Genomic DNA, 72,089 nt, shown 5'->3' on the forward strand with positions numbered 1-72,089 from the left:
TGTGTACAGCGATCGCGGTGCCGCATATATATGGAAGATGTTTCTGAGGGGATTGCTGGCTAACATTCTGTCTGTCAGTCTCTACCACTAGAGGGAGCTGAGGATGCTATCGTATACTGTATATAGGTGGCACTCAATAACACACTATACAACTCCTAGTATGCAGCTCCCCCTAGTGGGTGCCATGTAAGGCTACAGTAAAGTTACCACCTGTAAAAAAAAAAAAAGGGAATTTAATATCGCAATCCATTATTCTACAGCAAAGGCACCTTAGTCATATGGAAAAGTAAGAATTTTATTATTTTCTGTAATATCACAAGACAAAAACCTTCCTTGACAGATACAAAATACAGAAAACAGATAAGCGTGATCCATAATACTGGCTGTTTAATAAAATAAGATGTTTTTTTTTTTTTTTGCAAACAACAAACCTAGATTTTACGAATAAAAAGCTACTTCATGATAATGGCAATGTGCATTGTGGGGTGCAGTACCTGTCATGGCCTGTGACGGCGCTATTTTATTATGGCTTAGGGTCCAATGGGAATCATTATGTTAAAAAAAGTTGCCTCTTGCTACACAGATATGAATCTTGCATGGATGCAGGAAACACGGCAATTTCTCTTCACGTTCATCAGTTCACAGGAAGGAAAGGGTAAAAGTAGAGCATGCATTGAAGGAAATGTAAATATTCATGGAAATTACATCCTAATCATATTTATAATGAAATATCTTGTCGGATTCTGGGTTTATTTCAGAAACGGCGCCTCTATGGGCAGTGTCTGGTATAGCAGATCACATGACTAGAGACAGTCCAATAATCCAGAATAGTCTGCCAGCTATTCCTGCAGAGAACACAATGTGGAACCAAAAATAAATATATATTATGCATCACAATTCTTCATCGATTCCAAAATCTCTGCTTGTTGTCAGTGAATGAGAGCATTCTTGTTTAACCCTTTCACACTCCATGACTTATATACACAGGGTAGGTGTTGACTGTGTAATACAGTCTGCACCAGCCTCTAACAATTAGAGTTCGCATGGGTCGCGGCTCTAAACACTGCTGTCAATCAATGATAGCGGCATTTAAGTTGCGCCATCCCATCGGCACATCCGTTCTGACTCCCATCGCTCGCTTCGCCCACCTGTGAATGTAGGGTGCTGGTTGCTGCCATCTTGGTACTCCTATGAAATAACCACAGGCTGAACGTAATAGGAGATCGTGATTAATTCTATATACAGCAATACTAAAGTATACAGTACAAGCGAGCAAACAATCGCAGCTTCAAGTCTCCTATGGGGGCTCAAAAATAAAGTGTAATGCGGAATTTATTCTTTTTTAAAAGAAGCATAAAAAAGTTGAATAACCCAAGTTTCTCCCATTTTAAAATAAAGAAATAAAAAAAATAAACCTACGGTATTCAGATTCTCTATATTTTTTGAAAATATAAAATTATGATAATTGCTGTAAAGAAAAAAAATTAAAATGCCAAAATCGCAGTTTCTTGGTCAATAAAGTATGTATGTACCCCAAAACGGTACAATAAAAAAAAAAAACATTAGACAGCAAGCTCCGTTGATGTCATTGAAAATTAAGCAAATTATGGGTCTCGGAAAATAGTGACACAAACCCTTATTTTTACTACATTCAGATTTTTTTTTTTTTAATACATTTTTTTATTTCCCTAATCGTACTGATCTGAAAAATCTTATCACCTGGTACAATTAACATCTCAAAAAAAGAAACCCAAAAAACAATGGCAGAGTTAAAAAAAAATTCACCCCACTTGAATTTTTTTTTTCTGTTTTTACAGTACATTACATGGGAAAATGAACGGTATCATTCAAAACCCTCATATAGCTATGTCGACAGAAAAATAACAAAAAAAGTTATGACTCTTGGAAGAAGAAGAGGAAAAAATGAAAAGGAAAAAATGAAAATTTGAATGGAAAAATAAACCAAGTCCACTGCTCACACTGCTGCAGGTCGTAGCAATGTATCGGTGTATACTCTCTGCTGTAAGCAGCATACAGGTCTCTTTTACCAAAAATTCCTGGTTTATTCCTCCCATATACAGCAACACACAGTAACAAACCATATAGGTCTGGATACATTTTCAGATTCTGGATAAAAACAAGAATATTTCCATTCAATGACCAAAAACAGAGATCTTAAAACTCAAATGAACTTGATAGTTCTCACAGCTGAGCGTTTGCTACAATTGCATTCAGTCTCAGTCATCGTCTGTTAAATATATCAGCAGTACACATAACTTTTGTCTTAACGATTTTTGCTACAGTGTATCAGTGCAGGTAAAATGTAGCTGACAGACGATTACCTACACTGTACACCACAGTAGCAAACCCTCAGCTGCGAGAAGTGTTCAGTGTTGGGCTGTAATTTATCACAGTTATTTTTTATAACTTTTCTGTAATCCAGAATACTTGGGTCAGTGTAGACTAAAAGAATTTTACTTCATATATTTCGTTTATTGATAAATATGAAAATGCGTAAATTGAAGAAGCTAAATAATTGTTTGACACAATGCAGGAATTCTGGTGTTGTTCATTTGGATATTGATGGCTCCTTGTCAAGTGCAAACCCTAAGAAGAAGTCATCGACCCTTATGGCAGTTTTTACTTCATAAAAGCAGTGATCTACAAGCTATAGTTCCTTGTTACCCATAGCAACCAATCAGGGTTCACCTTTTATTTTTCCAGTGCAGTTTTGAAAATGAAATATGAACTCTGATTGGCTGTTTAAGATTTGCCTCATGAGGTCTTCTTCAAAAGCAGCCATTTTATAAGTATTAATCATTGAACATATTTAGTAACGTCGCTGAGCTGTGAAGTAGTGAAACCTAATATTCACAGGGTGCCTCATGCAAAGTTAATGTAACAGGTTTTATGCAAATTTGTCATGAATTATCATAATCTCCAAGATATTAGTGAAATTCACAAAATGGCTGCCTCTCCTGTACATCCTATATATTCATAATAAAAATGGTTTTGTATTAGTTTTTTTTCTAAAATGGCTGCATAGCTGCTTCCCAGATGAAGTTATGTAAAGTTTTACACTAAAAATAGGAATATTTTAGTAAAAAGAACCCTAATAATACTAACATGGGGGGAGGGGATCGGTGAAATGGCCCTTCAGTGCTCTCATAGTGAGCAAGGCGTTTGCTTGGGATGCAAATCAGCATATCCCTGATTGTTCATGAAGTGCGTCATGTGATTTCTGACTAGTAGCTAAGTGGGACACTTGATTTGGTGTACATCATGCTTTATCTACAATTTTGGTTTTAGGGGCCCTTTCAACTTATAACATGGCTCCCACTAAGTTGTGGTATTATTAGGACGTGATATATAAAGAGATCTATTTTTAAAAGAAGAGTCGGGGAGAAAATTCATATTAGGGAGTGTACATAAAGGGCACTCTAGGTTACACCCAAAAATATGGTCTCACTCATAGTACTGAGTTACACCCTATCCTGGGGAATAAATCATGGTGCTTTATTGTACTTCCTCTTCTAATCCTTGAAGGACAGGAGAGTATTGTTGTCCCAATCCTTCACCAAACCCCATTACAACCTCTTTGGAGGAGGCATCCTGTGCGCATTGCCTGTTATTTGCTATTTCTATAGAGGGGGCACCCTGTGTATAATGCACGTCATTTGCTACCTCTGTAGAGGGGGCGTCCTGTGCACAATGCCTGTCATTTCTTACCTCTATAGAGGGTGTACCCTGTGCACATTGCCTATTATTTGCTATCCCTATAGAGGAGGAATCCTGTGCACATTGACCGTTATTTGTTACCTCTCTAGAGGGGGCACCGTGTGCACAATGCACGTCATTTGCTACCTCTGTAGAGGGGGCGTCCTGTGCACAATGCCTGTCATTTCTTACCTCTATAGAGGGTGTACCCTGTGCACATTGCCTATTATTTGCTATCCCTATAGAGGAGGAATCCTGTGCACATTGACCGTTATTTGTTACCTCTCTAGAGGGGGCACCGTGTGCACAATGCACGTCATTTGCTACCTCTGTAGAGGGGGCGTCCTGTGCACAATGCCTGTCATTTGTTACCTCTATAGAGGGTGTACCCTGTGTACATTGCCTATTATTTGCTATCCCTATAGCGGAGGAATCCTGTGCACATTGACCGTTATTTGTTACCTCTATAGAGGGGGCACCGTGTGCACAATGCACGTCATTTGCTACCTCTGTAGAGGGGGTGTCCTGTGCACAATGCCTGTCATTTGTTACCTCTATAGAGGGTGTACCCTGTGCACATTGCCTATTATTTGCTATCCCTATAGAGGAGGAATCCTGTGCACATTGACCGTTATTTGTTACCTCTATAGAGGGGGCACCCTGTGCACATTGCCTATTATTTGCTACCCCTATAGAGGAGACATCCTGTGCACATTGCCCGTTATTTGCTACCTCTATTAAGGGGGCATCCTGAGCAGGTGGAAAAAGGTATAAGGCAAAATTGAGGTTGGTGTACCTTTACCTTGGGCTTGACAAAAGTCATGGGGGCAACCACTGTGCCTTGTACACCCTGATGAACTCTACATTTTCAGTAAAATTTCAATTAAGAATGATACAAGGTGGTTATATTTGAGATACCAGATATCATTAGATGTTAAAAATAGGGGTAAAATGTAAGATTCAGCCATCTTTCCTACCTAAAGTGTGTACATTATCTGCCCCATGGTCACAGAATATTGTATAAAATGACATATTTACAAAGCACGGTATGTATCTACATATATACAGTGCGTACCAATGACACTGAGACACAGGGAAAGCACAGATAACAGAGAATTAATGAGGAAGGTAGAACAAGATGGGTAAAAATTCTGATTACTGATAAGAAGGTCTAAAGTATAAAATATCTACAGTCACAAAAAAAAGTGTCAAGAGTCCCATCCAAGTGGTCAATGTCTGGACCTTAGACGTTCCTGTCAAGGATGCATGACACAAGAGCAGGCAAGCTACCATTCTCTGGACTTCGGTCACATTGTCACATAGAGCTCAGCATTTTGTGGTAACAGGAGCTGGAAAATGGAGCATGAGCTCTTATGTGGCGTGTCCAGCACACCCTGTGCCTCATGGCTGGCTTAGTTATAGTTTTCAGTCTATCTAACCAGGGTTCAGTTGACAGTGGACACCTGGCTGTGGTGCAGACTGAACTCCTTGGCTTTAAGACGTAGGCTGGCGATGCTGTCGGCCATATTGACTCCTTGGGTGGGCAGTGTTGTAGGAGCAGAGGTGGTGTTTGGGTTATAAGGCGGCAAACTGGCACTGATGGAATTTAAAGAAAAGAGAAAAAAGAGATTTTAATCATGAATGCATATATTTTGAAAATCCATATTAGTTGATAATTTAGGATTTTGATAACTTTGTAACAATATTTCACCTACAACTCTCTCGTTGTTGCCCAAATATATGGCTGAAGGGTTTCTAGAGGTAGCAATCTCATCCCATCACTTGTGGAGGCCCAAAGGGTTCTCTTCCACATGAAAAGACATGGCCAATTTAATATATTTTGATTTTGATCCCAAAAGCGTTAAGTTTTATGCCCATGTTGCTCATATTGAGTCAGAAGACTAAAGTTACCATTGTTTCCTATGTTATTCTTCCTATTGACTCTCAGTTCAGAAACTATTTGACCTCTTAAATTAGGAAACTGGTGGTATCTCCAAGATGTCTTGTGCCCACATGTTGAAAAAAGGTAAAAACCCATTTTAAAATAAAGGATCTTGTAAAATGAAGTCCTCATAACCGAAAGTGCCTCCCATCACCACCACCCAACTTTAAGACAATTTGTTCTTTAGCTACCAAGCCTCAAGTGCTATGCTCATATCAACAATATGACTCAGAAACCACTCTTTGAGACATATTAGAAGATATTTTGGGTGGGAGACTGCCACCACTCACTAGAATGAACGTTACCGTAGTATTATTCCTATTGACTTTCAGTTCAACCTTTTGATTTAAGAAACTGGTGGGGTATTTCCAAGATAACCTCTACCAACATGCTGGAGGATGTATAGAAAACCCAATTTAAAATAATGGGCCTTGTAAAATGAAGTTCTCTTTAGCAAAAGTGCCTCCCATCACTCAATTTTAGCTTCCCATTTATCCTAATTTTCATAATTCAGGATTATGTTACCTGTAGCTGTTTGAGTTCCAAGACAGGAATTCTGGTGCCAGGCTGGTTGGTCGGGGGCTGATCTGCTGCTCTACAATTGGGTCTTGACTATATGATTTCAAGAGAGAAGAAGACCGGCTGGCCAGCATAGCCCTCTCATTTCTACGGAATTTGGCTCGCCTATTCTGAAACCAAACCTGTGAAAAGAAATGGAAAACATTATAGCAACATCTAGGACTAGCACAGCAATCCACTACCACATTGGACTGACCAGAACTGGAATTAAGTAGTAATACTCAATATAATGATGTACAGTTACTATTATGGATCATAGGTAGTACCACCATGTTAAGTAAGCAACCTTGCCTACTGGAGGATCCTTTGCTGGGCTACAATCACTCAATAGATGTAAAATATGTGAACCCCTTCCCTATTTATAAATGTTTTCTATTAAGGATTTTTATCAATTTTGAGCACTGACCTGTACTCTGGCTTCGCTCAGGTTAACCCGTCTCGCCAAATCCTCTCGTACAAAGGCGTCGGGGTAGTGAGTTCTCTCAAACACTCTCTCTAGGGCTTGCAATTGGCTGCTATTGAAAGTTGTCCTGTTCCTTCTCTGCTTCTTTTTAATCCGAGCACTCTTCGCACATCCCGACATGGAGCTTTCACCTAAAACACAAGGCAGACTGATAAAGCAATGCAATGGAGAGGAAAGAAGCAATTTGATACAACTCAAATTCATCCTGAATTTTTATCAATTCACTGTGTAATGCTGCGGTAGCACCGTACACAGTGAAGAGGCAGTGACCCACAAAGTTCAAACACAAAAGTCTCTTTAATGTGTTACTTCACATATAAAGGTGCATAGCATTTTATAATATACAACATCGAAGTTCAATACACGCAGTTGCATCTCGTCTTAGTGCCCGTTTGATAGGACAACACATCATATGGGTTTAGATTACAGTCCCTAAACAGGCCGGACCTCTCATTGTCCAGTATCCGTGGGGCGAGCGCACGTCATATTACAGTCTCCAAACACAGCTTCATATGTTGCAGACACTACACTCGCCATTCCTCCTCTGACTAGTTCCCGTGGGTGTCCTGCACCGCTGTATGACAGGCTCTTTACTCACATAGCTGTACACAGCCCAGGATATCCTCCGGATAGCAGCCGGGCACCATATCCACCTGTTTGCAATTGTTACACATGCCAGTCCTCTTTCGGGCACAGGACATCCACCTCCGGTTCACCTCCGGGCACAGCACTGTCCACATCTGAGACCAGTTACCATGGGCAACTTGCATCGCTGTGTATGCTGCGGGTGCCAGGCTATTCAGCTGCCATAGCTGCTGGCTCCGCTGGCTTGTGCTTCTTCACACACACAGACAGCGCTCTGCAGGCCTCTGCTCTGCACAACAGCACACACCAGAATGACACTGACAATGCACCTGACACCTGACACACCCATAACCGTTACGGAAGGGTTTTTAACAAATTAACCTGGGGCTTCCAGCCACATGGCAAACCCAGATCAGAAATCCGTGACTGCCATGTACACCTATGGACTTCATCAGTCTCCATGCACAACCTGGGGAGAACACACAGCGACCCCTACCTGTGACACGAGTCACTGCCTCACATCTGAATTTACAGAATACACTTCACCCAAATTCCCTAAATCACTGCTATTTTACACATTTTAGAAGATTGTATCTATCAGATATGGGCTTTTCCATAATGCCCTGCAGCTATCACATTACATGGTATAACACAGCCAATCAGGAGGTAGGGACAACTATCATAGCCTTTATAAAGGCAGAGGTAGGAAATTCAGCAGCCATTTTATGGTGTAGCTGGATAGTGAGATGACGTCACAGATCACATAGGGAGAGAAAGCCATAAAAATACTGATGAAATCTGTACAATCAGTGTGTGACAGAAAACAGTAAAAAAAGATTAGGGTGTGAGAGAAAGAGAATGATCCAAATATAATTGATAGCCAGATAGGAGAGTAACTGTTTGTGATACAGGAAAGTCTTTGGGAGGCAGGCGAGCCACTGTGAGACAGGACAGACATTCTCTGTGAGCTATGAGGCAGGAGAGTCACTGTATGGCAGGAGAGTAACTGTCTGTGATGCAGGAGAGTCACTGTGAGGGAGGAGAGTCACCGTGAGGCAGGAGAGAAACTCTGTGATGCAAGAGAGTCACTGTGAGGGAAAATAATTACTCTCTGTGAGGCAAGAGAGTAACTGTCTGTAAGGCAGGAGAGTCATTGTGAGGCAGGAGAGACACTGTGAGGCAGGAGAGCCACTGTGAGGCAGGACAGCAATTGTGAGACAGAACAGCCACTGTGAGCTTTGATGCAGGAGAGTCACTGTGAGGCAGGAGAATAACTGTCTGTGGTGCAGGAGAGACACTGTGAGGCAAGAGAATAAATGTGAGGCAGGAGAGTAACTGTCTGTGGTGCAGGAGAGTCACTGTGAGGCAGGAGAATCACTGTGAGGCAGGAGAGTAACTGTCTGTGGTGCAGGAGAGTCACTGTGAAGCAGGAGCATCACTGTGAGGCAGGAGAGTTACTGCCTGTGAGGCAGGAGACCCACTGTGAGGCAGGACAGCCACTGTCAGTGAGCTGTGAGGCAGGAGAGTCACTGTGAGGCAGGAGAGTCACTGCCTGTGAGGCAGGAGACCCACTGTGAGGCAGGACAGCCACTGTCTGTGAGCTGTGAGGCAGGAGAGTCACTGTGAGACAGGAGAGTTACTGCCTGTGAGGCAGGAGACCCACTGTGAGACAGGACAGCCACTGCCTGTGAGCTGTGAGGCAGGAGAGTCACTGTGAGGCAGGAGAGTCACTGCCTGTGAGGCAGGAGACCCACTGTGAGGCAGGACAGCCACTGTCTGTGAGCTGTGAAGCAGGAGAGTCACTATAAGACAGGACAGCCACTATCTGTGAGCTGTGAGGCAGGAGAGTCACTGTGAGGCAGGACAGCCACTGTCTGTGAGCTGTGAAGCAGGAGAGTCACTATAAGACAGGACAGCCACTGTCTGTGAGATGTGAGGAAGAAGACTCACTGTGAGGCAGGAGAGTAACTGTGAGGCAAGAGAGTCACTGTGAGGCAGGAGAGTAACTGTCTGTGATGCAGGGTTAAGAAGCAGCTGCACATCGCTCACAGCTGCTACTGCTGCTTGCTTGAGCAGTGTAGTTATAGTGCTGCTGCACTTCAATGTATTTTTAGGGCAATTGAAAGCTTTGGAGTACTTTCAATTGACGGAATATGAAATAGTTGTGAATCTAATTTCATGGAAAAATGTTGGCAAATTTAAACATCAATAATGTGCTCATTACTGCAACTCAACCTATGAAATATGGTTGTGAACTGTGGTAAATTATAATAAATTTTGAGGCAAAAAAAACCTATGACCGATTAATTTTTTTAATGAATGAAGAAATAATTTTGAGGTGTAACTATTTAAGCTGTCATTATTTTTATTTATAATTTTTAATTATTGTTTACATTTTTAAATGTTTTTATTTTTTTTTTAAATCTTTTCATTCTTTTTTTCGAATTACACGTGAAGTCAGAAAATGTTTATTACCAGTGTAAACCTATCCTTGCCCTATATATATGTAGGTCATATTGCGCCCAATTTTTTCTCCAAAATGTAATCAGGCTCATTTATTTTCTTTCCACCAGCAGGGAGCAGCCGTTTTGGCTTTGTACATGTCACATTCTTATGTAACAGACATTAATTTTCTTTGTTTCAAATACACGAAAAAGAATTACTATGAAACTTGAGCTGTAGCCCGAGTACATTAATTTCCTGTAATATGGCTCAGCACGATATACAAAGCAAACCAAGCTTGCCCTGCCCTCAGATGACATTCCTATTACAGAACCGTTACAATGGCTTTGTTACTTCCATAAATTGTTTTTCTGCGATTATGTTTTGCTGATCATGTATACAAGTCATCAGATGTTCAGTACACCATGTACCCCATCCTGCTGCCCAACAGGCAAATGGCACGCTTGTACAGCAGTAATAGAGCCGCAGTTGTGACATAGAAGAGGAATTAGGACTAGTGATGAGCAAATTTACTCGTTACTCGAGATTTCTCGAGCATGCTCGAGGGTCCTCCGAGTATTTTTTTAGTGCTCGGAGATTTCGTTTTTCTTGCTGCAGCTGAATGATTTACATCTGTTAGCCAGCATAAGTACATGTGGGGGTTGCCTAGTTGCTAGGGAATCCCCACATGTTCTTATGCTGGCTAACAGATGTAAATCATTCAGCTGCTGCGCTAAAAACTAAATCTCCGAGCACTAAAAAATACTCGAAGGACCCCCGAGCATGCTCGAGAAATCTCGAGTAACGGGTAGATTTGCTCATCACTAATTAGGAGGAATATAATAAGTATATACATTATGCTGAATATATGCTATATGGTAGGTTTACTTTACATTTCACAAACATTATCAAATTACATTAATTACATTTTGATTAAATGGATAAACCCCTTTAAAACATAGATTTTCTCTTCCCTCCTCCGACAGTTTTTGCCTTTTCATCCCCTTCTAACTTTTTATTTATTATTCCTTTGACATGACTTTTTTTTCAGAACTAGTTGTGTTTTTTTTTATAATATCAGTATTTAATTAATTGAAAACCATAGTAAAAATTGTGGGGTGGAATTTGAGGATTTCATTTTGACATCATGAATTTGTAGCATGTTAATTTTATTCTGCATGTATTGTTACAGAGATGCTGCATTTATATATATTTTTCTGTGTTACTACTTTTGCAAAATAAAAACTCTTAAAACAAATGTTTTTGTATTACCATATTTTTCGAGACCAATACATTTTTTATTATTTTGTCACCAAGTTGTATGAAGGTTGTTTTGTTTTTTTTCCCGGGTGAGCTGTAGTTTTTAATTAGTGCCATTTTTGAGCACGCTTGAATATTTGATTACATTTTTTTTACTATATTTGTTTGATTGCGTATATTTGTAACATGTTTGCTGTGTATGTTTTTCATATACATTGGGAAATATTTTAATGCACATATGCTATAACTGTAGGCTATAATGGGACTGAGGTATACCAAAAGAAAACCCTATTTAAACATCTACAATAGGGATACTAAAGAAACCTACTACGTATACATTATACTGTGTGTTTTGGGTAATAGGAGTCACTGCAACATTTCAAGAGTTCTGATAGTGTCTTACAGGTTTGTTTCCAATCGCACTTAGAAGAACTATGAATGCAGCTCTGGAGTATAATATTGGAAACTGAAACTGGGAATCATCAAATGTAGTAAAAGCTGATATCTTTGTCAACGTCGATCAGCCTTCAGCCTGACAAAAACACAGTGGGTGAAAATGTATCAAGATTAGTAGAAGGGTAAGGAGGTGCAGTGGCTTATGACAATGAATTTGATTCTGGCTCTAATTTTTCAGAGATTTCAGCAAAAAAAAACAAAACCCTCCTTTATATTTTTCATTAAATTAATAAATTATAATAAATTATGGTACTGACGCATTTCAGGCAATTCTCCTAATGCAGAGACTTCAGCACACAAAGGCTTTTTACAACATTAGAATCAACAGCAAAAATTTGGAATATGATGCCCACAACATAAATCATGACATAATGTCTCCAGGTTCCCCTCCTTCTGGGATCATGGTCTATATCCCAAGACTCCCCGAGCATCATGTTATCACTAAGTTACCGAAGGATTGTGCAAAGCAGTGTCAGTTGTTTTAACATATGATACATATTATTCACAGTCAGGATACAGAGAGAGAAATGACGACATGTCAAACAGAGCTGTACATCCAGCAGAAAATGCAAGAGGCTCAAACTGGGGCTGTAAGAATTATACATCCAGTGGCGGACACAGACAAAGAGGGCCCCTGTGCAAGAACAGTTTATGGACCCATCTTTGTGTCTGTGACAGAAGCTGCTTACTGGATTTGAAGGTGGAAGTGGGCCTCCTTAGCTCTTGGGCCCCTGGCGGCTGCACAGGTTGCACCATTGATATGTCCACCACTGTATGCATCTACATTATAGAAAAAAGGCCAAGTCTTCGTTGTACTTACAACTCTATAGCTCTAGTAACATCCACATGAAAATGCCAAAACAGTATGGAGGTCCATGCATAAAAACCAGAAAATCATGACCCTTACTTACAAGGATGGTGTCCACCACGGGTAACCATTGTTAGATCGGGTCTACCAATCCTTTTTTGCATTACTTTGGACCCCTAAAAATTTTAATGTAGTACCAAGTTGTTATGAACATGTTATGAACCCCATATACTAGAATACCCTGTTTGAAAATATTTTTTTTTCTAAAAAATCTGATTGATAATGCTGTAACTTCTGTTTGAGTACTATTAATATATTTATTGTCTCTCTACTACTATCAGTCTTTTTTTCTGCCATCAAGTCAGGCTTGATCTAAACACCTGAGTAATGTGAGAAAGACTAGGTTTTAGGGATGCAGTGTCTAGAAATCAGTCACTCTCTATCCAAAGATCAATTGGCATGAAGCAAAGAATCAAATCCATGTTTTAGTAATCCGATTTTTCTGACAAGCCATATTTTTTTAAGCTATTTTTGTGACCTTTTTTGATTATTGTCCGCTTTAATGCTTGAAATTGTTTTTCAGATATTCTAAGCTGGTGGGTCCTATTCTACTTACAAAATTCACCCCCAAATGTTTAATTGGGGATCTGTCCACTTGTTTTTACAATGAATATAAAGAGTTTCCACACCCCTGTTAAAAGTTTTTGTCATTTTGTCATGTAAAAAAATAAGTATAATTTCAGAAATTCCAAAAGGTATGTTTGACACAAAGCTATTGCAGCACATCACCAAAAGAACACCATACCCTCAGTGAAGCAGAGTGGAGGCAGCATTATGCTGTAGGGCTTTTTTCATCAGCTGGAGCTCAGGCTTTAGTCAAAGTGGATGAAATTATGAAAAGTTCCAACTATCAGTCAATTTTGCAACAAAACCTTTGGCCTCTGCTAAAAAAATTAAGATGAAGAGGAATTTCACCTTTCAGCACAACAACAACCCTAAGTGACTTCCAAATCAGCAAAAGAATAGCTTCACCTGAAGGTCAGAGGTTTGGCCCAGCCAGAACCAAGACCTGAATCCAATGGAAATTCTGTTGGTGACTTGAAGAGGGCGCTGTACACAGGAGATGCCCTCTCAATCTAACTGATGTGTAACTTCTGGAAGTAAGAGTGGGCAAAGCTGGCCAATTCTAGATGTGTTGTGCTGATAGAAAACGACCCCCAAAAAAAGAATTCTGTCATAAATTGAAAGAGTACTGCAACAAAATATTAACCCCTTTGAGACCTTGCCTTGTTTCATTTTTGCATTTCTGTTTTTCACTCACCTTCTTTCCAGAGCCATAACTTTTTAATTTTTCCGTCAATATGGCCATGTGAGAGCTTGTTTTTTGCGAGACGAGTTGTAGTTTTGAACGGCACCACTGGTTTTACTATATTGTGTACTTGAAAATGGGAAAAAAATTCCAAGTGCGGAGAACTTGCAAAAAAAGTGCAATTCCACAACTTTTTTGGGGACTTTTTTTTTCCATGTTCACTTAATGCTAAAACTAACCTGCCATTATGATTCTTCAGGTCATTACTAGTTCATAAACACCAGACATGTCTATGTTCTTTTTTAAGTGGTTAAAAAAATCAAAAGTTTGTTTAAAAAAAAGATTGTGCCATTTTCAAAGATACGTAGCGTCTCCATTTTTTCGTGATCTCGGGTTGCGTGAGGGCTTAATTTTTGCGTGCCGAGCTGATATTTTTATTGATACCATTTTGGTGCAAATATGATCTTTTCATCGCCCGTTATTGGATTTTAATTTTAGCGACAAAAACATAATACTGTAGTTTTAACTTTTTTTCTTACTACACTGTTTTGCAATCATGTTAATCCTTTTTATATTTTGATACTTTGATAGATCGGGCAATTCTGAACGTGGCGATACCAAATATGCGCATGTTTGATTTTTTTATTGTTTTATTTTGAATGGGGTGAAAGGGGGGTGATTTGAACTTTTATATTTTTTTAATATTTTTAAAAACATTTATTTTTTTACTTTTGGCATGCTTCAATAGCCTACATGGGAGACTAGAAGCTGCCATAACCCAATCGGCTTTGCTACATACAGGCAATGATTAGATCACCTGTATGTAGCAGAATTGCTGACTTGCTATGAGCGCCGACCACTGGGTGACCCCACCCCACTGGTGACCCGCGGTCACGTTACCAGTGGGCGGATTTCTTTCCCGATGGCCGGAACGCGCACGTTAAATGCCGCTGTCAGGGTTTGACAGCGGCATTTAACGAGTTAATAGCCACGGGTGGATCGTGATTGCACCCACGGCTATTCCGGGCACATGTCAGCTGTTCAAAACAGCTGATATATAGCAGGAAAGATGTGGGCACACCGCCAGGGCCCAAATCAAAGGGAAGGAAGCAACCTGCGCAGTACTAGTATGGCGGAGGTTGCAAAGGGGTTAAAGGTGTGAATACTTATGCAACCACATTATTTTACTTCTTTATTTTTCTTTTTCCTCCTGAAAAGTTTTCAGTTTATTTTTCATTGGAATTGTTCTGATTGTAGTCGACATGTAAGTTGGAGAAAGTTTTGAAAATCTTCTCAGTATGATTTTTTTTTTTGCATGACAAAACCCTGTCATTTTAACATGGATGTGTAGACTTTTTTGTATCTACTGCATGGTTGTATTTAATAGCAGACTCCAATATGTCTAACTGATGGTGATTCTTTCTTTAAGGGGTTGCCAGCAAGTTTTTAGAAACGCTTCATCCATATCAATTGACTTATGTCTGGCATTGACATGTGACTAAGTTATAACAATAAATAAACACAAGGTTGGTGCTATTCCGGAAAAAGAAAAAAAAGAAGCAGAATTGGCAATCTTACCGATAAAAGGATCGCGTAGAACTGATATTTTATATCTATCTATCTATATATATATGCATATATATACACACAGTATATACAGTATATATAATTTATATATAATATTTTCTATAACTCTGCAGTTTGTCAACCTACCAATAGAGCAGTGGAGCCTGATAACTGCAATATACATCGTAGATGTCGGTAACCCAGGTATTGTGTATGGTTGGCTTTATGGTTGGCTTTATGTAGACACGTTACATCCATTCCATATAAAACATTGGAAGGATCCATCCTTGGGGAAACGCTGTTGCCTGCACTAAACGCTTCCAGCTTTATTCTAGAGCGTGTTATATTGAATTCCATAGTCTGCTGATGGAGTTATAATGGAAGTGTTATGAGCTGCAGGGAAGGTTTTCCTACCTCGCTGCTTTATGAGGGTGAACAGGGGTGAATTAAGACTCTCTGACCTTGGTTAGCATTTATAATATAACCCCCCCCAAACTCTACTGAAAATCTAATAACTTTCTAATGCTCCACTCTGAACTGCTGATGTTAGATTTTCATTTTAATACACAATAAGTCCTTTACCCCCAAGAATATTAATATAAACAGCAAACCTAATACTCTCGGTATTTTGCAATAAATACTAAGAATATCTCCAAAAGTTCTTCAGGGGGCCAAGTCCCTCACTCAAAGCCCCTTTTAACTCTTGTCAAGTCTGCACTAGCGATTCTACAGAACAATGGGGCTCCCTAAAGTGAGATGTAACTAATATAGTCCTCCACTGGAAGGCAGATGTAACTTCGGTAGTCCTCCATGCCAATACAGATGTAGCTCAGACCGTCCAACTTTAAAGGTTGATGTAGCTAAGATAGTCCTCCACTTACAGGTAGATGTAGCAAAGACATTCATCTGCTTTAACAAGGAAGTAGCTAAGACAGTCCTCCTTGTCAACACAGATGTAACTAATGTAGTTCCATACTTCTACGCATATGTAGCTTAAATAGTCCTCCACCTCATGGCACATGTATCTAAGTTAGTCCTCCACTTCATGGCACATGTAGCTAAGATATTCCTCCACTTCATGGCACATGTAGCTAAGACAGTCCTCCAATTTAAAGCCGATGTAGCTAAGATAGTCCTCCGCGTCTAGGCTGACGTAGCTAAGATGGTCATCTTCCTGAAGACAGATGTAGTTAAGATATAGCTAAACAAGTAATTTACTGAACGGTAGATGTAGCTAAGATAGTTCTCAGCTTCAAAATAGACGTAGTCCTCCACTCCAATGTAAAGGTAACAAATATAGTTCTACATTTTAGGCCTAAGCTGCTGCTCTACTGAGACCTCAGCATCTAGGAATGTCCCCATGACTTTACGCAGACCAGCCATAGATGCTAATCACTGTCGCTCTTCTGTAGATTCGGTCTACTCACTTCCATCCAGTGGAAGTGATGCTTGTGCTAGGACCACTATTGCTTCAGCACTTTGTAAAAGAACATGTCCAATGATATTTGGCACAAGAACGAGAGTACAAGAATAGGGTACATTGTACACTATTGCCTTTCTACTTGAATCCCTAGACTTGCCAGCAGAACTGGACTGAACAGTTAGACCATGGAGCAGTACCAGAGGGCCTGGCATCTGAGAAACCTTAATGACGATGGTCTCTTTGGTAACCTTCTCTCAAGAAGCAGTACATAGGAAAAATGAGAGAATTTTCTGAATAAAATCTGATTATTTAAATTTGAAAATTAAACCATCATGTTTATAGTATAAAAAAGGAAATATGTAATATTGTACAATGTATACTGTAAATTACATTTTACATATATACTTGTAATAACTGATTCACGCCACAGGGTGGCGATCAAGGAAATTCTTGCAAACATATTTTATTATAGATTCCTTCTTGCCAACACCGGACTAGGCAAATTTAACCACGATGGAAAATAGGCTAAATATATAATGTGCCTGATCATAAATCCATACATTTGTTCCTAGTTATTTTCTAGTATGATGTAACAGCATAATTACAAGAACTGTGAAATAGCCTTAGGATATTTTACCATGACAACTGCTCTTTACAGCCAGATAATTGGACCTTGCACCAAATAATTTTTTTTGTTTGTATTATTATATAAAATATTTTTTCTTTTAATCTGTGTGGCCTTTATTCAACTTGGACAAAAAAAAAAAAAATTTAAAGGAACCGCTATGGGGTTAACACCGAGGGCGCAGAAAGAATTTCCGTACCTGTACAATACTATGGGGACATTCTGAGTGAGAGATTTTGGTGTATAAAACGGTAATGCCTTAAAAGTGTAGCTATTCGACTCGGCTATGTTAACACTTCGACTCTATAAATAATAGCTAATCCTTAGGAATTATCGCTTCAGTACAACACCCTAGTGAGACGGCCTGTGGAATAACTGTGACACCGAGCCCCTGTGCAGGGGCTGAGGGCAATGCAACATAGCGGAAAGGGTTACACACACTATTTACTGCTCTTTAATGCATGTTTTTTTGTCATCTGTGTAAGGACCCTGGGAGAGAGGAAAAAAAAACTATAAATCTTCCCCAAATATATAAATAAACAGAGGCCGGGCCTGCGCTATGGGAGTGTATTTCAATGTTTATTATTCTCCTGAAGGTGATGAGGGTATAATGCGTCCTTTCGGGAACCCCACCCCCACCCCCACTCCTTTAACCCGTCACCAGATCTGCCATTTAATTAATTAACAGCTCCACTGGAAAATAAACTGGAAATTCGATCATGGATGATGACAGGTGAGGGAAAAATAAGCTAATTCTAATGGTTCTCTCTGAGGATTTTACAAATTAACACAGTGTGGAGCTCAAATGAAGCTGCCCGGTCAGGTGACCACCTCATGGAAGTAAAATAAAAATGGAGGATGATGTAATAATCTCTAGTTCTGTAATAAGGTCTGCTCTTCTGTCAGAGAAGTTCGATAAATGAGGCCCATCTTTACATTTTCTTTAAGACATTTGAAAGTAAGCAAAAACCGTCACACTGTCAATTTACAAAATCAAATTTAGGTTTTAAAGGTTTCCAATTGTTGTAACCCTCAACTTGACAATCCAAATTGCAGGACATGTCCCGATCCTAGTACCAGGTTTCCCCTTAGTTTACAATTAAAGAGGTTGTCCAAAACATATATTTTTTTCTATGGGGCTAATACTTATCGGCAAGTACTTGATGACTATTTGTTTGCTCTGACATGCTGCGGTAATGGACCACTTATGTGATGTCACCTCAACTGAGCAGTTCCTTCTCTTCCGCTCTTTTCTGTTGACAGTGCGTCGCTGCCAATGTCACATTTATTCACAGCCAGCTTAGCCTGATGCAACAAGACACTGGCTGCCAACATGACAATGGTAGTGATGCTTCATTAACAGTGCAGAGCGGAAGAGAAGGAACTGCTGTGTCGATGGGCATCATAGGAAGCAAGAGACTTGCACCAGGAGCAATCTGAGGCAGGAAAAATCAGTCCACGACAGAATAAGCAGGCACTTATTTAACAACTACCAGCAATAGCGTAGCTACCAGGGGGCAGAGGGGGCCATCGCCCGGGCCTGGTGCTGAGAGGGGGCCCACCTGGAGCTACGCTACTGTAACTGTATTGGCGTGCACAGCACGCCGATACAGTTACATTCTGTGGCAGAGCAGGGAGAATCAATCTCCTGCTCTGACGCCCGGCTGCTACGGGCCCCTGAGCAGGTGGGGGGGCCCTGCCGGGGGCCCCTTGCCCCTCATCGCTGGTTCAGCTGTGCTGGCTACATGCCGCTTCAGCTGACCGCATTGATGAGGGAAGGAGTGCTACACTCCTTCTCCCATCATCCCCCTGTCAGCGTCTGACGTTGCCGACACTGACAGCGGGTGTGATGACGTCACTGCCCGGCACCCACGGTCCGGAGGTGAGCAAGAGCAGGGAGCAGCGCAGGAACCAGGAAGAAGAGAGGTATTTATTTATTGTTTTTTTTATGGGGTGCTGCCTTATTACATCTTCTGCCTATGGGGGGTACTATTACAGAGTCTGCCTATGGGGGCTGCCTTATTACAGAGTCTGCCTATGGGGCCTGCCTTATGCTATAGAGTCTGTCTATGGGGGCTGCCTTATGCTATAGAGTCTGCCTATGGAGGCTGCCTTATGCTATAGAGTCTGCCTATGGGGGGCTGCCTTACACTATATTGAGGACTATCTGGTGCATTATACTATGTGGAGGCCTATGGAGAGTGCATTATACTATACGGAGGCCTATGGGGAGTGCATTAAACTATATTGTGGACTATTTGGTGCATTATACTATATGGAGGCTATCTAGGGGGCCACCATACAGTGTGGAGACTACAGTGAGGGGGTCATCATACAGTGTTGGAGGCATCAAACAGTTTGGGGGCTAATAAGGGGTCAGAATACTATATGGGTGGTACTATACAGTGAGAGCATTATACTGTGTATAAGAGAGCATCATACTGTGTATAGGGGAGCTGAACAGGGGGAGACTCGGGACATTATTAACCCCTTAATGACAGCCAATACGTCTTTTAACTGACCTGAGATATAAGAGAATAGCGTGCCCATACAGGTGACAATCCAGCAGCTGTTGGCTGTACACTATAGCTGACAACTTGCTGTATCAACCACGATCAGTGTTTGCACCGTCCAAATCTGTTTAACCCCTTTGATGCTGCTGTCAATAGTGACTACATCAATATAAATGGTTAACAGAGTGTGGGGACTTCCTCTTTATCCCAATTGGTGCCCTCAGATTATGATTTTGTGGTCCTGATGTTTGCCGTGGCAATTCATGAAGAAATAGCGGCCTTTGGCTACTTTCACACTGGCGTTTTTTTTAATACGTCGCAATGCGTCGTTTAGTTGTTTACAGGATGCGTTTTTGCCCCATAGAGCTACATTACCGACGCATTGCGACGTATTGACACACGTTGCAACCGTCTTGCGACGGTTGCGCCGTGTTGTGGCGGACCGCCGGGAGCAAAAAACGTTAAATGTAATGTTTTTTGCAGCCGACGGACCGCTTTTTCCGACCGCGCATGCGCGGCCGTAACTCCGCCCCCACCTCCCCGCACCTCACAATGGGGCAGCGGATGCGCCGGAGAAATGCATCCGCTGCACCCATTGTGCGGCACAACAAACGCTAGCGTCGGAATCTCGGCCCGACGCAATGCGACGGGCCGAATCCGACGATAGTGTGAAAGTAGCCTTAGAGTCTGACTGCTGTTGTAATCTGTTCAGAAGTTAGAGGCATTTAGGTGGTAAAAATACACATTTTCATTTCTGTCATGCCACTTTGCATTAATTCCTGAAAAGCACCTGAAGGGTTAATAAACTACCTGACAGCTGTTTTCAATATGTCATGGGGTGCTGTTTCTAAAATAGTATCACATTTGGGGGTTTCCCAATATATAAGACCCCTAAAGTCACTTCAAACATGGATAAGTTCGTAAAAAATAAATTTTGCAAATTTCCTTGAAAAAATGAAAAATTACTGCTACATTTTTAAACCTCCTAAAATGCTAACAAAATAAAAGAACAAATGGTGCTGATGTAAAGCCGACATGTGGGAAATGTTATTCATTAATGTTTTGCTGTGGTATGACTATCTGGATTAAAGGGATAATCATTCAAAGTCTGAAAATTTCTAATTTTGTAACATTTTTTTTATAAGTAAACACAAAACATATCAACCTAAATTTACCATTGTCATAAAGTATAATGTGTCACGAAAAAAAACAATCTGAAAATCACTGGGATTTGTTGAAGCGTTCCAGAGTTATTACCACATAAAGTGACACTGGTCAGATTTCAAAAATTTGGCTCCGTCACTAAAGTGGGCACTTATTGTTATAGGGGAACTCAGGTTACTGTGACTATCAAAGGGGCACACAGCGCATTATTACTTTCTAGGGGGCAAAAAATGGGCACTGTTTTCTAAGGCACTTGCACCCGGCATTACTATATTATAGCGGGTTGCTTTAGAATTTAGAAGGCACAGAGAACTACACAGCAGGTGCAGTAATAGGGACACATACAGATGACTCAGGGACATACAGCGGCTCAGTATTGGGGTATCAGGGACAGTAATAGGGACACATAAGGCAGCAGCGGCTCAGTATTGGGGTATCAGGTGCAGTAATAGGGACACATAGGGCAGTAGCGGCTCAGTATTGGGGTATCAGGGGCAGTAATAGGGACACATACGGCAGCAGTGGCTCAGTATTGGGGTATCAGGTGTAGTAATAGGGACACATACAGCAGCAGCGGCTCAGTATTTGGGGTACCAGTAGGATGAGGAGTTTGTGCAGGTTGGGAATAGATGGTGATGGCTGGAATGTGAGATGTGAAACGTGTCTTTGTTGTATTCTCTGCAGCCGAGTCCTGGCTTGAAGAAGTTGTCATGTCGGTGTGGGCCACATGGAAAAGATGGGAAAAATGAACAATTGTCATCAGAAAGAACGTCAGCAGTATGTCATTATCTGTAACTGTACTGTGATCTCTTATATGTTCTGTAGGACTGGTATCAACCACTGACCATATGGCGGTAATATCCATGTTGGACTTTGTAGAGAGATTATTTTCAGCAATAGCGCGGTCATCTGCTGAGGTTCTCCTCCACTATTAGGGCGCGTCACCAAGTTGTAATCAAGGTTACCTGGTTAGGGGCCCACTCAAAAGCTTCGCCCCCTGAAACAAAACCATAGCTACGCCTCTGACTACCAGCCAATCAGTGTTTAGCCCCATAGAAACAAAAAGTTCACAATAAGGCCACATGCACACATTGAGTATTTGGTGAGTTTTTTACCCCAGTATTTGTAAGCCAAAACCAGGAGTGGGTGAAAGATGCAGAAGTGGTGCAAATGTTTGTTTCTATTATGCTTTTCCTCTGACTGTTCCACCCCTGGTTTTTGCTTACAAATACTGGGGTAAAAACTCACCAAATACTCAATGTGTGCATGTGGCCTAACTTATTTAATTGCTGGAAGTCCAAGCAGAGAGATATGTAATCGGCTTAAAAGGGACCTCTGATTTGCCATAAATTTGTAATTTTTTTTAACCTGACGTAAATGCTGCTGTTTTCCTGAATTTGGTGTGGTTTTATTTTCCTGCACCTCTCTATCCCTTAGATATGGCGTCTTCTCTCCGGTGTGTAAATCTAGCCTTGTTAGTCAAATGGTGGTAGCCACCAACTCTTCTCTGAGAGTCTTATTCGGAATGATGCCCATTTGGCTAAAAGACAAGATTTACACACAGAGAACTGCCATATGTCAAGAACTGAGAGGCGCAGGAACAAAAGAAAAATCACCCCAGATTCAGGAGAACAGCGCCATTCACGCTAGGCATAAAAAAAAATTACACATTTATGGCAAGTGACAGGTCATTTTTAATCCTTCTTGTCCAAAGAATGAGAACCCCTTTATTTTCTGTGATATATTTTTCTGAGCCTTTCAGCAGTGGTTACAAAATGACTATGGTGTTGTCAAAGCAGTGGCATACCACCAAAGGCAGCAGACCACGCGGCCATTATGGGACCCGTGAATCAGGGGTTTCAGTGCCAGTGCCAACACTGTGCCCCTTCCCTGGTCTCGTACTTTCAACTGTTTTGGAATCCTGGATGCCGAAACAGTTGAAAACAATGATGGGAGAAGGAGTATCAGCTGACGCTTTCTCTCCCATCATTCCCCCTCTGCGTTTGAGCTCTGTGACATCTCAGCACAGAGGGCGTGATGATGTCACTACAGCGCATTATATAGGGCCCACTATTCTGTATGCAGCATTATATGGGGCCCATCATACTTTATGAGGCAATATTTGAGGCCCATCATACTGTACGAACCAATGCAAGGGGCCTATCATACTGTATGTGACCATATAGGGGGCCTATTATACTGTAGGGAGCAATGAAGAGGGCCCATTATATATATGGGGTTTATTGTACTGTATGGAGCATTATATTGGGGCCATTATACTGAATTGAGCAATATATGGGGTCCATTATACTGTATGGAGGACTATGTGGTGCTTATAATACTGTATTGAGGACTATGTAGTGGCCACAATACTGTATGGAGGACTACGTCGTGCCCATAATACTGTATGGAGGACTATGTGATACCTATAATACTGTATGGAGGACTGTGTTGTGCCCTTAGTACTTTATGGAGGACTATGTCGTACCTTTAATACTGTATGGACCACTATGCGGTGCCCATAATTCTGCATGGAGGACTATGTTGTGCCCATAATACTGTATGGAGGACTATCTCCCAAAATACTATATGGAGGACTATGTGGTACCTATAATACTGTATGGAGGACTATGTGGTACCTATAATACTGTATGGAGGACTATGTGGTACCTATAATACTGTATGTAGGACTATGTGGTACCTATAATACTGTATGTAGGACTATGTGGTACCTATAATAATGTATGGAGGACTGTGTGGTGCCCGTAGTACTTCATGGAGGACTATGTAGTACCTTTGATACTGTATGGACCACTATTTGGTGCCCATAATACTGTATGGAGGTCTATGTGGTACCTATAATACTATATTGAGGACTGTGTGGTGCCCACAGTACTGTATGGAGGACTGTGTAGTGCGCATAATACTGTATGGAGGACTATGTGGTGTCGAATGTCGATAATACTGTATGAAGGACTGCATGGTGCCCATAATACTCTATGGACGGCTGTTTGGTGCCTTTAATACTATGTGGATGGCTATATAGGAGGAAAATTCTTTTCTGCGACCCCGACAATTGTTATTATTCATTTTTTTGTGGGGTGGAGTCGGGGGGGCCAAATAGAACCTCTGCTATGGGGCCCCATGATTTCTATGTACGCCCCTGTGCCAAAGGCTGTTGTTGGCACCAAGAAAACATTGGCTTGGGTGATAATGTGTTCTACACTTGTTAAGCTGAGGTTTGGGGAGTCAGCAGACTCCACCGTGACTGTCAGTACTAGTATTACCCTTGCTAACCAATGAGATGTCAGATTATGTTTCCAAACTTTCCCCAGTGTGTAAAAAAAAACATTCAAAGAAAAACTTTACATTTGTACAATATTGGTGGAATTACACTTTAATTTTGAAGGGGTTGTCCAGAACAAGAAAAATGCAGCATTTTTTATTATCTGCTGGAACAGTGCCACGTTTGCATTTGAGCTGTATCTGGTTTTGCATCCGATCAAGTCAGCAGGTCTGAGCTGCAATATCAGATACAGCCTATGTACAAGAGTAGCACTATTCTTAATACTAGACAAAATCCTTTAAAGATCTGATTCAGTGAAACATCAGATAGCAGATGTGGGGGAGATGTAGCTATATATTATTTAAACTGCTCTGCTAGTAAAGAATTTTTATTTGACAGGATAGAGTGCAATCCCTGCGTCAGGAGATAAATAATGTCATTTTTATTTATAATCCTAATTTAGTGTTTGAATCCTAATGTGTGTTATGATGGGTAATATTCCGGGAAGGGAAAATGACGATCTTGCCTTACTATAGGCATGGAAATGCTATATTCATCAAAATTATTATGAACTGTCACTAAAGAAATGTGTAAGTGAATATACTAGAGAATTTAATTCCCTATGACTGTTCTCCCTAGCACAGTCAACAAGATACATTAGGTCTATGACATCACGTGATTAAATACTGACTAGCTGAATCCTTCTTAGCTCTATGCAGAAACACGAGGGGAATTTTGCAAGGATAACAGACTTCCTGTTTGTACACAGAGCAGAGAAAAGAGAAGAATTAGCTGGGTAGAAAGGCAAAATGGGCAGTTGTAAGTACACAGTGCTATATAATATTATGACTGCAATATATCTATACATATATACAGTGGGGCAAAAAAGTATTTAGTCAGTCAGCAATAGTGCAAGTTCCACCACTTAAAAAGATGAGAGGCGTCTGTAATTTACATCATAGGTAGACCTCAACTATGGGAGACAAACTGAGAAAAAAAAAATCCAGAAAATCACATTGTCTGTTTTTTTTAACATTTTTTTTGCATTTTATGGTGGAAAATAAGTATCTGGTCAGAAACAAACAATCAAGATTTCTGTCTCTCACAGACCTGTAACTTCTTCTTTAAGAGTCTCCTCTTTCCTCCACTCATTACCTGTAGTAATGGCACCTGTTTAAACTTGTTATCAGTATAAAAAGACACCTGTGCACACCCTCAAACAGTCTGACTCCAAACTCCACTATGGTGAAGACCAAAGAGCTGTCAAAGGACACCAGAAACAAAATTGTAGCCCTGCACCAGGCTGGGAAGACTGAATCTGCAATAGCCAACCAGCTTGGAGTGAAGAAATCAACAGTGGGAGCAATAATTAGAAAATGGAAGACATACAAGACCACTGATAATCTCCCTCGATCTGGGGCTCCACGCAAAATCCCACCCCGTGGGGTCAGAATGATCACAAGAACAGTGAGCAAAAATCCCAGAACCACGCGGGGGGACCTAGTGAATGAACTGCAGAGAGCTGGGACCAATGTAACAAGGCCTACCATAAGTAACACACTACGCCACCATGGACTCAGATCCTGCAGTGCCAGACGTGTCCCACTGCTTAAGCCAGTACATGTCCGAGCCCGTCTGAAGTTTGCTAGAGAGCATTTGGATGATCCAGAGGAGTTTTGGGAGAATGTCCTATGGTCTGATGAAACCAAACTGGAACTGTTTGGTAGAAACACAACTTGTCGTGTTTGGAGGAAAAAGAATACTGAGTTGCATCCATCAAACACCATACCTACTGTAAAGCATGGTGGTGAAAACATCATGCTTTGGGGCTGTTTCTCTGCGAAGGGGCCAGGATGACTGATCCGGGTACATGAAAGAATGAATGGGGCCATGTATCGTGAGATTTTGAGTGCAAACCTCCTTCCATCAGCAAGGGCATTGAAGATGAAACGTGGCTGGGTCTTTCAACATGACAATGATCCAAAGCACACCACCAGGGCAACGAAGGAGTGGCTTCGTAAGAAGCATTTCAAGGTCCTGGAGTGGCCTAGCCAGTCTCCAGATCTCAACCCTATAGAAAACCTTTGGAGGGAGTTGAAAGTCCGTGTTGCCAAGCGAAAAGCCAAAAACATCAGTGCTCTAGAGGAGATCTGCATGGAGGAATGGGCCAACATACCAACAACAGTGTGTGGCAACCTTGTGAAGACTTACAGAAAACGTTTGACCTCTGTCATTGCCAACAAAGGATATATTACAAAGTATTGAGATGAAATTTTGTTTCTGACCACATACTTATTTTCCACCATAATATGCAAATAAAATGCTAAAAAAAACAGACAATGTGATTTTCTGGATTTTTTTTCTCAGTTTGTCTCCCATAGTTGAGGTCTACCTATGATGTAAATTACAGACGCCTCTCATCTTTTTAAGTGGTGGAACTTGCACTATTGCTGACTGACTAAATACTTTTTTGCCCCACTGTATATATATAATCGTCTAAGGTCCACTTCTGTCTGTCTGTCACGGAATTCCTGCGTCACTGATTGGTTCGCAGCCGGCTCGGTGCGACCAATCAGCGACAGGCACAGTCCGGCCACGAATTGGCCCCTCCCTACTCCCCTCCAGTCAGTGCCCCTCCATACTTCACTCCAGTCAGCGCCCACATAGCGTTTTAGCAGTCTGTTAACGCTGCCATTAACCCTGTAAGTGTGACCAACTTTTTACTATTGATGCTGCCCATGCAGCATCAATAGTAAAAACATATAATGTTAAAAATAATAATAATTAAAAAAAATCATTATATTCTCACCTTCTGGCATCCACGGCAGCCTTTCCCGCTCCTTGTGATGATCCGGTCCCAAGAATGCATTGCGGCAATGACCCCAGATGACGTAGCGGACTCGCGAGACTGCTACATCATCACGTTTTATTGCCGCAAGGCATTACTGGGAACGAAGCATCGCGAGGAGCATCGCTAAAGGCCTGGGCTGGATCCGGGGGCAGCCGGAAGGTGTGTATATAACTATTTTTTATTTTAATTCTTTTTTTTAACAGCGATACAGTATGGTGCCCACATTGCTATATACTATGTGGGCTGTGTTATATACTATGTGGGCTGTGTTATATACTGCGTGGGCTGTGCTATATACTGCGTGGGCTGTGTTATATACTGTGTGGGCTGTGTTATATACGTCGCTATGCTATATACTACGTGGGCTGTGCTATATACTACGTGGCTGTGCAATATACTACGTGGAGGTGCTATATACTGCGTGGCTGTGTTATATACTATGTGGGCTGTGCTATATATACTATGTGGCTGTGTTATATACTACATGTGCTGTGTTATATACTGCGTGGGCTGTGCTATGTACTATGTGGCTGTGCAATATACTACGTGGATGTGAAATATACTATGTGGCTGTGCTATATACTACATGGCTGGGTTATATACTAAATGGGCTGTGTTATATACTGCGTGGGCTGTGCTATGTACTATGTGGCTGTGCAATATACTACGTGGATGTGAAATATACTACTTGGCTGTGCTATATACTATGTGGCTGTGCAATATATTATGTAAGCTGTGCTATATACTACATGGGCTGTGTTATATACTGCGTGCTGTGTTATATACTGCGTGGGCTGTGCTATATACTACATGGCTGTGCAATATACTGCGTAATTGTGCATATATACTATGTGGCTGTGCAATATACTATGTTGCTGTGTTATATACTACGTAGCTGTGCAATATACTACATGGCTGTGCAATATACTACGTGGCTGTGCTATATACTATGTGGCTGTGTTATATACTATGTAGCTGTGCAATATACTACTGGCTGTGCAATATACTACGTGGCTGTGCTATATACTATGTGGCTGGGCAATATATTATGTAAGCTGTGCTATATACTACATGGGCTGTGTTATATACTGCGTGCTGTGTTATATACTGCGTGGGCTGTGCTATATACTACATGGCTGTGCAATATACTACTTGGCTGTGCAATATACTACGTGGCTGTGCTATATACTACGTGGCTGTGCTATATACTATGTGGCTGTGCAATATACTATGTGGCTGTGCTATATACTATGTGGCTGTGCTATATACTACGTGGCTGTGCTATATACTATGTGGCTGTGTTATATACTACGTAGCTGTGCTGTATACTATGTGGCTGTGCAATATACTACGTGGCTGTGCTATATACTACGTGGCTGTGCTATATACTATGTTGCTGTGTTATATACTACGTAGCTGTGCAATATACTACGTGGCTGTGCAATATACTACGTGGCTGTGCTATATACTACGTGGGCTGTGCTATATACTATGTGGTTGTGCTATATACTACGTGGCTGTGCAATATACTACATGGCTGTGCTATATACTATGTGGCTGTGTTATATACTACGTAGCTGTGCTATATGCTACGTGGCTGGGCTATATACTACGTGGCTGTGCTATATACTATGTGGGCTGTGTAATATGCTACGTGGGCTGTGAGACTCTTTCACCCGGGGCCCTCAAAAACCTGGAGCCAGCCCTGGCTTCACTGATTGGTCACGCCCGGCCACAAACAATCAGCGTCAGACGCAGTCCGGCCGCGAATTGGCGCGGGATTTGAGCCACGCTTCGCTAATTGGTCGCGCCCGGACGGCCGAATCCTGTCTATTCATTGCATTATTCTGAAATCTTCATAAATAAGCTACATACATATTCTAGAATACCCGGTGCGTTAGAATCGGGCCACCATCTAGTTAAGAGGATAAAAACTTTGATTGGAGTGCTTATTTAACTGAAACAGAAACAACTGTGTAGGAGGTTTAAAACTGGGTGAGGAACAGCCAAACTGTGCTATAAACAACCAAACTCTGCTATAAAGGTGAGATTATAGAAGACGATTTCATGTTACAGATTATACACCATGGCAACACTGAGCATAGCGACAAGACATAAGGTAGTTATATTGCATCTGCAAGATCTCTCCCAGGCAAATATATCAAAGCAGACTGGGGATTCAAGATGTGTAGTTCAAGCTCTTTAGAAAAAGCTCTAATAAATGGACAACATTGAGGACAGTATATGCATTGATCAACCAAGAAGACTTAGTGCAACAGCTAATAGACACATTATGATTGCATCTCTTAGAAACTGGAAGGGGAGTCCAGCAGTGCCATCAGCTCAGAATTGGCAGCAACCAGTGGGACCCAGCTACACTCATCTACTCTTCAGAGAGGTTTGGCCAGAAGTGGTCTTCATGGAATTGAGGTAAAAAAATTATTCCTTCAACAAGCAAATAAGACCAAGCAACTCGACTATGTACGAAAACATAGGAATTGGGTGCAGAAAATTGACAGCAGGTGCTCTGGACTAATAAGTCAAAATGTGAAATATTTGGCCGTAATCGAAAGAGTTTATTCACTAAAGGGCTGGACAACGGCACAATAATGTGGGTCTGCAGGCAGTGAAGCATGGTGGAGGGTCCTGCAACTTTGGGGCTGCATTTCAGCAAATGGATTTGGGGATTTGATGAAGATTAATGGTGTCTTCAATGATGAGAAATACAGGCAGATACTTCAATACCATCAGGGAGGTGTCTTATTGGCTCCAAATTTATCCTGCAACTGGACAAAGACCCCAAACATACAGTCAATGTCATTCAGAATGATCTTCAGTGTAAAGAAGAATGAGGAAGTGATGATACGGCCTCACAGAGCCCTGATCCCAACGTAATCCAGTCTAAGAGAGAGGAGGATTTGTGGAAGCCAACATCCACAGAAGGATTCAGGCCCCAGTATGCCGCAGGCACGTGTCTGTGATGTTAGGGAGATTTATTATCCTTCTGATGCACATGTGCAATGGTAAGTTCCGGAAGAGGATGTGACATGCTTGGCGTGGGGCACAATTCTCATATGACAATCAATCGGTGCAGAGTTTATGTTCTGGACATATTTTAGGCAGTGGGACAGAAGATCTAAGCACCCCTTGAAAAAGCAACAAGCGAAACGCCTGTCGGGGCTATGTGAAGGGCCTCGCAATAGTCACTTTATGGGTAAGCCCATAACTTTATTTTAGTGTTACTAATGTTTGCTGTCATATTTTAGTATTTGCATTCATAATCATTGCTATTTTATATTGTTAATCTGAATGATGGATATATGATATGGCGGTGTATGTACAAAACTTATTACCCATCTGATTTGAGATTTATTATGGTGATTTATTGCTGCAATTTTGCTTCCCTTCTTTATTTGACCCTGCTTGAATTCCTCTTGCAGTTCAATTTCTGGTATGCTTTAATAGATATCAATAAATTTGTTTATATTTAACAATTTATGGGTGGTTTATGGTTACTTTTTGGTAATCGCTTGTAGGTAATAAATCAACAAATGATCTGTGATTGGTTCTTCAAGTTGTTTGGAGCAATCTTCCAGGCTGAGTTTCTTCAAAAACTATACAAGTGACAAGAGTACTGAGAAGAATTGATGCTGGTTTGAAGGCATAGGATGGTCACACCAAATATTGATGTGATTTTGATTTCTCGTTTGTTCATTCACTTTGCATTTTGTTAAGTGATAAAAATAAAGTTAATTAACACTTCTATTTTTTATAACATCCTTACACTACAGTGGGGTAAATAAATATTTGATAGACAATTTTCCCACCTACAAAGAATGGAGAGGTCGGTAATTTTTATCTTAGGTACACTTCAACTGTGAGAGGCAGAATCTAAAAAAAATCCACAAAATCACATCGTATGATTTTTGCATAACTAATTTGCACTTTATTGCAAGAAATAAGTACTTGATACAATAGAAAAACAGAACTTAATATTTGGTACAGAAACCTTTGTTTGCAATTACAGAGGTCAGATGTTTCCTCTAGTTCTTGACCAAGTTTGCACAGACTGTAGCAGGGCATTTGGCCCACTCCTCCATACAGACCATCTCCAGATCTTTCAGGTTTTGGGACTGTCGTTGGGCAAAATTGAGTTTCAGCTCCCTTCAAAGATTTTCTATTGGGTTCAGGTCTGGAGACTGGCTAGGCCACTCCAGGACCTTGAAATGCTTCTTACTGAGCCACTCCTTAGTTCCTCTGGCTGTGTGTTTCAGTCATTGTCATGCTGGAAGACCCAGCAACGATCATTCTTCAGTGCTCCTACTGATGGAAGGAGGTTGTTGGCCAAATTCTCACGATACATAACCCCATCCATCCTCCCTTTGATACGGTTCAGTCGTCCTATACCATTTGCAGAAAAGCGTCCCCAAAGTATGTTGTTTCCCCCACCATGCTCCATGGTTGGGATGATGTTCTTGAGGTTGTACTCATCCTTCTTCTTCCTCCAAACATGGTGAGTGGAGTTGATATCAAAAAGTTCTATTTTGTTCTCATCTGACCACATTACCTTTTCCCATGCCTCCTCTGGATCATCCAGATGTTTATTAGCGAATTTCAAACGGGCCTGGACATGTTCTGGTGTGATCAGGGGGACCTTTGCGTGCTATGCAGGAATTTAATCCATGATGGCATAGTGTGTTACTAACGGTAATGTTTGAGACTGTGGTCCCAGCTCTCTTCAGGTCTTTGATCAGGTCCTCATGTGGAATTCGGGGCTGATTCCTATCCTTTCTCAGAATCATCCTGGGGTCCTGGGTTCAAATCCCACCAAAGACAACATCTGCAAGGAGTTTGTATGTTCTCTCCGTGTTTGCGTGGGTTTTCTCCGGGTTCTCCAGTTTCCTCTCACACTCCAAAGACATACTGATAGGGAATTTAGATTGTGAGCCCCATTAGGGACAGTGATGATAATGTATGTAAAGCGCTGCGGAATAAGATAGCGTTATATAAGAAAAGCATAATAAATAAATAAATACCCCACAAAGCGAGATCTTACATGGAGCCCCAGACCGAGATAGATTGACAGTCATTTTGTGTTTCTTCCATTTTCTAATAATTGTGCCAACAGTTGTTGTCTTCTCACCAAGCTGCTTGCCTATTGTTCTGGGGCCCATCCCAGCCTTGTTCAGGTCTACAATTTAGTCCCTGGGGTTCTCAGACAGCTTTTTGGTCTTGGCCATGATGGAGTGTGATTGAGTGTGTGGACAGGTGTCTTTTACACAGTTAACGAGTTCAAACAGGTGCAATTAATACAGGTATTGAGTGCATAGTAGGAGGTTTCTTATAGAAAAACTAACAGGTCTGTGAGAACCAGAATTCTTGCTGGTTGTTTCAAAATCATACAATGTGATTTTCTAGTTTTATTTTTATATTCTGTTTCTCGCAGTTGAAATGTACCTACGATAAAAATTAGAGGCCTCTCCATTCTTTGTAGGTGTCTTTCCCTACAGTATATGTCCGGAGATTTTCACGATGTATACTGTAATATGCCCGTAGACCCCCATTCACCAGATGGAGGCCAAATTTCTGTTCCTTCGGCCTCCATGTGCCTTGGCTGATATGTGCTGGCATACTTTTTGGTTTAATTAACTGTATAGGAAAGTGCAGCAGACTGTGCTTTCCTAAACAGGAAACTACTGCAAAGAAATGCATACATACCATGAAGAATATGTTCTCGTACAGTGGGTCCCTATGGCGGACAGATGCCTCAGCATCCATCATAACTGTGCCCACCATCGGGTACATAACGTACCTCATGAGCACATGTTCTCAACAATGGCCACAAACATAGTGTGGACCTAATCTCAGAGTTTCCAAACTTTTTTCTTTCCATGTACAGCAATTGCAGTAAATGCAATTCACTAACAAGCAAAGATCCGCTGCTATGGGAAAAGGTTTCAATCTCTAAATGTAAGCAAATATTTTCATTTGTTGACAGCAAGCAGAGATCTTTAAACTGATGGGAATCAAACCAAACCCTGGTACAATGTCCATGTTTGTTAAATACGAATAAGCCACCAATTGGCCAATTGAGTGCGTTCTGCCCGCGGCTTGGCTCGGAAGCCTATCTGGAGTGGAAGGGGTTAGCCTTGGACTTGCAGACTAGTGAATCAGAAAGGAAGGGGATGTGGGTTAGTGATCATGTTGCACAAAAATGTTCTCATGGATTTTTCACCTCTTTAGCCGTGAGGGGAATGGAGCCGCTGACAGGAATGACTGCCCTCCCCGCTAAAACCTTTGCTGCCACCACAGCTGCTCTAAGGGAAACACAGCTTTTATTATACCTGGACCACAACTGATGCCTGTAATACACTTGATGATAATTGCTTTTGCTGGAACTAGTCTCCAATTAGTAAAAGCAACATTTACCGTACAAAAAAGTGGGCAGCTATGAATCGCGGAAGAGGTGGCAGCCACCGGGGCTCCTCAACACAGAGGTTCTGTACTAGCGGCTCATACAGTCACATTCACCAGAGGGGAGTGCTATTTTTAACCTAAAGCCCCATCGAAAAATAACAAAAGGGAAATGCACTGTACATGCTCAGGATAGGTCCGAGACTGACTGCCTTATATTAAGCCACCCATACCTATGTTATAGCGGAGACACCCCTTTACGTGATTTCATCATCGGCCAAGGGTGCATATTTATTTTAATGGGGAGATGGCGCATGGGTCCTTTAAATTCAAAAAGATTCTATCCTGCTTTTCCATCACAGTTAATTGGGAAGTTTGGCTCATGGTTCCTTAATATAACTTAATGGGTACCAAATCACACACCAAGACACCCCATAAAAATCCAAAATGGAAGATATAAAAAACTGTATCCTCTATGTGGATTGGCTAGGAGGGACCACACGTTGGGCACGTTCTTCATTTTTGGGGGAGACCCCATTCTGTATGACGCTTTAGAAGGTGCAGTTCACACATTAAATTAGTATTGTTGAAGGAAAGAAAGATCGAATGTGTTGGGCTTCAAAGGGGCAATTTTGGGAGTACAATGGGCACTTGCCCCACTTGGAGCTTAATATGGTATGATTTAGGAACTGTATAGCATTTCCTACATGACACTGTTATTTTGGCACAATTATATAGGTACAGAACGGGAGTATTATGTAGACAGGCAGCACGGTGGCGCAGTGGATAGCACAGCAGCCTTGCAGCGCTGGAGTCCTGGGTTCTAATCCCACCTTGGACAACATCTGCAAAGAGTTTGTATGTTCTCTCCGTGTTTGCGTGGGTTTCCTCCAGGCACTCCGGTTTCCTCCCACATTCCAAAGACATACTGATAGGGAATTAAGATTGTGAGCCCCATCGGGGACAGCGATGATAATGTGTGCAAACTGTAAAGCGCTGCGTAATATGTTAGCGCTATATAAAAATAAAGATTATTATTATTTATTATTAGACACTTTTCTCCACTATCTCCCAATATATATTCTATACAGCCTGTTATGTTTTTGTAGGGTTACCATGTTTAAATAATATTAGTAAATGAATAATCCAGTAACAGCATAAATGTCATCTGTTCCAATACTTAGTTCTAATGTATCAGTGTAGAATAAACCGTATACAGGTAAATAAAACGGTTTCCATACTCTGACCAAGGAAATGGCCTAAAATAATCAAAAGAAACATTACTCATTTGATGAATCTGCCTCCATTCTGACACCATCACAACGGTGCAGCACCAGTCTATTTTTACTGTGATGGAACAACAACGTCCGTGACTGCCAGTGTGACCGCTGCAACCAATCACTGGCCTAGAAGTACGTGATTGATGTGGGAGTTGGGAGTGTCATCACTAACAGGGGTGATCCACCGGCACGTCCAACGTCTTTTTTTTTCTTTTCTTCTTTTGCTTGTGATCACCAATGGGTGCGGCACCCTCAGGATGGATCCCGGCTGACATATGGACTTGAAATTGGCAACGTGGTGAGCTTTCTACACTTTCCCTCCCTCCTTCCCTCCTATGTTACTAACAGGGGGCACTGACATAGCTGTGCTTTGTCCAGGGCAGATTTTTCAGATAAAAACATCTTCATTATTTCAAGCAATACCGCACCCGCACCTTGGCCAAGTTTCTTAATAAGTCGAAAAACACCTTTAACCGCACTAATTATGGCCTACATTGGATAGAGTTCTAGCAACGTTGGGAAAAGTTTAAAGCCAGTACTTGGTTTTTCAGCTCCTGAATATAAACCATAATATGCCTATTCACTGACAGCAAGCAGGGATGTTAAAAAATTGAGAGAAATGTCTAAACAAAGTGTATGAAATGTTGCATTATAAAATTAAATCTGGAATCTGACTCGCTGCCAAAGTCCCTGGTCAGACTGTTCTCATGAATAGGTGTGTTCTGTATTTTATGGACTCCAGTCTGTCATGAAGTTTCAGCAAGAAGCACATAACGCATGATGTCATGAACACATGTAGGGCGATACACCCATTTAGATATAGCAGAGGTGAATGTGTCTCTTAAAGGCAACCTGTCACTAGATACATTCCGCCCGTGGTTCGGATTGGAGCCTGGCTGCTCGATTGCTGAAAAGCACCTGCGCTTCAGAGAAAACGTAATCTGAAAAACATCTGGAGTGACCTGAAATCCAACACAGCCCTCGGCTGGCATCTCCATGCCCCACACCAGTTGATTGATAGGTCTCTCCCTAAGTAAACTTTTGAAAAAAACCTGTCAATCAACTGGCACAAGGAGCGGGGAGAAGCCGGCTGGGGATCTGCCTCTTGGACTTGTCGTAGTCCCTAGATGGTTTTTAAATATATGTTTTCTAGAGTTTCAGAGTAAAACATACCTGGCTTAAATGACAAAGCTGGACTCTGATTGATGCTGCCTGCGGTTCTAAATTTTGGGATGATTTAGTGAATCCTGCTTTGAGCAGGGGGTTGGACCAGATGACCCAGGAGGTCCCTTCCAACTCTACCATTCTATGATTCTATGATTCTAATCAGCGACCTGGTTCCCCTTAATCAATAAGCAATTTAGGACACTCAGCGCACCCTTAATATGGCCCAGAGCTCAGTGCACTGTCACATCCCTCGCATTAACATCGTCCCCTCCCGCTAATCTTGATTCACTGCGCTCGCTGGCCTAGACAAAGTCCTACTGGGTGCGCATGAGTTCAGGAGCCAGGCAGCGCACACCTAGACCTCTCTGCTGTGGTCACGCGCTACTCTTCCAAGTGCGTCCAAGTAGTGAGGTCCTTGAGTATGCGTGCGTGCTAAGCTGTCAGTGAGTGTGCGTGCAGAAGGAGGATTCTGTTCATTCTAAACAAGCCAGCGCTGTGAATCAAGACAACATTAAGGGGCTAATTCAGGGAACGTTACAGGGCTCTGAGCTCTGCATCACACCAACAGTGCACAGAGAACCATGAATTGGCATATTAATTAAACAGCATTTTCTGGACCCTAAAGGCAATTAATACACTGCAAGTCTGCTATTTATAGGAGCCAAGTCCTCTTTATGGCTAATTTCACACCAGCGTATAAAAAAAATCATCCAATTTGCATACTGAAAAATGGATGATTATTCTTCTACATTATCATCCATATGACATCTGTTTTTAAACATCAGCAGTTATTAAAATTTGAACTGCAATGTATCCAGAAATATCAGATGCTGCACAGTTTATTCCCATGGGATCCAAATTTTGCGTACCCAAAGACTTGAATCGGCTACTGTCATCCGAAATATGGGAGAGAATAGTGGATGCTGCCATTTTTTTTTTTTCACGCAGAGATTCAGTACGCTTGATAAAAACGGTCATTTAAACAGACTTATTGAATAACATTAGTCCGTTTCTTTCACAGACAAAACTTGGACTGAAAATAACTCGGCCTCTGACTGTGTATCTAGCTAATATTGCACAATTTAAGCTATTTGTTCGGCATAACAGCAATGCAATATGTTCAGTCAAAGTCTCATGTAAAAGCATGACTGCACCCTCTAACTAACAATAGGAGGTCTAAGCCCTTCTTCCTGGCACTGCCATTGGGCCCTGTGGAGGCTCACATATGGTGAAACCCTTAGCTCCAGCCTTAATGGTTTAGTCAGTCTGGGCCTGTGGTTTTTAGCTATCAATTTATTTTGCGTGAAGCAATTTTTCCCAGCAATGGAAATTGTTAACTTATTCTCAAAAAAGTTTTTTTTTTCCAAACTTCCCTTCCCCCACACCAGTCGTGCGGTTATCCTATAATACCACATGCGGGGCAGAGCTGGACCCACTCTAGAGCTATCCTCGGTCTCATTCAGTGATGATCATAACATTCGCTGACCTCATATCACCGTGTCTCTCATCCCATTACCAACAACAATCCAATGTGGTTACAATTAGTGTCTTGGTGCCGCCGCGAATCCTGTGTTTTTTTTCCCTCTCTTGGATCTCAGCCTTTACCTCTCCAGTTTATCTTATGTCCTGGCTCTCGTCTTTCTGTAAAACATCCGTCTCAGACATTGGGGAAAAGTTTTCAAAACTGGTGCACTCAGATTCCAGTTCTTATTTTTAACAAGTCCTTTTGACAATTAATGTAGTAATCCGATTTGTTGTGTTGGACATCACTTTGACTTTTCTCTTGTTCTAGTTTTTTTATATCCCCTCCACTGTAATTATAGAAAACCTGTAACATTAAATATGTACTATATTTTTTACATATAGGATGCACTTTTTAGCAAGGAAAAATCTTGCTAAAAAGTGTGTGTGTCTTATAGTCCAGAGGCAGCTTCCTCTGATCAAGGAGAATACTGACACAACTGTGTGTGTGTGTGTATGTATGTACAAGGGTGGTTTGTTTGTGTGTGTGTTTGTAGCAGAGCAGTGTGTGTGCTTGCAGAAGTGCTTTGTGTGTGTGTATATGTAGCAGAGCTGTGTGTATACATAGCTGGGCTGAGTGTGCATGTACTGTGCATGCAGCAGTGTTGTGTTTATGTGTGCACTGCAGAGAGAATACATAAGGTGTGTGCTATAAAGTTTTGTTGGTATAATACATATGCTGCAGAGAAGCAATAATAGGAGAATTATTACCTCCCTACTCTACCCTTTTGCATTAACTTTAGTGATATTGACCCCCTCCACTTCTTTACACCAGGAAAATTTTAATCAGTAGGAAAAATGTTTTTCACATTTTCTGGTGTAGGAAAGTGTGTCCTATTGTCTGAAAAATATGGTGTTTTTTACCTGGTGTAAATGCCGCTGTTCTCCTGAATCTGACAATGTTCTTCTTTTATTCCATTCCCTCTCTGTTACTGAGATATGGCCCCTTCTTCCATATACTAAATCGAGTCCTTTAATCCAAGTGGGGCATGGCCCTCTATTCTTTTCTTCAGGCATCTTCATGAAGACCACCCCCATTTGGCTAAAAATACTAGATTTATATACAGAGAAGAGAGGGCCATATCTCAGTAATGGAGAGGGGCAGGAGCAAATGAAAATCAACAATGGATTCAGGAGAACAGCGACATTTACACCAGAGAAAAAAAAGCAACATTACATATTTATGGCAGATGACAGGTTCCCTTTAAATTTTTAAAAACTTGTTCAAGATGCTGCTTACTTATGTCCATATCTGGGAAAGCTGAGTGACTATATGGTGGCATTACAGCCAGAGGAGGCCTCTAGTATCTAAGAGGGTCCATAGACCCACAGCGAAACACCAGTATTATAAACGGTATATAATAAGTGCACCAAATTCTGACAGATTTTGAAGTATAATGTCACATCTGCTTTTAGAACTATTAAGTATTTTAAACATTTTTTTGTGGCTCACAAAGCCAATGGGGTTCGGCTTACAGAAAATGGGTGTGGTTTAGAGATAAGATGGATGTGGCTTCATTGCAACAACATGTGCTCGACTGCACCAAAATTTAAGAGGTGCAAAGTAAGCCAGCCAATAGGTTGTACAAAGTTTGGCAAAAAATGCCCATAAATGCACCAAATTCAGCATCCAGCATGAGCTTCAGTAATAAATTTGGTGCATTTTTGGTTTAAATTTAAGAACATCAAATAGGGATGAGCGGACAGGTGGAAGTTCAGGTTCATCAGGTTCGACTGAACTTTAGTCCAAAGTTTAGTTTGGGTACCAGAACTTTACCTGAACTTTGGTGTTGTAAATGGCCTGTAATATGGTCTCTCTTACACACTCATTACGAACTCTAAAACAGACTTTCGAGAGAAGCCCATGTTTGGAATCCAGCATCGGACACCAGTACAAACCCTGAACTTTACAGTTCGAGTTCGCTCATCTCTAGCAGTGAATAAATGAGTGCACTGGGTTGGTCATTTGGGATGCTAGAAAAGTTTTGGGAGATAAATTGTTTTCACCAGGGATGTTCCAAGGACCCTATAAACAATTTAGATGGGGACCCCAAAATTAGATGGTACGGTAGTATTAGTATCACGATACATTATAATACTCACATAGTATGATAGATAGCAGAACGTCACTAACTTGTTATTCCCTACAACAAGTTCTTAAGTTCTTGGGCCCCATAGAAGTTAGTATGGCATCTACGGCTACAGTCACAGCCATAGATTTTGCCTAACTTTTCCAGAAATAGGTGCAGTAGAAAGACGAGTTTTTAAAGAAGATATCTTAAGAGTTTTTTAAAAATTATTTTAGAAGTTTTTCTTTAATTCCACTTTTAGATTATTTTTCACTTTTTTTTCTACATTTCTTTCACCTCCCTACCCCCTTCCTTCCTTGTTTCCTCTCTGATCCCCCATTTGGATGCTTGATGCCACTTCTCTGGTTACTTCTCCCCGCTCTTGATTCCTGCCTGCAGGCACACTTTATACAGGCCCCTCCTGTGTTGTGCTCTCCTGCCCATGTGGCTGCACTTTCCTTGCGTGTGAGCGGCACCTCCCAACATCTGGTTTAATGTCAGATGCTGGCGCCTTTACTCAGCCACAGGCTCCATCACAGACAAAGGCTGTAAGAGCTTCTCTCTTCCCTGCCTAGACTGAAATTGCTGTAATATCCCAGAAATTAAAAAAAAAAAAATTCCCCGATTTTACAAAAATTCCCCAAAGACAAAACAGGATGTATGATGATGATGATGATACAATGGTGGGGCATGGTGCATTGGCTCAGTTTGATGCAGAATTTGCCATTTCACCCTGGGAGGTAGGCATAATACCTGGCAGTCAGTGTTGGCATTCTGCCCCTCCCCGGTTTCAATTTATTTATTGTATATTGAAATGGTGATTACAACGGACATTTCCATGTTCAGACGTAGCGCCAGCCAGAACATTGTGGAAAATCTCAATTTCTACTGTTGGCGTCTTGCAAAAATGGCTTTATTTAATTGTTCCCTTTTGGAACCAGATGTATCAGAGCAGTCTCTGGTAGGAGACAGGTTAATGCGCCATGCTGGGTTTTCTTTTCCTTTTTTGCATTTGATCTTTTAAAATTAACACCCCCCCTACCCCCCCCCCCTCCCCCCCACTCCCCGCCTTCTGTCCTCTGGCATCTGTCAGAAAGAAGGTGACTAACTCTAAATCAGACCATTTTTGCCGGAAGTGAATGTCAAACCATGGCGCAGACAAAACGCAGTGGGGCAGATTATCAATAAAATCGCAGGGGCAAATTCTGAAGCAATGTCTTGCGAAAATTGTCTTTAGACTGGCGCAAGCTCCGAAGCGATCTGTCGTAAATGGACTCCAGAGTTCTGTCCTTGTACATCCATAAATATGTCATTCCAGATACAACATGCACTTTAAAAAAAAAAAGTATTTTGTATTACTTTTTATTATTTTTCTTTTTTTTGTTTTTACTTTTTTTTTAATCGTATTCCATTATAGTCAGCGATTATACACTTATAATTTCTTTTACTTTGGCAAACCCAATTCCAATTGTCTCATTTTCTTTTACAATTTTTTAAAGACTTTATTGTTTTTTTTTCTGCGTATCCAATATTTTTCTTGCCTTCAAATCCTGTTTTTATCTATTTCCCTTTATTGAATGGGATTAGTTAAAATGAGAAAAAAAAAAGATTCCGCAATGCAGCTCAACAATCGTTTCTACATTCGCACAGCCTTTCTTTTTTTGCAATTGATAACTTTTCCAATTGAACAGATCACAAACTATTTCTTTGACGTAAATTTAAAATAAAAAAAAACAAAAAAATAAAGCAAAAGATAAAACAAAAAGAGTAAAAAAGTTTAACACTTATCGTAAACTTATTACAAGTTTTTAGAGTCCACTTGCTGATCGCTTAAAAGCCAAAAAGATTAACAAAGTTTAAAACTTATTGTAAACTTATTACAAGTTTTTAGAGTCTTTTTGCTAATCGCCTGCTCCTTAATAATTACCGATCTATCAAGAGATGCAATTTTTTTTATAATTTCAATTTGTTTTAGGACTTCCTCTAAAATAGTCCTACAAAAATAATAATACTTAAATACTTTCATAATACAAAAAATGTTTTTAAAGCATTTATTGATATTTATTGTGTTTCCTTCTATGCCTCTATCTCTCCCACCCCCTTTCGTAGGAGCCATGTGCCTGTAACTGGGCCGGGTGGAGATACAAAAACAACACTAGCGTCAGCCAGAAATAATACCGGGTAAGGCAGAGGAAGAAAAAAAGTCATATATGTCCAGAAGACAGTTACAAAGCGCAGGTCCTAAGCCATTTGTAGTGGTGCGCTGTTGTTCCGTGGATGAATAAAACCTATGTATAGAAGTGGGACTATAGGCCAGGAAACAAAGTAGTCTTAATTAGGCCTAAATAATGTGTCATTTTTGCCCCCCCCCTCCCCAACACCTCTTTGATGTGCCCGACTGCAGACCCATAGGTCACTGGTTACTTGTAACTTATTGTATAAACAGGGAAATAGTGGAAACCTAATCTCTTTTATGATAACATAGCTTGTGATGTGTTTTATAAACAGGGACATCAATTATATCCACTATTTCCCTGTTTATACACCGCTCTGCAATTATCCAGCTACCTCGACTGAGGTCTGCAGTCAAACAAAATGTCAGATCTCTGCCTCGAATCAAATACAAGCTGGCAGGTAGTTACCACGAAGATCACGCTTACATTTAGACTTTTTGTATTAGTGTTTTATGTTTATTTATGTTTGTTTATGTTATATATCTTTTTTCAAATTGTGGTTTTTCATGAATATTTGGCCACTAGGGGCTGCAAAAAAAAAACAACATACTCTCCTCCTGTGTTTATTTTACAGATTGGAAATTAGGTGTCATGTATATGGGAGAGATAGAACATGGAGCCCATACAAAGGTGTAGAGTTTGTTTGGATGTGTAGGTATTGAGCCGTGGTTGTGTGGGTATAGGGTATAGGGCCGATACAGCTGCACATATAGTACCAGTGACTTCTAATAACGTTGAGTGCTGCCAAATAGTGTATATGTATAAATCCTACAGAAACAAAAAAGTCTACATGCCCCTATATGAAATCAGAGGCATAGAGAGATAAAGTATAGCCCCATAGAATTTTATAGGAATAGTATTAATGCTTTATACTTGGGCATGTGACTGTGTAAATAAAACGGCATCCATTAAGTCCTGCCATATGGTGCACATATATAGTACCGTATTATAGAAATATCCTCCAAAATCTACTATATGCAAGTCCTACAGGATAAAAAAAAACCCTTCTACATGCCTTAATACAAAATTATAGGCAAAGAGAGATAAAATATAGTACCACAGACTTCTATGGGTACCGAATTACCGCTCTGTATGTGGACATGTATGATCTCTGGCATGAGCCATAAGTGAATATTTAGACATATCCCGTTTTTGTAGTCCGAGCCATCATGACACGCCATCTTCAAAATGTTCATACCCATTCATGACATGCTCCAGTTTCTATAAACCAGTAGTTATTGCATGGGCATCATATATTGGGTGCTGCTGCCAAAGAAGACTTATCCCTGCTCAACTTTACCTTTACTATTCATTGATTATGGAACTGGTACTAACCAGCTCTACCCTCTCCTAGTGTATCCTCACCCATCCCCTGCAGACTGTGAGCCCTTGCGGGCAGGGTCCTCCCTCCTTATTGACCTGTGTGCCTTGTTTTTTGCTCATGTTTAGTTGTATTTGTCTATATGTGCCCCCTTTTCGCATGCAAAGTGCCATGGAATAAATGCACAATAATAATAATTATGAATAATAATAATAATAATAATAAATAAAGTATAATTGTAGGAGCAAAATTGGACCCCCAAAAATTACCTAGTAGGCATTTGTAAAGAAAAAATAAATAAGTAAATATATATATATATATATATTATTATTTATTTATACGCATATATATATATATATATATGCGTATAAATAATAAAATATATATATATAAATATATATATATATAGATAGATAAAGCTACTGTATGTCTATGTATATATGTATGTCTATGTATATATTTACTTATTTATTTCATTTGATAGGCCTTTTAATGAAGATTCTTTTTAATGGGAACTTAAGACAGTAGCTTTGTGGAAGGATGGATGGTTTTATGACAACTCATCTTTTTCTGTTGCCACTTTCAGAACTGTTAATGGCTGGTAATTGGAAAAAGGGCCGTCCACTAATAAAACACATACAAGTCACACGTGTTATAAAGGGGTCGGTATTTATACACTACACATATGTGCCTGGATAAACCGCTACTGTAATACTATAAGAAAGGACATGGCCCAGGCCTGGTTATTTCTGGGGGGTTTCATATTTTTGGGAAAATTATGGAATAGATCATGACGATTTGTCATTGATTGGATGCAGATTGGTGATGTCAGAAGATTGCTTCCATGGAAATATATCTGGAGGCTGAATAACCGCTTTCTTCATAACTGTGATACTTGCTCTCCGAAGACCAGGAATTAGTCGCAGAGTCCTTCAACCAACTATGTACCAGGTTTACCTGCACTCCATTAGAAAACCACTGTTCTGTGAAATCACAAGAAGCCAAGTGACAGATAGATCTCATTATTAGCGTATTTGGGCTCTGCGATATAACAAGCTCAGATATATCTATCTGTCCCATATCTATCTATCTATCTATCTATCTATCTAATATCTATCTATCTATCTATCTATCTGTCCCATATCTATCTATCTATCTATCTATCTATCTATCTATCTATCTAATATCTATCTATCTATCTATCTGTCCCATATCTATCTATCTATCTATCTAATATCTATAGATCTATCTATCTATCTGTCCCATATCTATCTATCTACCTATCTATCTATCTATCTAATATCTATCTATCTATCTATCTATCTATCTGTCCCATATCTATCTATCTATCTATCTATCTATCTATCCTTATATCTATAGATCTATCTATGTTCTATCTATCTATCTATCTATTATCTATCAATCTATCCATCCTATATCTATCTATCTATCTCACTATCTATCTATCTATCTATCTATCTATCTATCTATCTATCTATCTATCTATTATCTATCATCTATCTGTCATATCTATCTATTATCTATCTATCTATCTATCTATCTATTATCTGTCTATCTATCTATCTATCTATCTTACTATCTATCTATCTATCTATCTATCTATCTATCTATCTATCTATCTATCTATCTATCTATCATCTATCTATCTCATATCTATCTATCTATCTATCTATCTATCTATCTATCTATCTATCTATCATCTATCTATCTCATATCTATCTATCTATTATCTATCATCTATCTATCTATCATCTCTGCTTCAGAAAGGTTCTGTGAATCGAAATGTTGCCACATGGGCAAATAAAAGTCCCTTTCTTTTGTGTATTTTTGTAGTGTCTCATATAATTTATTTATTTTTCTCTTATATCTATCTTATATTTATCTATTTTTCTCTTGTACACACATCTATCTATCTATCTACTATATCTATCTATTCTATCTATGTATCATCTACCTGTCATCTATCTGTCTATTATCTATCATCTATCTATCCCATATCTATCTATCTATCTATCTATCTATCTATCTATCTATCTATCTATCTATGTACGGTATCTATCTATCCTCTATCTATCTATCTACTATCTATCTATCTATCATCTCTCTATCTATCTATTTATCTATTACCTTTCTATTTATCTATTATCTATCTATCTGAATTTAATTTCTCTCAATGGTGATTTTAGGTTGTCATTTTTTTCCAGTAGTTATATATTACTTACTGAATTCTTTACACAAATCACAGGATCTGCAATTCTGCGGAATGTAATTCATATAATCATTAGACATGATTGATTTTCATATCTACAATGTCTTATTTGAACTCACTGGGTACATAAACAATGCAGCCTCATAAAGTCACCTGACAAGGCTCTGCTACATCTGAAGGTTCATAGGCTGCTTTGTTATCTCCCAGTAGTAGGGGGCACATAATCTAAACAAATGCAGTTTATGGGGTACTTAGAATAAATCAACACACTTAGGGAAAATTAGACTGGAGAAACATTTACAGAAAGGATTACACTAGTAAATGGAAGCCTTGTAAAATAAAAAGGAAAGGTCGGAAATTAAGATGTTTCGCAATCTAATTAAAAAGTAATATTTTTTATTCTAATGATTACTATAAACATAATTAGTTTTGCAACTCCATCTGTTTCCCAACGCAGCCTATAAAATCAAATTCCCGCTTAAAAAGTTAAATCACATTGTCCATGCTGCCCCCTGAAAGAAAGATGTAGAATAAAACATTTTTACAAATTTTTGATTTAAAATAAAAGTTTTACACTATCTTTAATCAATGCTTCTGTGGCGGGTTTTTTCTTATCCTGTAAATCATTGTTCATCCACAAAACCATTAGGCCTCAGCGCTGTGAAATCTGTCACTAATTTATTTGTACGAAATCATGGTCATAATCAAAACCTGCATCGCGAGTAATGAGGAGATATCCTATAAAAACACCAAACATTTCCTTGTACGCAAAGGATACTTTTATATAATTGAAAATTGCCCCCTAGGGTCCGTGAGCATCAGGTTGGGGCGGGGGTTAGGGAGTTGATTGAATTTTTGGGATCATATTTTTACCAAATTTTCAAATATATAAAAATGTAAAAAATATATATATTTTTTACTTTTTCAACAGGTAAATTAATGTAATACCTAATCTAGTGTTTTATTTTACCATATTGTTATAACTGTTTAAGCATTATTATTATTATTATTATTATTATTATTATTATTATTATTTTAAACTAAAACCTGTCAAAAGGTGTGAACATTTTGGAAAATGTATATATTTTTTTTTAAACTTAATTTAATACTACTGTAGGACTTGTAATAGTTTGTTATCTCTGCCAGTGGTGGCTTTAGGGATTAAAAGGAGTTTATCATACAATGTCACAAATTTTGAAAGCCAATATGTGGCCTTATCCATTTCTCATAGGTGAAATTTGGAGTTTTTTTAATTTTATTTTTGTTTTACGATTTATTCCGTGCTTACACCGAACGCCCTGGAAAAGACATGGACAGGATTTTTTTTTGCAGCAAGTTAAATGATTACAGCTTTAATTACTCTACAATCGGGACACAATTTTGCGGAAAATTGAAGGGCGTAAATCCGGAATAATCTGAAGTACATTTTTTTTTAATTTTACCTGCACAGACAATATATTGACTATATACATATATATGCAGCTCCTACATGTTATGGGATATCCACACCCCGAGAACATACTTAGGTTAATTGGACAGCTGTGAATTTGTCCCTAGTGTGTCTTTTCTATAGATATAGGGGATTATGGCTCATATATGCACAGGAGTCAGTAGTCGCTGTACATGGCTGCTGAATGTGCCGGCACTATATACATTGACTTAGGAGCTCATCAGACCTGTCCATCATCATTAGGTCTCTATGGAACGTTTTGACAAGCTGGACTGTAGCAGATGTAGCAGAGCTGAATTAGACATTGGCTTCAGGATATCACAAACTCTTCTTTCCTGCTCTGCTACATCAGTATCTACCTCTTCTACATACATTGTAGTCGCTGCCATCAGGGATGCTTCTTGAGAACTCAATAATGCACAGATAATGCCACATGACAAACTCGGCTCTGCTGCATTTGACAGATTCCGCCTTGCTACAGCCAGCAATGAGGCAGAAAATATTTCTTAATTTGAACAATTATCCAGACAGGAGATTCACACACCCCCTTAAGTGTGCTGACCCCTCCCCATCTTTGGGAAGCATCTTATGGGTGCAGCCCAGATAGCCCATAATTTTGCCGCTGTGGCGAGTCTTACCTTCCTGTACTGTCACTTCGCTATCGCTGCTGCCCCCGGTCATCGGGTCCTTGTCCTCTTCTTCGTTCGGTGGTCGTAGATCGCGGGAGCCTTGCATCCCTGCGGCCGCCGCTTCCTCCAGGTCCAAGAGGTGGCTGACACTAAAGTTCTTCCTGCTGTGAGGAAGTTCTGGAGTTTCCAAAATCCGCATTGTGTTGGGGGGTCCTGACTTATCCAGGCCAAGATCCCTGTCCATGCCACTTGCCCTACGCCTTTGACCTCCCTTTCGCCCTTTTTCTTCACCCCGATCTTAAAATTAAAAGTTTTAAATAAAAAGTTCTTGAAAAACTTCTGAACTACTTGTCTTCTGCTGGCTCTTATTCTGGTCTCTCCAATTCTGGTGTTTATCTCTGGTCTCGCCCTCCACTGACTTGACTTCCCCCACTCTCTGATTTCTTGTGCTGTCTCCTATCTTGCTTCCTTCCCTCTCTTCTCCCCTAACTCTCCCTGTCTTCTCTCCCTCTTTAGGGCAGGGACCAACTCTCACTCACATGCACTTTCAGCCAAGTGACCAAAAAAAACGCCTTTTGCTGACGTCTAGAAGAAAACAGAACTTTTTTTTCACTTTTTTTTTTTCTTTTCTCTCTCTCTAGTTCTTGGATAAATCTTTCCACACGCCCCCTCCTTCTCTGTCAGAGGTGACCTTTGACCCCCCTTCCCTTTTTTTCCCCCTAGTAAAAAAAAGAGAAAAAAAAGAAAAGGAAAATTAGATGGTCAGAGTGTTTTTCTTTCAACTCTTCAAGATGTGTCCTAGTGCTTCAAAACATGAGGTTAAGTGCTTCCATCAACAAGTGCCCCTATGAGGAGAGGGGATTCTATGAGAGCTTATGGGGTGACTGCCGGAGGTTGGGGTGGATCCATAAATTCTTATGTGGAAATGAGTGACCTTAGAATAGTCTCGCAGCACCCGAAGGAGCGCTCATACAAGGGTTAAATACATATTATATATTATGCATCCTCAAAAGCTTTCATGAGCGTCAGTTCTATTCCCTGTCATTTTAAAGAAGAACCCCCCCTTCCGCTATACAATATGGAATCTGATTATTATCCATAAAGTAGATCTCAATGCATAACTACAACTCCCAGCATGCCCTGATAACTGTAAGCTGGAGACCACCATATATATAGATGATAATAGCATCAAGCCCTGGCTGTTTGGGTTCACTTTAGGTGAGCCAAAGGCAATCATATGCTTGAATAAGAGACAATTGCATACAAGACAATTCCATAACATTCCGCTATTGTTAGACTGACCAGTATTATTCATGTATACGGCAGTCTCCATCCACTGATTGGCTACAAGGGATTTGATTTCCTAAAATGGTGATAGCAGATTTGCATTAGGGAAAAGACAAAAATTCAAATGTCATGCAATTTTGGAACTTCTTTAACTTTCCATCTACATTTCACGTCTGAAAAGTCTCCTGATCTTCAGGTACAAGCTCCGATCCCAGCAGTTCCTCCACGGGAGGGGAACTGTGTGAAGGGGGCTGTCTGACTGCTCATGTTAATAGCTAATCCAGCACCCTTCTTAGTTATATCTGATGAAGGATGAGAAGGGAGCTGTCCGGGACCGGATTTTCTAGCTAAAGATTGGAGAACCTTTCTTATGTGAACTACCCCTTTAACAAACTTGTTGCCCATGGTGCAGTTTTTTTTGCACAGAACCATGTGAATTTTTACATCTACAGCATTTCATTATTTTTTTCTTGAGGATTTTCACCATTGTTTTTACCTCTTTTAATGCAGCCGGTTAACATTTGTGAGCCATCTATATCAAAATCCACATTTTACACATGCAGATTTTGCTGCAAATTCGTCATGGATTTGCAGTGATTTTTTTTCCTTCTTGTATGAACATACCTTAAGGGTATGTGCAGACCATCAGGAAGTAGCAGCGCCTTGGATGCAGTGTATGTTCGCTGCGTCCAAAGCGCTGTTGTCTATTGAACGCAGAAGAATCTGCATGTGTTCACTGAACCGTGCGGAATGACCGCGGTCAACATATTCTATGGGTGAAATTTCTCTTGCGGAGACTCGCGTCTCCGCCTGAGAAATTGACATGTTGCAGTCTGGGAAAGATGTGCCGCATGTCAGTCTCTGCAGGTGAGCCGTGGGCGTCTGTGGACTCATAGTGGACATGGGATTTCTTGAAATCCCATCCACTATGCTGTAACATCTGGCTGCTGCGGGTTTGACGTTGCACAAGTACGCAGCATCCAATCCGCAGCGTTTACTGATCGTCTGCACATACGCTTAAGGTCATGTCCACACAGAATGGAAAAAAAATCTGCAAATCCATGCCAAATCGGCAGCGAAATCTGCATATGTAAACTCTGAATTTTGATGTAAGAGGATTTCTGAAAAAAAATGATCTGAAGGTATAAGGCAGTCAGCGGGTAAAGTTCGTCCAAATCAACCAATCAAATCCTTATTTCCAAGGCACCTTGAAATTGAAGGTTGGTTGTAGAAATCAGCGAATTGATTCTAAATGAATCGATTTCGGCGCAAAATTTACACCAAAAAATTGGAACAATTCCATATTTTAATGAGATTACATTTCTGCCATTTTGCTGGATTCTGAGGTCTGGAAAAGGGTTAAAAAAATTAAACTTTGATACTAACGTCTCATTGGGCCTCCCCATACCTTTCCCGCTGGTGCCGTTCCCAAACCGGTACTCCAATCATTGCCTTTTGGTCTTTTTCTCCAAGTTGACCATATAGAGCACAACATGCACCATTGAAGAACAAGATGGAGAAGAAGACAGAAGTGGGGCCGATTGGAGGACGGTGGGGTGAGCAGGTACAGACTGGGGCTGAAATTCAGCCCTGGCATGGGAAATCACACAGGCCCATGCTGTCCCCGTCCTCATGAACCAGATGGGATATATTACTAATATTACCCTGGATGGAGGAAAGGAAGATTTACTACAAGACCAATATTTCTAATGATACCCGTGGCCTGGTGGGGTAAGTGACGGAGTCAGCAACTTTGTGCTCCATCACAACTCTTAACAGTATGGGTGTCTTGAGAACACAGATTCTGTTAACAACGTAGCAGACAAGGTGGTCCATGACCAGACAGGCTGTTCTGGCATTTGCCGGAATTGCTAGATGGCCAGTCCGACCCTGGTGATGAGTGGCAGTGGGACAGGTATGGGGAGTGCCAAAGAGAGGTGAACACAAGGTTTTTATTTTCATTTTTGAACCCCTTGCCTGCAGATTTGTATTGATTGCATCAAATTTAGATGATGCAAATCATATCTCCCTCCACCCTCACCTACTGAATTGAGCAAATCTACCCAAAATCAAATTTTAGGAAATTTGCTCAGCTCTTGTTGGTTCCCATTCTCTGCGCATGTTTCTGGGTAGGTAGTTGTTATTGGAGTTAGTATCCTCAGGCAATGGTATTTTGCAGCCAATGCTTTATAGGATAAATTATGCAAATTAAGTGTTCTCCAGAAGGAAACAAATGTAGTGCCACCAATTGGAGATAGACACGCCTCCTAGCCAATGTCTAACCCATAAAATAACCTTAAAACATGGGTCAGGTTTGTATAAACCCAACTCCCTTTCAGCTCAGGAGTCCGGAGAATCCTGGGACAGTTGGAACTGGATGGGTTGACTGGACACATTTATCAGTCTTGACATCTACTCCTGGTTGTATCATCACCTCTTCAGCAGCAGACTAGAGAGGGACCATTGACCTCCGGAATGATGGGTATACTGTTGTCAACGGAACCCTAATATGCCTGTCTCTAGGCAACAACAATGAAAAGTAATATTTGAATTGCTCAGAACAGACACAATAATGATAATTGATCTTATCAGTGATCCAATCATTATATTACGGTGTGATGAAAGACGCCTCTATACTCAACTGTTCTCCTGAATCTAGTGTTTTTCTTTTGTTCCTTAGCTATAGGGTATAAAGAGCCAAAGCTCAAGGATGGAGAGGCGTTGGAACATATTCTGGAGAACAGCGACATTTACACTGGATAATAAAAAAATGTACGTATTTAAAGCAAGTGACAGGTCCTTTTTTAAGAGGATTGTCCATTTTTGTCCCTTTCTTGCAAAATAAAAATATTGAAAGAATCCCAATGTACAATGCTCATTCAGTCCTTTCTCCGTTCTGCACGTAAAACAAAATGCACAATTTTTTATTGTTTTTTTTTTTTTTAAATGACCTTTATTTAGAAAAACAATATGAACAACCCCCTTTTAAATTCATTGACAGCGTGTTAGTCTTTGATGTATCTGTAATGGAAAACAGGGCTGGCATGTTTGTCATGTTTTTGGGTTACATCACCCATAATGGATGGAATTCACTGATTGCTATAATATTCATCTTTATATGTATGAGTATATCTGATGAGAATAGTGGAGGGGGCTGAAAAAAAAACTGTTGGGGTGAGGGTCTGCAGCTCTGGCACAAGCCTTGTGCAACAGACAGGGGCTTCAGAGGCACAATCAGATCCTAGCCGCCTAAGTGACTCCTCCACTGAGCTCCAGGTCAGGACCCTTGGGAAAACAGATCTCCTCTTAATGAGGTAATTAGGCCCCTCTCTGCAGTTACAAACGCCATGGTATGCATCCAGTGTGGAGACTTCTTAATGAAAACCAGCCCTGCACATGGGCAAGAAAACAGGAGCCTTCAATCTCATGTCAGACTCTGGAGGTGAAGGGACACATGAGTTTGGTTTAGGGATCAGCTTGAATAAGTCAGATTATGATGACTTTGATAGTCTCACAGTATACATGTAATTAGACGAGCGGTTTCTAATTTTACTTTACCGTTAGTTAATGTCAGTAGACAGAACCTTGCACAAGATCCTGAGGTTTTTTTTGTCTTGATTTTTATTTTTTTGTTTAATTCTAGCCATTGGAAGAAAGAAACATATGAAAAAAAAACCTAATAGAAAGTTAATCCATAACTTCCATATGATAAGTAGACGATTGATGACTTGGGTCTGACTGATCTGCCCAATGAAAGTCAAGGTGAAGCGTCACAAGTCAGGTTAGTTTTTACAATTTTTTTTTTCATTATTTTTGAACATTTTTTGAGTGATTTCCTAAAACATTGTTTTACAGATGTTGCAATTTTTTATTCATTCTGCTGATGCCACTTAATAAGTCGCGTTTCCTAAATATGGCTGAAAAAAGTAACTCCCATAAGAACCACAAAGCTATTTTGGCACAAACATTTTGGAACTAAGAAGCACAAAGTAAATGCTGTTCTTCCCACGAAAAATGTGTCTCACAAAGCTTTATTCAAATTGCCCATTGTATCTGTAAACCTGTTCCTTGCTGTATACCGATCCCTATATACATGTGGTCAATTGTCACAGCATTTGACCTCATGCATGCACCATTTTCCATGATCTTAGATCACTGTAGGGTTTTGTTTACTTTTTTAACTTATATAATGCGAGCATAAACCTCAGTGTTGTACAGAGATTGTCATCTCTCACATTGGTCCCTGTTCTCACTGAGGCTCCAAAAAGTTTTTGGAGTATGGCAGGCAATTGGAGTACCAGTAAACATGGGTAGAACATCTGAAGCCCATACAGATGTTGCCCTTGATTGATATTGTGAAACAGGTCCTCATCTCTGGGTCATCACTTCTGACACCCCTCCAAACATACCTTGAGATGTTGATAGTGGTGTAACTTGAAGTTTTTTTGGACCCAATGCAAAATCTCTAATAGGGCCCCCAAGTTTCAATAGTATTGGCTTTTTCACATATATCAAAGGGAAATTTTGTACCCCTCTAGGGTCCAGGGCTGGTTGTGGAGCGCCCCCTATGGGGCCGTGGGGTACTCGGTACCAGGTCCTTTGGTTCACAGGGGGATGTCACAGTGGTGGACCCGGTCCATGGCCCTAGGACGTCCGTGTAAAAGGGAAAGGTCTTTAAAGGGAATGTTCATGACGCCACCTGTGGTAATCGGTCAGGGTGACCGACACTGCTTTAAGGGGTCCGCTGGGGTGATGTTATGGCAGCTAGATGGTATACCTTCCCACAGGTGAAGTGTATTCCCAGGGCTTCCCAGTGTGTAGATGGTGGATGGTGAGAGGCGCCGTGAAGAACGAGGACACAAGGTTGCCGTCTCTTTACCTTTACTGAGGATTTCAGCATCCACAGTCCAGGGCACCAGATCACAGGGCAGGCAGGGTCCGGCCGGTTTGGAGGCAAGTCCAGAGTTCCCTTGTCCAGGTGGAAATCAGTAGCCTTCCTCTAGCACTGCAGTGTTGTAGTCCCTTACTGCTAAGCTTCTCATAAGGTCCTCACAACTGTTGTAGATGTTATGTCTCTCTCTCTGTCCCCCGGATAGGATAGGACAAACCCGTATGACTGGTGGTTTGAGGCGGTTTATAGGGACTCTATCATGCCCCAGCCTCTAAGGGGTGCCACCGTGCCTCCTGGGTGTAGGGCGGACAGGTAACGTGAAATTAGCTGTCCTGCTGGTCTCTGGAGCAAGGCATAAAGGCTCGTTGCTCCCTCGGTGTTCTGGCTACCGAGATTCTGCGCCTCAGAAGGAGGCAGCCTGTGTAGGGCTGGTCCCCTCCTGATATCCACTCCTTTGCTATGACTTCTTTGCACGCTCGCTGCAATACAGTTCTGCCTTCGATGTCTCTTTCTAGGAGCTGCAGCTCTGAGGGCAAGCACAGCTCCATGTCCTTCTCCCTCGATCTCTAACAGTATCCCACCCCTGTCAGGGACCAACTACCCTAATATTTGGACTGGACGGCCATTATTTTTCACGCTTCTCAGTTAATTCACGCCCACGATGGCATGCCCTTCTTCTCCAGCGCTCCTCATGGCGCTGTAATGGTGGCGGTTTTGGCGGGAATTCTGGTGGTCTTTTGCAATACACAGTCCTTTAATATATCACAGTTCAAGCACAATTCTGGCACAGTCTTTAGGCGCACATGACCCACTTTGCAGGCTTTAGTAGATCCTGTTCGTGACACCAAAGTTGGAGCGCCCCATGGGGCCGTGCGGTACTCGGTACCAGGTCCTTCGGTTCACAGGGGGATGTCATGGTAGCTGACCCGGTCCGTGGCCCTGGGACGTCTGTGTAAAAGGGAAAGGTCTTTAAAGGGAATGTTCGTGACTCCATCTGTGGTATTCGGTCAGGGTGACTGTCGCTGCTTTAAGGGGTCTGCTGGGGTGATGTTATGGCAGCTAGATGGTATACCTTCCCACAGGTGAAGTGTATCCCCAGGGCTTCCCAGTGTGTAGATGGTGGATTGTGAGAGGCGCCATGAAGAACGAGGACACAAGGATGCAGTCTCTTTACCTTTACTGAAGACTTCAGCATCCACAGTCCAGGGCACCAGATCACAGGGCAGGCAGAGTCCGGCCGGTTTGGAGGCAAGTCCAGAGTTCCCTTGTCCAGGTGGAAATCAGTAGCTAAGCTTCTCATAAGGTCCTCACAACTGTTGTAGATGTTATGTCTCTCTCTCTGTCTCCCGGATAGGATAGGACAAACCTGTATGACTGGTGGCTTGAGTCGGTTTATAAGGACTCTATCATGCCCCAGCCTCTAAGGGGTGCCACTGTGCCTCCTGGGTGTAGGGCGGACAGGTAACGTGAAATTAGCTGTCCTGCCAGTCTCTGGAGCAAGGCATAAAGGGTCGTTGCTCCCTCGGTGTTCCGGCTACCGGGATTCTACGCCTCAGAAGGAGGCAGCCTGTGTAGGGCTGGTCCCCTCCTGATATCCACTCCTTTGGTACGACTTCTTTGCATGCTCGCTGCAATACAGTTCTGCCTTCTATGTCTCTTTCTAGGAGCTGCAGCTCTGAGGGCATGCACAGCTCTGTGTCCTTCTACCTCGATCTCTGACAGGATCCCACCCCTGTCAGGGACCAACTACCTGAGCGAAGCTCAGCCAGCAACTAACTAACTCTCCCTACAGTTCACCAGTTTTACCAAAGTGTGGGGAGTGACCTAATAAATAGGAGCAAGAGCTCCACCTGGTGGCCTGGAGTGTGAAATGTGTTGCATGTTTGTGATACCTGGATGCAGTTGTCCTTCTTTGCCTCCAAACGTAACACCACTCTCCCCTAGAGGAACATTACATTACTGCAACGACCAGGACCCAGTTGCATTCTCAGTTCCTGCACTCATAGTTACTCCCCTGGAAATTAGTTGAGGCAAACGCTGGGGTCCTGAGTTCAAATCCCACCAAGGATAACATCTGCAAAGAGTTTGTATGTTCTCCCCGTGTGTGAGTGTATTTCATCCCACACTGCAAGGGAACTTTGGGTCCCTCTAGGGTTCATGGCTGATTGCATTCTCAGTCCCTGCACCCCCTATAGTTATGGTCCTGGAAATAAAGTTGGAGGCAAATACTGGGATCCTGGGTTCAAGTCCCACCAAGGCCAACATCTGCAAGGAATTTATATGTTCTCCCTGTGTGTGAGTTGGTACCGTCCCACACTCCTATCTGACTTTTGGCCCCTCTAGGGTCCATGGCTGGTTGCATTCTTAGTACAGGCACCCCCATAGTTATGCTCCTGGAAATAAAGTTGAAGGCAAATGCTGGGGTCCTGGTTTCAAATCCCACCAAGGCCAACATCTGGTTGCATTCTCTGTACAGGCACCCCATATTGTTATGCCCTTGGAAATAAAGTTGAAGGCAAATGATGGGGTCCTGGGTTCAAATCCCACCAAGGCCAACATCTGCAAGGAGTTTGTATCCCACACTCCAAGGGGACTTTTGGCCCCTCTAGGGTCCAGTTCTGGTTGCATTCTTAGTACGTACAGGCACCCCCATAGTTATGCCCCTGGAAATAAAGTTGAAGGCAAATTCTGGGGTCTCCCAGTGACTTACTAAGATTGGGAAACTTAGATTGTGAGCTCTAATGGGGACAATGATAATGATGTCGGTAAAGCGCTGTGGAATTAATGGTCCTATACATTTGCAAGGATCTATCAACATTTATAATATTGTGTGCATGTTGAGTGGCTAAAATGATGCCAAGTTGTGCAGGTGCACATTCAGGGGGTGGTATACCGGGCATGTAAGTGGTATGATCTGCATAGGGCGGGTGGTTATGTACAAATTTTTAACTTTCAAAAAGTTGGCAGATTCGGCAACAATCCTTTAAGGTAGCTACACAACTGCCAACCTCAGTCACTCTTGTAATATATTTCACTTATCTCTTACTTGTTTAAAAACGGATCTGTTTTTGGATACCATTAATTTTTGCCTATGTTACCACAAAAAGTAAAGACTTTGGTATTTAGTCTGCTTTTTTTGTATACGGAAAACTCAATGCTTTTAACAGGTCAAGCAAAGTAGATATGATTTAATGAAAACTCATGCCAATGTGCGTTTTTTACTGCAGAATCCCAGCATTTCTGCAGGAAAAAAAATGAATTAAAAAATGCTGCATTAAATCTGCACCAAAAACAAGTAAAAAATAGGAGAAAATTCATAAAAAAATCAGCAATCAAAGCAGATTGCTATAATATTCATGGCACAACCACAGAAAACAAGAAGCAGAAAAAATGCAGCATGCACATTTTCACATGAAGTAACATGGTCTTTAACAATATTGTGTGTTAAATATTATGTTTAGACCAGACCCTTACTTACTTTTTATCATGCTATTATATATACTTTATATAAATCAAATATAATCCAATAAATGTTATGCACCAATTTAAAAAAATAAAAAAGAATCATTGTTATATCTAATATGAATATAAAATATAATATAAAATGCATAGAGATGTAAAAAGGGGTCATTGCTCATAACTGGGTAAAACAAAACAAAAAATGAAATATGTATTTAGGATATCAGATATGCCCAATTCTAAAGAAGTACATTTTTGTTTAAAAAATGTTGATCCTGGACCAACTTGGATGTCTTTATTTATCTTTTTATTCTTTGACATAACAAAAGAGTCCCGAACACTGTGTCGCCATACATATGGAAAAAGTCTGAGGTTCCGTCTGACAAACGAAAAAGAAAGAACATATTTGGTATCAAAGAACATTATGTATTTTGTGGCTAATGGGAAATTACACTGAGCAAATGAAAGAGAAATATTTTTTTTCCTTTGTGTGAACGATTGTTCTTTTTTTTGCCATAAGAAACTTTCTGGAATATTCTCTAGAGGTCTTGGTAGGTTTAGGCCAAGAGAAGACTCACCCATTCTGGAATGCCAGGAGTCCCGGAGGACTTGGGTTAGCAACCATCTTTTCAAGCACATCAAGAGAGGTGGAGTGTCGGATCAGTAATACATACATGACTCATATATGTCTCAGGGCGAACTGGCAGGGAATGTACGTGAAAAGTCACCATTTGTTTGAAGGAGTACAAAACTTTATAAGGCCATGTTCACACGATCCTTTTTTTCATGCGGAATTGCCGCGATTTTCCCGCTGCGGGTCCGCAGCTGTTTTCCATGCAGGGTACATTACATTGTACCCTATGGAAAACAGGAACTGCTGTGCCCACAATGCGGAAAAAAAAACAAAAAACCGCGCTGAATAGCTGCGGGAAAAAAGAAGTACCATGTCACTTCTTTTTTCGGAGCCGCAGCGGTTCTGCACCCATTGACCTCCATTGTGAGGTCAAACCCGCAGTAAAACCCGCAGATGAAAAAAATATCTGCGGGTTTTACTGCGGTTTGTGGTGCCGAACCGCTGCAGCAGGAAGTGCGGGGAAGCGGGCGGAAGTGCGTGGGCGGAGTGTGGCTGCCCCCACGTGCTCCGATCCCGCCCCCCCGTGCTCCAATCCCACCGCCCCGTGCTCCGATGCCCCCCCCAGTGCTCCGATGCCCCCCCGTGCCCTAATCTCCCCCCCTTATACTTACCCGGCGTCCCGGTGTCCGTCCGTCCGTCTTCTCCCTGGGCGCAGCCATCTTGCAAAATGGCGGGCGCATACGCAGTGCGCCCGCCGAATCTGCCGGCTGGCAGATTCGTTCCAAAGTGCATTTTGATCACTGAGATATAACCTATCTCAGTGATCAAAATAAAAAAAAATAGTAAATGGCACCCCCCCCCCTTTGTCACCCCCATAGGTAGGGACAATAAAAAAAAATTAAGAATTTTTTTTTTCCACTAAGGTTAGAATAGGGTTAGGGGTAGGGTTAGGGGTAGGGTTAGGGTTAGGGGTAGGGTTAGGGTTAGGGGTAGGGGTAGGGTTAGGGGTAGGGTTAGGGGTAGGGTTAGGGGTAGGGTTAGGGGTAGGGGTAGGGGTAGGGGTAGGGTTAGGGGTAGGGTTAGGGGTAGGGTTAGGGTATTTTCAGCCATTTTAACTGCATAGAAAATTGCATAAAAAAAAGGATCAAAAAAAGGATAAAAAAAAGGATCAAAAAAAGGATCAAAAAACGCATCAAAAAAGGACAAAAAAAGGACCAAAAAAAGGACCTGCGTTTTCTGCCAAGAGCTGCAGTTTTTTAAAAAACAGTCCTGAAAAAAAAAGGATGGAAATCAGGAACGTGTGAACATACCCTAAAACTACAAAAAGTTGCCCCAAAATTTTTTCCGAGGTGATCAGTAAGATATAGTAGTAATCAAAGGGGGGGACTTTTCTTTCAGTAATACCATAGATGAAAATGCTGATAGCAATAAACTATACTGATCTAAAAAGTAAATGAGAGACTTCAGGCTTCATGTACCAAACTTGTAAAGGAATGAACATGTTCTGACACCATTGAAACGTGTTAGAACATGCTATTGGTTGGGATTAATGAGCCAAGACTAGTGCCCACTGTTGTAGTGGACTTTTCTCTATGAGGGAACTGCCCTAACCCTTTATCTAAATATGTTGGCATATACAACAGCTGCAGGCTTATATTGAGGAGGATTTTTGCTGTCTAGACATCAGATGGCGCTGTGCTAATTTTTAGATCCTGTTATTTTTTTTGTCTTTTTGTGTTGTTTCCTTTAATTCTCCATGTTGTGATGTTGTAGGCTGTTTAGGAGGTAAAGTTTCTCCTTGTAGAGGGTGCCAAGTTGGCGTAGGGAGACTTATAAGTTATGCAATGGGAATTTAAATATGCAAATTGTCTCTTCAGAGAGGAAGAGGACAGATACTCTAGGACCACCTATTGGAAGTAGCAATCCTTAAGGTCAATACCAACCCTTTAAATGGCCTTGCTGCATGACTTAGGACAAAAAGCCAAACCAGAAACTTAATTGGTTGTTGGCCATGTATCCAAGCAAACTACCTGTCAAACAACCATAGGATGGTGGTGCTACACAGGGAATACAGTATGAGGCTGAGGAGCTGGGAGTGCATCTTCACACCCCAAATACAAGGCCAAGTCGACCTGTCATTGGCTACATCAGAACAAAGTGAATGTTCTGGAGTGGCCATCTCAGTCTCCTGACCTCAATATCATTGAGACACTCTGGGGAGATCTCAAGCGCACAGTTCATACTAGACAGCCCAGAAATTTACAAGACCTGGAGGCTTTTTGCCAAGAAGAGTAGGCAGCTTTACCATCTGAGAAAATAAAGAACCTCATCCACAACTACCACAAAAGACTTCAAGCTGTCATTGATGTTACAGGGGGCAATACACGGTATTAAGGAATGAGGTATGTGAACTTTTGATCAGGGTAATTTGGATGTTTTGGGTTGTCATTATGATTTAAAAAGAGAAAACACAGTAACTTGACAATAAATGTCTTCAACAACCACTAACCATGAGTGGAGAAAAAGTTTTTATGTTATCATTCATATTCTCTGAAAAAAGGCCAAGAAAACAAAAATTCTGCCATTGTATGTAAACTTTTGAGCACAACTGTATATAACTTCTTGCCTGGTGTAAATGCCGCTGTTTATGTGCAGGGAAGAAGGGTCCATGTCTCAGAAACAGAGAGGTGCAGGAACAAAAGAAAAACATTGCCTGATTCAAGAGAACAGCGGCATTTACACAAGGCAAAAGAAAAACATATTTATGAGAAGTGGCGCTGGGCAGTAGTCATGGATGAGGTGCTCGTTTCCTACGCCCCGACATGTTGTCCTGGCTGGGTGTGTGGACTTATGCTGTAGGGGCACTATGCCTCTGCCAGCCATATGTCACCGGTGACATTGGTTTGCCCTGGACCAGGTTTGGAAAGTTCAATGAGGGAAACCACCAGTCAAAAATACACTTTATACTCAATGATAGCTGGGAAGGAATTATAAACAGGAGATAGCAGGCAGATATATTGATGTAAGTTTCTTTCACAATACGGAGCATATTTCAAACACAGATCCTTTCTCTTTTCTCACTTGTCCTCTCACTTCACCTTTCCTCTTTGCTTTACTATAGCCCAGCTCAGTACTACAGTGCAGTTTGTAAGAGTCCTATGCCCAACCCGCAGTTCTGTGTCCTTTTCCCCTTAGGGGAGCTACTTTGCCACTTATTCTGTCACTGATGCTCTGGAAGTCCTGACTGAAGCACTCTCTTCATCTTACGTACAATGTCCCATTTAGACCCGTTACCTCTGTGAGTTATAAACTCCAGGCCGTACGTCTAGGTGTCCTAACCCAGGACCATCTCCAATCAGTTCCTTCAGACACTTCTCCTTTAGTTCCCGGTTCAGGATCTCCCTATCCTCTGTGTCCTCTCTCATTAGGGACACCCACATCATGCAGCACTGTGTAAAGTGACCACGGGCAGTAGACATGGCCGTACCTCAGCTTCATAATCTCCCAGCACTTGACAGGAAAATCATGTCCCAGTGTTAATGTACTGTCAAGTGTGGGGTGCATCACACTCACTTGTAGGCCATAGACCTCCACTGTCTCCAGGCCTCTATCTTCAGGAGCTGCCGCACATAACTCACGGGGCACACAGTTCATTGTAATAATCCAACGTTTACTGGACAGTTCAAGGTCATCAGACTGTAACACACGGTTTTAGGCACAACACTTTTTAATCCTTGTTTCCTTAGGGGAGCACGTTTCCAGCATTGCTATCCGTTCCTCCTGGACTATCCCTATAGCTACTGTTCCTGTCAGCACCAGCGTACAGAGCGGCAGTGCACCTGGGATCCAATATCTTCCCCTAACGCGGTTCCACGTCCAGCTTGTTCTATACGCTAGAGGATAAAGCACTCTCTGTAGTACCTGTACCGAGCCCTAGGCTCCAGACGTTGCAAGAATGTCCACAAAAGATTGGAGTAAGGCTTACCACTGCCATGAGCAATACCTCACTGCCTACTGCAACTTGAACTTAGTTACTGTACTTCCTTATCTGACCAACTATCAGGAAGTAGTCATCTTTAACTAGGGCTTTGCTCTCCCACATTGGGGGCCAGTCCCAAATTTTAACTTTGTCCTACAGTATGTAGGGCAGATCTCCATCACAACCACTATGTATTAAATCTACATACATTACACATATTATACTTATAATTGGAAATTTCTAACATTCTAATTGGAACTGCCTCTTGTCCCTTCAGCTTACCCCTCTCACTCTGGGCTAGTCCAAAACATTAACTTTACTGAAAAAACTACATACATCGTTAATGCATGTCAGAATTCACATTACACGTTATAACACTATACTTGTTTCTTCAAGGGAAAAATGGGCAGTATGTTCATCTGCTTACAGAAGGTTTCCATTAAAAGGAACCCTTAATTCAGCATGAACCACAGGCAGCATAAAAAAACTATCTCCCCCAACAAAAGTTTTCCTCTAAAGCACTGTGGCATTTCAGAGAAAACATAGTTTGAGAAATGAGCTGGGCACAGGAAAAAAATCCACTGAAAGGTTCCTTAGGAAGAGCTTGTCAATCAAGCTATTTTGGATAGAAAGGATAAAGAAAAGGCCGCCTACTGGACTCTTCTGCTTATGACCCAACTTTTTTTTCCTGTGCTTTTCAAATTAGTCAGGTTTATCAAGAATTAAAGGATTTTTTAAATGTTTTTAAAGGGAAATGTTCTGTAGTAAACTTCACTTTTAAGGAAGTGGTGGACTCTATCGGGACGGCAGTGGGTTCACCCTATAAAAGCATTAAAGGGGCTGAGGGGAGTATTATTATAAGACCGTGACTACTGACTACAGCCCTGGCTTGGTATGTAGTGTGTACACAGAGCTTCACAAAACAGACATTGCTCTGCGGGGAGTCGTAACAGGAAAGCACACTATGGCAAAAGGAATTCCTACCCAGAAGTGCTTATAAAAAACCTTCAAAGTTGCTTTTAAAAGCGCAGATCCCATGTAGAGAGCGCTCAGCCTGTCCAGGTGACAAATGGACAGAACATTACATGTTTTTTTCTGAAATTTGATCCCCTCTTGAAGGATTGTTCCTCTCCTTGGGCCCAGCATATAAAATGAATTTAACAGTAAGCTTACGCTTGACAGAATCCCCAGCACCATTACAAATATGAGGCCCGGGTCACGCAAATTTGCAAATAGCGCTAAGAACAGCAGTCTGCGAAAACCACAGTGTAATATAGAGGAATGGTAACGTCACCCTATCATTTATAACCATTATTATAGTGAGTTTTATAAGGGTGGACACTGCAAGGAAAATGTGAAAACAATTAAGAGACGTGGAGGCTGGAAAAGGTAGACGGAAAATAAATGAGGCCCCCGATTATATGATTGAGGCTCACGCATCAATCTCTGCAGAGAGCACATATGTATCCAACACTACTACATAAGTCAGTGATAAGATCTGTCAACAGCAACTTGCTGATGGTTTCCAGTAAGAAGATTTTGAGGGATGGTACCAAGTTGGCAATGTCTGTTATTTTGTTAGGGTTGAATGAAAATTTGACTGTTATTGCCTGTTTTTACCAACTTTAGACTAATGAGTATGACCACCTTTATGGCTTCCATATGACAAGGTAAGCAGTCATGTGGCATTGCCACTTGGTCCATCCAATGCCGTATCACAGGAATATCACATGATTGCTATGGATGATGAGTGGAGAACTTTGGTTATAGTTTCTTTTAATTATTTCATGTGTTATTTTAAGTCTTCTGCTGTCATGTGAGAACTGTCAGCAAGCTGCTATTGTAATTAGATCTGTCATTTTTTTGCAAATGCACGATGGAGTGAGTTTTAATAGCTTAAGATAAATGAAAATAAAACATAAGACAAATAAAATGAAGCTTATAATAAAATCAATCAACAGCAATGGGCCATGGTTTTCCAACTCTGCCAATAAAAAATAGAATTTCGACTATATCAATTATTACTCAAAGGCACAAAATTAATCTGCTTCCCAACAGGTATGTGACAACTACATGCCCATCTCGGCACATCATTGCTAGGGTATGAATAATAAAGAACAGCACGGGTCTTCGAAGAGAGTTGGAGCATTAGCAGAAGAGGATCATTAATGGAAATATTATTTCTCTTATTATTTCGTAAAATTCTAAACAGTGGTTCAAAAATTGCAGGTGGCTGGGCGGACAGCCCCTTGAATTTCTATGTAAAACAGTGTGCAGTAAAGACCTGTGCACACTACGGTTGGGCCACATACTTGTGACTTCATCAGATCTGGATGTGCCCCAGACAGATCTATACAATATAATGAGGCAGGTCACTTTGTGCTCCATATGGCCTCCTTTTCGGCAGTGTCCATATTTTTAGACAAACACCAAAGGGCAGTTTACCACATTGTTATGTCTGCCTAAAAAAGATGGAAACTGCCAGAATCAAGGCCGAAAAAGAGCACAAAGGGACCACATCTGCCTCATTATAGTGAATGACCACAAAAGAACCCCAGATGGAGTCAAGAATGTGTCTCCCAAATGTGACAAGAATAGGCCCTAAGTTCATAAGCATTGCTTTTGGGGTGCCAGAATTTTATGATTTAATACTAGGTTTATGCATGAAATTTGGCACTCCATATTAGGAAAATGAAGATTTAATTGCTATAAAGATATATTAGAATATAAATTTGGAATTACCAAGAAAGGAAACGTGCAAATAAAGTCAATACTAAGCAAAGGTGTAAAAAATATATATAAATATATACAGGACAGCAATGAGAGCAATATGTAAAAAATAGGCCCCTTTGAGGATGCCCCTTGCTCCTAAGACTTGCACTATTCTCTGGCACTTCAGCTAAACCTCTGAAATCCCAGAGGGTCATGAAACGCATTTCAAAGCAACGTAGGTCGAGCGAGATGAAAAGGCCACATATGTATCAGTTAAAAAAACAGCATTATAAATGAGCCCAAGTATATAATACATTACCTCTTCAACACCTTGCCAGCCCCAAAAGTGCTCACTTTTCCTATACTGTATTTACAGTGCTGTATGTGTGTGGAACACTGTGATATATTACCCTTTATAGAGTTTTTTTTTTAATAAACTACTTGGGGACATGTGATTCTTAACTGTCTTGTGTCACTGACATGGCGGCTTAGAATAAATATATTTTAATAGGATAATGTAACCCCCTACTTTAAATCATCAGGCTATATAAATCACACAGTAGTTGGGAAACTCAGGCAGCTCTGTGGCTCAACATCTGTTGCTCGGTCTTAGCTTGGACGCTGAGCCGCCAACTTGAGTTCTTCAGAATTATAACTCCCAGCAAAAATATGGTACATCAAGTAATATAGAATATTGCCATAATGATATAAAAAGAGCATTAAGTAACCGCTAGTATGGCCGCAATTACAAGATTGTCACAGTCTAAGTCACTATTGATGCAAACTAGAGTCAACGTTTTGCGGGAATTTACCCACATATTGATTGGGGAAATGGTGATTGAAAAATGATCAGGCTTCAATTGTCAAGGGTATACACACCCTAGAGGATAAATATATGGCTGCTGTTGGGTGCTTGTGTAAAAGGCCCCTGTCCAGTTTAGTCCCCCTACATTTTCGAAATTAGAATCTATACAAGTTTCCCTCTTATGAGGGACTGCTTTGTTAAAGAACAAGAGTGAGATTGCCCCAAAGGCAAGGAAAATTATCTTAGAGCAGGGGTGCATAACACATTTTGGTCCAAGGGTCTATATTGAATCCCAAGGGAGGCAAAAAAATGTTAAAGGAGTACTTACACTGATGGACAAAAAGGTAACAATGTTCTGAACTTTTCACTTTCAGGCTCCATATCCACTACTGCTTCAAAAAACATAAATTTGACTTGCAACTATTTTGCATACGATTAGATATGTAGATTCTTGTAATGTTGCTATATTGTTACTATTTTGCTCCTGCTGGTGAAAAATATTTTTCTTTCTGTGTACTACAAATTGCAACCTGTTCTCACATACTACAAATTGCAACCTGTCCTCACGTTCCCTAATACTTTATTGTGTTATTCCCAAGCTAAAGTTTTCTGGTTCAAATTGAGAAGATTTCTCAAGAAAAGAGAAACACATCATCCAGCTCATCGATAGCTGTCTCTTGGCACATTAGTACATCACCAAAATGACCATCAGTACATTAACACTAGAAGTCCCAGAGAGGGGTCATTTAACATTTCTACCTTTGGAACCTTTGAAGCTCGAAATTTCAGTGACTTCTAGTGTTAATACATCACCAGAACCAAGTTTTCAATATTTGAAGAGGATTTGGTAGCTTTTCTGCTCCAAAAAAATAAGTGCGAACACATGCTAACTTAAACTGAGTTTTTGGAGCAGAAACTCACCAAATCCTCCTCATAATAATACTTAAAACGTAGATGTGAGATGAAGTTTTAACATAGCATTGAAGCACGTAATGGATTGCAACATATCAGTACATGAATAAAGTGCCAAAACTACCATCAGTACAGGAATGCAGCACCAGAACCACAGTCAGTACATGAATACAGCATCAGGACCACCATCAGTATATGAATGCTGTGCCAAACCAAGTCAGTACATAAATACAGCTCCAGAACCACTATCAGTACATAAATGCAGCGCCAGAACTACTGTCAACATATGACTGCAGCTCCAGAATCACCGTCAGTACACATATGTAGTGCCAGACCACCGTCAATACATGAATGCAGCGCCAGAACCACCTTCAGTACATGAATGCAGTGCCACAACACTATCAGCACATAAACGCAGCACCAGAACCACCGTAAGTAAATGAACACAGCGTCAGAACCACCGTCAGTAAATATAGGCAGCACCTGAACCACTGTTAGTACATGTATACTGCACCAAGCCTAGTGCAGTGATCACATGTAATGTCAGCCCCATATATAATTCTATTGCTTGAACCTCCAATTCCCAGTATGCCCTTAACAATGGTAAGAAGATACTGGCAGTTGTTGTTACCAGTCATCATCCTGCTGCAGACCATACAGGAACCACAGTACTGATGAAACGTAGTCAGTATAGCAAACAAAAATTTACACCCAAGTACCTCATAAGTGACATATTCTCTGATTGGAGTCATTCCCATGCCTTTTGTCTCTACATAGTACAGACGCCATGATGAAATTTCATGCTTTCATACCCAAAACTTGTCTCTGCAATCTTCCCTCTTCTCCCTCTTCGGCACCACTTCCCGACACATGCCCTTAAAAATAAAAGTATCATTATACTGTGCCATAAATAAAGATATCTCCTATGGTGTGTCCCTGAATAAATAATTGTCCCTCAGTGTGCTTCCTGTACAAAATATCCCATCCACATTGCCCCTCCCCACAATATAACCCTCTCCATGATGTCCCCCCACACAGCCTTCTTCATAAATTCCCCAAGATCAGTGGTCCCCAACTCCAGGCCTCGAGGGCCGCCAACAGTGCAGGTTTTCAGGATTTCCTTAGTATTGCACAGGGGTTGGAATCATCACCTGTGCAGATGATCACATTACCACCGATGCAATACTAAAGAAATCCTGAAAACCTGCACTGTTGGCGGCCCTCGAGGCCTGGAGTTGGGGACCCCTGCCCAAGATGCTGCCCCTTTCCATATGCCCCCACACTGCCCATCTCCATAATATTCCCCCACACACACTAGACTTCCCCATAAATATCCCCCCCACAAAACCCCTCTCCATAACATCCCCCACACTGAGCCTCTCCATAATTTCTTTCCCCTCACTGTGTCCCAATCCACATTGTCCCTCCCACACCAAGCCTGTTCATAATATCCAAATTCCCCCACACTGCCCTTCTTCATATTATCCCCTCACACCAACACACACAGTGCCCCCTCCATAATATACCCCTTTACAGGGCCCCTCTGCATAAAGTCCCCCCACCCAACTGTCCCTTGATATACTATGGCCCCTTTCACAATTCCTCCCACCATAATGTGCCATGCAGGTAACCCCAATGATCCCTTACCCTCACCTCCTCATCTAAAATGATTATACCTTTCATCTTCACCTCCTCCATGGAGTTCTCATCAAAGCTTGACTTCTCCGCTGTTCTATTGTTGGTGAAAGCAGCAGTGTGATGAGGTTAGAAGCGTGCTGACCTCAACATATCACTGCACGTCCGGGCAGGGGCTAAGGGCGCTCCTCTGCTCCAGTTCCGGTGCCTAAATGTTCAAATGTATTGGTGTGTGAAAGACGCAAATACATTTAAATATAGCAAGGAGATAACTGTCGTCGACAGGTCTGCGAGCCGCAGCAAACCCTTTGGCGACCACATGTTGTCCAGGCTTGGCTTAGAGGGACAAATAAGCATAAGGCCCTTCTGGCCTTGTTGGTAAAGCCCAGGAACATAACATTTTGATTTTGGAGGCGGCTCTATTTCAACTTTACACATTAGATTAAAGTCAGCCAAACCTGTTGACATTGGCTGCATTGGCTGACCATCTAATATGTATCAAGGTCTTCAACAGACAATATCAGTGAAGATAAGGGTCAGGCACTTTTGTTCTCTGTGAGACAAGCCACTTCCAGAGCTGTATGGCTGAGTATTTCTCCTTTCTCCCCATTAAAAACACATGAACATTCAGCCAAGCCAACTATTCATGTCTATAGGGGAGTGGGTAGAGCTGAAGGTCACCTGGTTCGACCTACATTTGTTTCATCCATATGGCAAGCTTATTCCTTGCGATATGTCAATAATCACCTATTGCCAGCCAATAGCACTGGGTTTTCTTATCCGTTCAGGATGGTGAAGCACAATACATCAACATACCTCTATGAACATGCACTGCCAAGACCACCCAAGAACATTCAAAAGGTACCTAGTATTGCCCAGAAAAAAACATGCTTATGTGTGATTTTACTAACCCCACTTGTTGCCCAGATAGCAGGTCTTTCCATGCAAAATTGGTACTGTTAGCCAGTATAACATAGTAACATAGTAACATAGTTAGTAAGGCCGAAAAAAGACATTTGTCCATCCAGTTCAGCCTATATTCCATCATAATAAATCCCCAGATCTACGTCCTTCTACAGAACCTAGTAATTGTATGATACAATATTGTTCTGCTCCAGGAAGACATCCAGGCCTCTCTTGAACCCCTCGACTGAGTTCGCCATCACCACCTCCTCAGGCAAGCAATTCCAGATTCTCACTGCCCTAACAGTAAAGAATCCTCTTCTATGTTGGTGGAAAAACCTTCTCTCCTCCAGACGCAAAGAATGCCCCCTTGTGCCCGTCACCTTCCTTGGTATAAACAGATCCTCAGCGAGATATTTGTATTGTCCCCTTATATACTTATACATGGTTATTAGATCGCCCCTCAGTCGTCTTTTTTCTAGACTAAATAATCCTAATTTCGCTAATCTATCTGGGTATTGTAGCTCTCCCATCCCCTTTATTAATTTTGTTGCCCTCCTTTGTACTCTCTCTAGTTCCATGATATCCTTCCTGAGCACCGGTGCCCAAAACTGGACACAGTACTCCATGTGCGGTCTAACTAGGGATTTGTACAGAGGCAGTATAATGCTCTCATCATGTGTATCCAGACCTCTTTTAATGCACCCCATGATCCTGTTTGCCTTGGCAGCTGCTGCCTGGCACTGGCTGCTCCAGGTAAGTTTATCATTAACTAGGATCCCCAAGTCCTTCTCCCTGTCAGATTTACACAGTGGTTTCCCGTTCAGTGTGTAATGGTGATATTGATTCCTTCTTCCCATGTGTATAACCTTACATTTATCATTGTTAAACCTCATCTGCCACCTTTCAGCCCAAGTTTCCAAATTATCCAGATCCATCTGTAGCAGAATACTATCTTCTCTTGTATTAACTGCTTTACATAGTTTTGTATCATCTGCAAATATCGATATTTTACTGTGTAAACCTTCTACCAGATCATTAATGAATATGTTGAAGAGAACAGGTCCCAATACTGACCCCTGCGGTACCCCACTGGTCACAGCGACCCAGTTAGAGACTATACCATTTATAACCACCCTCTGCTTTCTATCACTTAGCCAGTTACTAACCCATTTACACACATTTTCCCCCAGACCAAGCATTCTCATTTTGTGTACCAACCTCTTGTGCGGCATGGTATCAAACGCTTTGGAAAAATCGAGATATACCAATGACTCACCGTGGTCCAGCCTATAGCTTACCTCTTCATAAAAACTGATTAGATTGGTTTGACAGCCGGGCCCCTTACTGTTGCATCTCCATTGCAATCTATTAATTTACCACATGAGTGAATTAGCTATGGACTATAGATATGGTTTTGTGCCAACCTCACATGGCTAAAGCCAAGCCCAGATTATAGAGCAAAAAGGGCAAAATGCCTAATGGCCTCCTACAGTAGTCGTCAAACATCACCCTCTGGATGAATCCCAGTCTCTAATGCCGAGATTGATAACAAGGACAAGAGCTTTTGGAGCGCCCGCTAGGACCGCTGGTTTCTCAGTACCGGGTCGGCTCAGTTCTTAAGGGGGATGTGTCATGGCAGCGGTGACCTGGTCCGTGGCCCTGGGTGTCCAATAAAAGGGATTAAGGTGTAGTGGAAAATAAAGTCTAATGTTCGTGACACCACCAGTGGTACTCGGCCACAGGTGGCCGATGCTGCTTAAAAGGGGTCCACTGGGGCTGATGGTATTGCAGCAGAGTTGGTATTGCTCCCCATAGGTAGAGCTTGGTCCCCAGGGCTCCCGGTGGATTTGGTAAGGGATGATAGATGGTGGAGTGCAGGAAATAATTGGAGGACACAGGATTTGCAGTCTCTTTACCTTTCACTGGTGAAATTGCAGTCCAAGGCATAGGTTACAGGTGATCTTTAGAATCCGGGCAGCCTTGAAGCGGTTTGGAATCCCCTAGCCAGGTGGGGTTGGAAGCCTTCCTTTCTGCTCTGAATTCTAGGTTCTTGATGCTTTAGCTTTCTTCAAGACCCTCTCTCAATCTGTCCCTCGGATGGAACACTACACACATGGCAGATAACTCAAGCCTTTTTACAGGTGTGCCTCTCTCATGGTGACTCTGGGCTCTAATGTGTGGCTGTGCCTTCGGGTGTAGTTGTGGCCAGGAGACCTGCAATCTCCTGCCCTCCAGTTTCTGCTGTGGGGCATAAAGTTCCCACACAACCTCGGACTCTGGTGTCCGGTTTCTTGGCGCTTTCTTCTGGAGTGAGCCCAATCGTAGCTCCAGGCCCCAATCTCTCTCCTCTTGTGCTACCTCTCCATTCACTGTCTCACACAGAATACCCTCTAACTTCTCCTCCAGACCAGAACTTATAGGGAAGCTACCCTGAAACCGGGTCTAGAGCACCCCCTTCTGGCCTGGAGTCAGGAAAGTGTTGTATGTAATTGTTACCTGTTAAGGGGATTCCTTCTCGCTTCCAGTCATGGCATCACCCTCCCCGAGAGGCAGGCAATACCACTGTGACAAACCGAAATCCTGAGGTGTCACATCCCCCCCGTTAAATCCAGTACTCCCGGACTGGGAAAACATAAACAATAAACAGGTGAAGACATACAAGATTTTTGGAAATGCATTTTAACTGATAACAAGTAAACAGAAACTTTTCTTCTCTTTATGGGAGGTTCTTTTGCTTGAAAGTTGTGAGTTGCCCCCAGGGCAGTGGGGTACTCGGTACCGGGTCTGGTCACAAGGGGAATGTCACGGTGGCTGCGATTCGGTCCGTGGCCTTGGGCCTCAACGTTAAAGGGGAAAATGTTCAAAGTTTGTCATGACACCACCTGTATAGTTCGGTTAGTAGTTGGACCGGCGCTGTATTAAAGGGGTCCCCTGGGGGTTATTGCGGCAGCACAGATGTTACACTTCCCACAGGTGAAGCGGGGTCCCCAGGGGTCCTATGGTTTGTGGCCCAGATGGTATGTGCCGGTGAATAAATAGAGGAGACAAGTTGTAAGTCCTGGTTTACCTGGTTTACTGTAGATTGCTAGCCACAGTCCAGGGTACCAGACATGGATGATGGTGGTCCGACCGGCTCAGAGGCAATGGATGGTCCCAGTAGAGGTCCGTGAGCCTTTCCAACTAGCGCCGTTAAAGGTGAGGTCCCTGCTGCCTGAAGCTTCCTACAGAGTCCTCCAGTTTTCCCCCTGTCCTGAGACAGGTACCTGCATGACAGGCAGCTTGAGCCTTTTTGCAGGGACTCTATCAGGCCCCGGGCTCCTCAGGTGCTGCTGTGTTTCAGGTGTGGTGCGGGCAGTTAAGGTGTAGTGTCGTGTCCCTCCGGTTCTGCTCTGTGTCCTAGAGTCCCACAAAAGCCTCGGGCTCCCGATTTCCGGCTACTGTGCTTCAGCTCTAAGGGTGCCCTGCGCCACAGTTCCCCTCTGAGCTCTGTTCCTCTCCTGTGCTCCTTTCCTTCCGGCTACTCCACATCCAACCCTTCAGGTCTTCCTCCTTCCAGAGGCTGCAGCTCTCTCGTGGCTGCCAGGCCTCGCTGTCTGCACTGCATCTCTCCTAGAAGTCTCCTCTG

The 72,089-nt window shown here is 41.5% G+C and overlaps 1 protein-coding gene across 1 annotated transcript; it reads right to left on the bottom strand.

The window, feature by feature from the left end:
• Positions 1 to 800: 800 nt before the first annotated feature.
• On the bottom strand, positions 801 to 47,861 carry PRRX2 (paired related homeobox 2). Its single transcript, XM_069748141.1, has 4 exons — positions 47,314 to 47,861; positions 6,645 to 6,832; positions 6,185 to 6,360; positions 801 to 5,313 (listed from the first exon to the last, which is right to left on the bottom strand). Exons 1-4 carry the CDS (start codon positions 47,546 to 47,548, stop codon positions 5,163 to 5,165), a joined length of 750 nt encoding a protein of 249 aa, XP_069604242.1. The 5' UTR covers positions 47,549 to 47,861; the 3' UTR covers positions 801 to 5,162.
• Positions 47,862 to 72,089: the final 24,228 nt, after the last annotated feature.

This window comes from Ranitomeya imitator, chromosome 2 (assembly GCF_032444005.1).
Source record: "Ranitomeya imitator isolate aRanImi1 chromosome 2, aRanImi1.pri, whole genome shotgun sequence".
Taxonomy (NCBI): domain Eukaryota; kingdom Metazoa; phylum Chordata; class Amphibia; order Anura; family Dendrobatidae; genus Ranitomeya; species Ranitomeya imitator.

What these genes read in the sequence shown, in the direction of transcription:
- PRRX2 (XM_069748141.1), bottom strand. Translation starts at nt 47,548, where the DNA reads ATGGACAGGGATCTTGGCCTGGATAAGTCAGGACCCCCCAACACAATG. An exon ending in CGAAGTGACAGTACAGGAAG is followed by an intron (nt 6,833 to 47,313) that starts GTAAGACTCGCC and finishes CTTGTGTTTTAG; the next exon opens with GTGAAAGCTCCATGTCGGGA. An exon ending in TGAGCGAAGCCAGAGTACAG is followed by an intron (nt 6,361 to 6,644) that starts GTCAGTGCTCAA and finishes TTCTTTTCACAG; the next exon opens with GTTTGGTTTCAGAATAGGCG.